We start from the raw sequence: 72,089 nt of genomic DNA, 5'->3' as shown, positions 1-72,089 counted from the left end.
AGAAGCCCTATTGGCACAACTTCCAGCAGATGGGAATCAGAAAAGAGCTCCTGCCCACTCCCCAGCAATGGCAGGTGGAGTCTGCAACCTCATGCTACCACAAATGTGATGGTAAAGGATCAATTCATCAAACACTATGAAGAACTACATTAACACTTCAGAGCAGAAAGAAAATGACAAGTCTCCAGAAACTAATCCTGAAACCAGAGAAATTTACAGTCTAAATGACAGAGAATTCAAAATAATTGTCACAAAGAAACTCAATGAGTTACAAGAAAACTCAGAAGGACAGTTCAGTGAGGTCAGGCATAAAATTAAAGAGCAGAAGGAATATTTCACCAAAGAGATTGAAACTCTAAAAAACCCCCAAACATAGTGGGCCAGCCTGGTGGCATAATGGTTAAGTTCTTGTGCTCCACTTCAGTGGCCAGGGGTTTGCAGGTTCGGATCCCAGGTGTGGACCTAGCACTGCTCATCAAGCCACTCAGTGGTGGCATCCCACATAAAATAGAGGAAGATTGGCACAGATGTTAGCTCAGTGACAATCTTCCTCAAGCAAAAAGAGGAGGATTGGCAACAGATGTTAGCTCAGGGCCAATCTTTCTCACACATACACAAAAAAACCCAAACATAAATGCTGGAGATGAACACAATGAGATAAAAAATAATCTAGAATCCATAAAAAAATAGAGTTGATGTTATGGAGGATAGATTTAGTGATTCAGAGGATAGAAATACAGAAATGCCTCAGGTGGAGGAGGAGAGAGAACTAAGATTTTAAAAAAGTGAAGAAATTCTTTGAGAAGCATCCAACTCAACTTTTCCTAAAAAGCAATATAAGGATTGTAGGTATTCCAGAGGGAGAAGAGGAGGGGAAAGGAGCAGAAAGGTTGTTCAAAGAAATAATAGCTGAGAAGTTCCCAAACCTGGGGAAAGAACTGGACTTATATGAACCCAATAGAATTCCTAATTACATCAATGCAAAATTACCTCCAAGGCATATAATAGTAAAACTGGCAGAAGTCAATGACAAAGAAAAATATTAAGGGCAGCAAGGCAGAAGAAAATAACCTACAAAGGAACCCCTATCAGGTTTTCAGCAGATTTCTCAGCAGAAATCTTAAAGGCTAGGAGAGAATGGAGTGATATATTCAAAATACTGAAGGACAAAAACTTTCAGCCAAGAATGCTCTGTCTAGCAAAACTATCCTTCATATATGATGGAGAAATAAAAGCTTCACCAGATAAATAAAAACTGAGGTAGTTCATTGGCACTAGGCTTACCTTACACGAAACGTTGAAGGGAGCTCTCCTATCTGAAACTAAAAAACAAAGGCTTACAAAACCTTGAGAGCAAGGAGATAGACAGATAGAATCAGAAAATTTCAGCTGTATATCAGAATAGGTTAGTAAACACTTAATTATAACATAAAAGATAATGGGAAGGAAAGCATCAAAAATCACGATAAACACTTCAATTTGAGTGACAAACTCACAACACAGAAAAGAACAATTTGTGACAACAATTACTCAGAAGGGAAAGAGGAAAGGCATGGAACCTGCTTAGGCTAATGGACCTAAGAGGCTATCAGGAAATGGACTATCTCTTCTATGAGATCTTTTATACAAACCTCATGGTAACCACTAAACAAAAAATCATAGCAGAGCCACAAATCATAAATAAAAATAAAACTGATAAAACCACCAAACTGAAATGGCAGTCAGGAATACAAGGGAAAAGAAACAATGGAAACATAGAACAAACAGAAAACTAGAATTAAAATGGCAGAATTAAGCCCTCTCATATCAGTTATCACTCTAAATGTAAATGGATTGAATTCTCCAAAAGGCACAGAGTGGCTGGATGGATTAAAAAACAAAACCCAATAATATGCTGCCTTCAGGAAACACATCTCAGCTCTAAAGACAAATATAGGCTCAGAGTGAAGGGTTGGAAGATGATGCTCCAAGCAAATGGCAAGCAATAGAAAGCAGGTGTTGCCATACTTATATCTGACAAAGCAGACTGCAAGATAAAAAAGACAATGAGAGACAAAGAGGGGCACTAGATAATGAGAAAGGGACATTCCACCAAGAGGACATAACACTTAAGAATATATATGGACCTAAAACAGGAGCACCAAAGTATATAAAGCAACTATTAACAGACCTAAAGGGAGAAATTGACAGCAACACAAAAATAGTAGGAGACCTCAACACCCCACTTACATCAATGGATAGATCATCCAGACAGAAAGTCAACAATGAAACAGTGGCCTTAAATGAAATACTAGAATAGACAGACTTAATAGATAGATAGATAGATAGATAGATAGATAGATAGATAGATAGATAAATAGATAGAGAAGAGTCCATCCCAAACAGCAGAATACACATTCTTCTCAAGTGCACATGGAACATTCTCAAAGATAGACCATATGTTGGGAAACAAGGCAAGTCTCAATAAATTTAAGAAGATTGAAATCATATCAAGCATCTTTTCTGACCACAATGCTATGAAACTAGAAATCAACTACAAGATAAAAGATGGCAAAGTCACAAATATGTTGAGACTAAACAACATGCTACTGAACAACCATTAGATCAATGAAGAAATAAAAGGAGAAATCAAAAAATACCTGGAGAGAAATAAAAATGAAAACACAACATACCAACTCTTATGGGATGCAGCAAAAGTGGTCCTAAAAAGGAAATTTATAGCAATACAGGCCTACCTCAACAAACAAGAAAAATCTCAAATAAGTAACTTTAAACTACACCTCACAGAACTAGAAAAAGAAGAACAAATGAAGCCCAAAGTCAACAGAAGGGAAATAATGAAAATTAGAGCAGAAAAACATAAAGTAGAGACTAAAAAAACAATAGGATCAATGAAACTAAGAGCTGATTTTTCAAGAAGATAAACAAAATTGACAAATGCTTAGCCAGACTCACTAAGAAAAAAAGAGAAGCCTCAAATAAATAAAATTAAAAATGAAAGAGGAGAAATTACACTGGATACCACAGAAATACAAAGGATTATAAGAGAATACTGTGAAAAACTATATGCCAATAAATTGGACAAACTAGAAGAAATGGATACATTTGTAGACTCATACAACCACCCAAAACTGAATCAAGAAGAAATATAGAATATGAATAGACTAATCACAAGTAAAGAGATTGAAACAGTAATCAAAAACCTCCCAAAAAATAAAAGTCCAGGATGAGAGGGCTTCTCAGGAGAATTTTACCAAACATTCAAAGAAGATTTAATAGCTATCCTTCTCAAACTATTCCAAAAAGTTGAAGAAGATGAAATGCTTTCTAACTCATTCTTTGAGGCCAACATCACCCTGATCCTAAAACCAGACAAAGACAACACAAAGAAGGAAAATTAGAGGCCAATATTGCTGACGAACATAGATGCAAAAATCCTCACCAAAATATTGGCAAATCAAATACAGTAACATATTAAAAGGATCATACACCATGATCAAGTGGGATTTATGTCAGGGACACAGGGATGGTTTGACATCTGCAAATCAATCAATGTGATACACCACATTAAAAGAATGAGGAAGAAAAACCAAATGATAATCTCAATAGATGCAGAGAAAGCATTTGACAAGATCCATCTATTTACGATAAAAACTCTCAATAAAAGGAGTACAGAAGGAAAGTACCTCAATATTATAAGGGCCATATATGACAAACCTACAGCCAACATCATACTTAATGGTGAAAAACTGAAAACCATCCCTCTAAAAACAGGAACAATACAAGGGTGCCCACTCTGGCCACTCGTATTCAACATAGTTCTGGAGGTTTTGGCTAGGTCAATAAGGTAAGAAAAAGAAACAAAAGGAATCCAAATTGGAAATGAAGAAGTAAAACTCTTGCTACTTGTGAACATGATTCAATATATAGAAAACCCTAAAGAATGCACCAGAAAACTGTTAGAAATAATCAACAACTGCAGCAAAGCTGCAGGGTACAAAATCAACTTACAAAAATCAGCTACATTTCTATACAGTAGTAATCAACTAGCAGAAAGAAAAGTCAAGAATATGATTCTATGTACAATCACAACGAAAAGAATAAAATTTCTAGGAATAAACTTAGCCAAGGAGGTGCAAGACCTATACATTGAAAACTATAAGAATTTATTGAAAAAAATCGAAGAAGACATAAAGAAATGGTAAGATATTCCATGCTCATGGATTGGAAAAATAAATATAGTTAAAATATTCATATTGCCTAAAGCAATCTATTTATTCAATGCAATCTTAATCAGAATCCCAATGACATTCTTCATGGAAATGAAACAAAGAATCTTAAAATTTATATGGAACAACAAAACACCCCCAAATAGCCAAGGGAATCTGAAGAAAAAAGAACAAAGCTTTAGGCATTACAATCCTTGACTTCGAAACATATTACAAAGCTATAGTAATCAAAACAACATGGTACTGGCATAAAAAAGACATATAGATCAATGGAACAGAAGGGAAAGCCCAGAAATAAAACTACAAATCTATGGACAGCTAGTTTTTGACAAATGTGTCAAGAACATACAATGGAGAAAGGAAAGTCTCTTCAATAAATGGTGTTGGAAAAACTGGACAGCAAAAGAATGAAAATACATCATCTTATACAAGACACAAAAATTAACTCAAAATGGATTAAATACTTGAATGTAAGATCTGAAATCATAAAACTCCTAGGAGAAAATATAAGTAGTACACTCTTTGACATAGGTCTTAACAGCATCTTTTTGAATACCATGTCTACTCAGGAAAATAAATTAACAAATGGGGCTACATCAGACTAAAAAGCTTCTGCAAGGCAAAGGAGACCATGAACAAAATAAAGACAACTCACCAACTGGGAGAAAATATTTGCAAATCGTATGTCTGACAAGGGGTTAATTTGCAAAATATGTAAAGAACTCATACAACTCAACAACAACAAAATCAAATAACACAATAAAAAAATAGGCAGAAGATATGAACAGAGACTTTTCCAAAGAAGATATACCGATTGCCAACAGGAACATGAAAAAATGTTCAACATCAATAATTAGTTCCCTAATTATTAGGGAAATGCAAATCAAAACCACAATGAGATATCACCTCACACCCATCAGAATGGCTATAATTAACAAGACAAGAATTAGTAAGGGTTGGAGAGGATGTGGATAAAAAGGAGACCTCATACACTGCTGGTGGGAGTGCAAACTGGTGCAGCCACTATGGAAAACAGTATGGAGATTTCTCAAAATATTAAAAACAGAAATACCAAATGATCCAGCTATCCCACTACTGGGTATTTATCCAAAGAACATGAAATCAACAATATAAAGAGATCTGTGTACCTCTATGTTCATTGCATCATTGTTCACAAAAGCCAAGACGGTAGTAACCCAAGTGCCTACCAACTGATGAATGGATAAGGAAAATGTGGTATATGTAGACAATGGAATACCAGTCAGCCATTTAAAAGGCAAAATTGTCCTATTTGCAACAACATGATTGGACCTTGAGGGTATTATGTTAAGTGAAGCAAGCCAGGCAGAGATAGACAAACACCATATGATTTCATTCATATGTGGAAGATAAACAAACACATGGATAAAGAGAACAGATTAGTGGTTACCAGAGGGGAAGGAGGTGGGGTAGAGGGTGAAAGGGGTAAAGGGGCACATATATATGGTGATGGGTAAAAACTAACTGTTGTTGGTGAACATGAAGCAGTCTGTACAGAAACTCATATATGATAACGCACACCTTTACTACACAATGTTATAAAGCAATATGACCTCAATAAAATAATTTTTTTGAAAAAGCCACTTCTCCTCCTAACAGTGAGAGTTTTGCCTGCTGTGTGTCAGCCAGGCACTCATTATCCACATGACGAGGAGATGGAATGACTTAATTTATTGCAGACAGGCTGGCACCACTGAAGTTTACTAGCACCTTTCTGAAAATTTATTTTCAAGACCCTGTTCAGCATGATTCCCCGTGTGACCTTGCGTATGTCATTCTCAGTCTGGGGACCTTATTTTTTTTTTTTTTTATCTCTAAGCTCTCATTTAATTCTAACCTTCTCTTTGGGCAGGTTATACAACTAGGACTCGTGCTTTTTGTTCTTAATATTGAATAGGTTATTTCTAGAAGTCATTTCATCAAGAGAATCCAAGATAATCTTAGAGGATACTAGTACTTGCAGTAGTTCAAGGAAACATGCTTTTAGAATGAGTTAAATTCAGAATCATTAATCAGATACTTTCTCTATTCCTTTTTCTCTCTCCAACCTCATACTTTTTCTTAGAATCTGAAAATATTATGTAGTGCCATAAATATATTTTGTAATGAAGTTTTTTATATTCTTTTATGTAAGGTCACTCAGTATACTAACTTTATTAGCAAATTAATTTTATTCAATATTAATATTATATGCATTATTAAAATTTTATTGTCAATAATTTCCAAAGACAGTTTTAATTAATAAGCGTTTAATAGTCAACATTATGATACCCATATTTGAATTGTAATTTCCTCTTGTTTAAATAACTTCAGTGCCCACCAATACTATCTTAAACCACTACAAGTTTCATGTTATGGTACATAAACGATGGCAGATCTAGGATAAGACAGGTTCAGATTTGTTTATGGAGGTCAGTGCACTTTGAATGTATTGCTCAGTCTCAGCTGATTACTCTAGTGGATTACTACTGTTACTTCCATTTTGCTGCCTGGCAGCACACTCTGAACCTGGGATTTATGCACTGTTGCTAACAGAACTCCAGGCTTCTGTGTTGCTAGTTTTCTCCGTTTAAGGCCCCTGACAACTCTTCAATCAGTTATTGCTATTTAGAGTTAAATGGATGTTGGAAAACTCTGATTATTTATTCTTAAAGGATTTCTTCAGAAAGCGAGAAGAGCTTCTGCCCAGGAAACTAATCTGGCCAAAGTGCCGAAATGTTCTGGGAGGTACTCAGCGCATTCAAAGGTCCTGAAGCTGCCAGCGCCTATCTATGGGCTGCCTTTGTTCTTTGATCCCTCCTTTTGGTGACCGTGTGAATAGGGGGAAATGTCATAGTCCACATGACTCCTGATTCCAGATGGTTATGCTGGCCACTGAGAGCTTGCCAAACAACTCAAGTAGCAGCAGCCTAACATTTCATTTTCACATCCTACTTGAGTGCGGCTGTCTAATGTACAACTTCACAGCTTTTCCCTGGATTCTATGTTCAAACTTGTTTATTTATTTACTCATTTATTTGTTTATCTATTTATTTATTAACTTAATGTGCAATGACCGTGGAATGCATCGGTCAAATGTAAGACTTTTAGGTATTTCCGTAGGGTTACAATATTTTTGTACATTAGTAGTTTAAAACATATGCCTTCTGTTTTCCACATTTCCTTTTCAATTAGCTTGTTTAAAGTGTCACATCCTCTTTGAAGAACTCAAAAGCAAAATGTTTATCAGTATCAGCAGCATCAGGTCGCTTGTGGCTTGGATCTGCTTGTCTCAAGTTGTAGGTTCAGGATGTGATGGAAGAGACAAGTGACCAAGTTCTGCCTCTTAGTAGGTCCAGAGCATGTCACTTGTGTGTTTCTGTGCAGACTTCATGTGGCGGATGCAACCTGAGGTGCCCCTGTCTGATGACTTCCTGGAGTGAGAGATATCCTGCAGATGACTGGAGCCAAAGGCATTAATGGCAAAATAAAACCAAAACCAACAACAGAAAAAGGAAAAGGGACCAATGCTGGAGAAACGGAAGTGACTGACGCCAGTCCTACCACCATGATAATTACTGAGGAGGAAGAGCTGTCCTGCATTGAACACACTCGGAAATCAATGAAGCATTTTGTGCCTGCAGCTGTCCCTGGATTCCTGCAGGTAGGCAACCGACCAGAAGTTGATTGTAATCTGTGGAAATTTTATAACTTCTGGCTTTTACTGAGTATATGTTTTTTCTAATTTGTAGAGGAATATTGACCCTAAGATAATTACTTGAAATTAAATAGAAAGTTGGAATAGGTGACCCCTTGGTTCTCCCCTAAGTGCAGGGGAAGGCTGTGGTTGAAGGGGTGTGGGACAGGAGGATTGGACACTTTCCTTGGAGGGCAGCATCCTGAGCCGTTGCTGCAGGACACTCAGGTGCTATGCACATTTATCAAGGCTCCATGATGCTTAGAGGGCACCCCACCTCAGTTAGGAGGCCTACCTGAGTACTTCCTTCTCTGCTCTCACAGCTCTGCTGCTCCTGAAACTGCACCCTACGCCCTTCCCCCTGCCGCATTCATTGGCTGTGGTTCTTCGGGGTCCTGGATAACAGGAGGAGACAGCAAACAGGACTGCTCAGACCTCCCCCACTGTGTCTCATTACCTCCTAGCCACATGGGCTTACTTATCCTGTTCCTTGAAAACCCCAGGTGCATTTCTGCCTCAGGTTTCTGCTTCTGGGGCTTCCTTGTGTCATTCAAATGTCACCTCATCAAAGGGCCTTCCCTGGTCATCCAATATTAGGTAACCTCTACATCACTCTCTATGTCACCCTTTAAAATTTTTTCTTAGCACTCATCATCAAATTTTTTATTTGATTACTTGTCAGTTGACTGACTCCTCCCACAAAGATATTAACCGCATTAGAGCAGGCACCTGATCTGTGTCATTCATTGGTGTAGACTCAGGAACTAGAACAGTGCATACGATAGCAGGTACTGAATAAATGGTTGGTAAATTAACAGATAGATCAAATGCTGACTTCAAGTAACACCAGTGTTGTGTAATTAGACTACATCTCAGTCCTACTTCAAAGCAGGTTTGGGTCAAGGCGCATATATATTAATAAATCTCTTTCTCCTAGCCTGTCAGTTATATAAAGCCCACTTACTAACCAGGGGAGGGTAAAGGCCAGACAAGATGAGAGGGAGTACAGGTTACGTGAGGTGGCTGTTTAATAAAAAAGGAAATTGACAGAGACAAAGACTGGCATAATGCCTCAACCTGGAGATAAATGTGGGAAATGAGACAAAAAGCAGGACTTGACTTCAGACCGCCTCCCTTAATTGTGATGCATACTGTGAGATCATACTTTTGACTAGCATGATTTTTTTAAACCCCTTCTCCTTGCTTTCCTTCTTCCCTCCCTTGATGTGATGCCAGAGTCTCACAATCAAGCATGTCCATGTTCATAGGATGATAAGATCACTCACAAGGATACCACAAAATGTGTTTGCCTAAATTACATTTTCTCTTCATTTTCTGGACCACTTCCCTGTTTTCAACCCAGAGAAGAGCCCTAGTGGAGCTAGTCTTTTCTATGAACCCCCAACAATACCCCTGGACAGCCTGTCCACATCTGGTGCCACCTTTTAGCCCCTGAGGGAAAAGGACTTTGTTCCCAGAGATGATGTTGCCCATGGAGTGGCCAGCAGATGCTCCTGTGCAGCCCAGTCCCCCTCTCTCTGCACTCTTGCTTCAGCTACTGTCCTGTTTGTGCTTTTCCCCTTTCCAGCACCAAACTCTTGTGGCACTGGAGCAGCCAGTTGAAGCGCTACTACAGTGACACTGCCACCCTCCATGAGCCCCACTGCTCACACATGGACTGCTTTTTGCTAATCCCAGACTAGAATTCAAGAAAAGGACCATGTGGCTGTCCCTAGGTTGGACTCGGCAGAACTCATCTGTGTAGTATATGATGCTGAATGTCTTCACACCCTGGGCCCTCAGTGTCTTCAGAGGCAGCTCTCCAATGGCAAGACAGGGCCTGCTCCTGAGAGAACGATGAGGTGGCCTGAACTGGAGAGAGAACACCAGCAGCCACACTCTGAGCAGAGGAACGCCCAGCCTCCCTGCTTTGATCTGCCATTGAGCCTAACTAACTCCTTATCAGCCCCTTTTGTGGTCTAAAAATGAGACTGGGATTGTTATTCTTATTGATAAATAAATTCTTGAGGAGGGAGACTGAGCCACAGGCAGTAAGTGAAGGAAAGGGGACATGGAGGCTGTGGCTGGAGCTTCCTGCATTTGGCACCACAGGCCAGGCAGGGTGAGCTGGAGTCCTTCTGAAAGTGTGTGCTGTAGTCTTAACCAGAAGACTGAAGATTTTAATTCTGCAAGGCCAGGCCTAGCCAGCTTTGACAGGATCAACTCTGGATTCACATCCTTGGGGCATTTTAGTACATAATCTAAAGGCTGTGAAGCTTGAGTAAGCTTGTGTTTATTGCTAGCAGGACTAGCTAACTCTGAACAGGAACCTGTTGGGGGTTTCTAGGCAGAAGTATGAACCTGTTGCCCATTTGCACACATCAGGGACTTTGTGAATCTGCATTCCTAAAGACCATCAGCAACAAGCAGGCGGAGCACAGGGAAGTGTCCAACGGAGAGCAAAGGCAGCACTGTAGAAGGTGCTGCACGACGGTGAGCACACTGCGTTCTTCAGGAAAGTGTAGAGGGATTCCTACAAAACGGAGGGGCCCCCCTGCCCAGGGAACACTGTCCAGGGCTTTTTTTTTTAAATTAGTTTTTTTGTTTTTGATGCTATAAATGAAGTCTGCCCATGAGGCAGGGACTACACGTGGCTTATTTGTTATTTCTTCACTGGCACCTGGCCCAGTGGGTGCTCAACAGAAATGTGTTTAATGAATAAACAAGTGTGTTCAGGATGCCAAATTAAAGGGGACATCAGCAAGGAGAGATGTCCAGAGGAAGATGCTCTGGTAAGTGAAGAATTAAGAAGGGATGACCTAAAGGAGAGGTCGACGTACCTGTATGTTGCTGCGGAGGGCCAATGCAGAAGGCAAAGCAAGGGCCAGTACCTGCAGGACAAAACGAATGGATTTTCACTCACCGAAAGGATGAGCTGTCTAAAAAGCAAATGGGATTACAATACAGTGGGATGCTTTATGAAAGCATTCAAGCAGAGGCTAAAACAGCATATGCCTACAATGTTGTAAACGCCCTAGTGAGTTAGAAATCTGAACAGATAACTTTCACTAAAACTAGTTATCCATGTTTTTATGTATTTCTTTTCATACCCCCTGCTGTATTATTTGAAAAGAATGTTTTCCTCTTTTCCCCCCAGGAAATACAACAAGGCTGGAATCACTCAGAGCAGCAAATTCTGCAGACAGACTGAGGAGAGAAGTGAGGAAATTCCCGTGTCTCCAAATGGCAAAGTCCACTCACATAATGGGGCATGATGCACCATTATCTGCTGGAAGGTTCCCAGTTGGCCTGATCTGACCAGGCAGAGGAGATTTATGGTTTATGTTTCATCTGGTTCCACTCCTTCTCACAATAGTGCATCCACTTCTGTTTATTTGGGCAACAATGGAATGTTGACTTCTTATTCAGAAGAACTCCTTAGAAGACACAAAATATATATTTAAACTTTTAGAAATAAAGATCAACCTGACCTATGCCCTTAAATTATACACACACTACATGTATATACATACATATTTTTTCAGCTTATAGAGATATAATTTAACAAATTGACAATACAATTGACAAATACAATTGTAAGATATTTAAAGTGTACATCATGATGACCTGATGTACGTATATAAGTGAAAGGATTCCTTCTATCTAGTTAATTATAACATCCATCATTTCACATATTTATCTTTTTTCTTTCTGGTGAGAACACTTAATTTCTACTCTCTTAGCAAACCTCAATTATACAATACAGTGTTATCACCCATAGTCACCACATTATACATTAGATTCTGAGGACTGACTCATGTTATAGCTGAAAGTTTGTACACTTTTACCAACCTCTCCCTACTTCCCCCACCCCCAGCCCCTGGCAATCACTTTTCTACTACATTTCTATGAGTTTGACTTCTTTTTTTAGATTCCACGTATAAGTGATACTGTGCAGTATTTATTTTTCTCTGTCTGACTTATTTCACTTAGCATAATGTCCCCACGTTCCATCCATGTTGTTGCAAATGACAGAATTTCCTTTTTTCTCATGACTGAATAATATTCCATCATATATTTATATCACATCTTCTTAATCTATTCATCTGTTGGGGGACACTTAGGTTGTTTCCATATCTTGGCTTTTGTGAATAATGCTGCAATGAACATGGGAATGCAGGCATCTCTTCAATTCTCCACATCCTTGCCAAAACTTCTCTCTTGTCTTTTTGATGCAGCCATTCTAATGGGTGTGAAGTGATATTTCATTGTGGTTTTGATTTGTATTTATCTGATATTTAGTGATGTTGAGCACCTTTCCATGTATCTGTTGGCTATTTGTATGTCTTATTTAGAAAAATGTTTAATCAGATCCTTTGTCCATTTTTTAATTGAGTTATTTGGGTTTTTTTGCTATTGAGATGTATGAGTGTCTTGTATATTTTGCATATTAACCCCTTATTGGATATGTGGTTTACAAATATTTTCTCCCATTTCATACATTGCCTTTTCATTTTGTGGATGGTTTCCTTCGCTGTGCATAAGCTTTTTAGTTTGATGTAGTCTCACTTGTTTAGTTTTGCTTTTGTTGCCTTTGCTTTTGGTATCGAAGCCAAAAAATCGTCACCAAAACCAATGTTGAAGAGCTTACCTACTGTGTTTTTTCCTAGGGGTTTTATGGTTTTAGGTCTTACATTTAAGTCTTTAATCCATTTGGAGTTGATTTTTGTGGATGAGTGGTCCAGTTTCATTCTTTTGCATATGGCTTTCTAGATTTCCCCAAACCATTTATTGAAGAGACTATCCTTTTCCCACTGTATACTCTTGGCTCCTTTGTCATAAATTAATTGACCATATATGCGTGGGTTTATTTCTGGGATCTCTATTCTTTTCCACTGTTCTATGTGCCTATTTTTATGCAAATACCACACTGTTTTGTTTACTATAGCTTTGTAATACAGTTTTGAAATCAGGAAATGTGATGCCTCCAATTTTGTTCTTTCTCAAGATTGCTTTGGTTATTTAGGGTCTTTTGTTGTTTCACACAAATTTTAGGATTATGAAAATCCATTGGAATTTTGTTAGGGACTGCACTGAATCTGTAGATTGCTTCTAGTAGTATGGACATTTTAACATTATTAATTCTTCCAATCCATGAGCATGGAATATCTTTTCATTTGTTTATGTCTTCTTCAATTTCTTTCATCATTGTCTTTTAGTGTGCAGTGTAGAGATCTTTCACCTCTTTGGTTAAATTTATTCCTAAGTATTTATAAATAAGATATAAATTTATTTGAATAAACTCAACTTCCAACAGGTATTGCCTGCTCAGAAAACTAATCCATGTGGGGCTGGCCTCATGGCTGTGTGTTTAAGTTCATGTGCTCTGCTTCAGCAGCCTTGGGTTTGCTGGTTCAGATCCTGGGCACAGACCTAGCACTGCTCATCAAGCCATGCTGTGGTGGCATCCCACATAGAAGAACTAGAATGACCTACAACTAGGATATACAACTATCAACTGGGGCTTTGGGAAGGAAAAAAAGTGGAAGATTTGCAATAGATGTTAGCTCAGGGCCAATTTTCAAAAAAAAAAAAAAAACAAAGAAAACTAATCTGTGGAGATCTTTATGTTAATGAGCCTGAAATGGATTCCATGTATAATAAGATGTAAGACATAATGCTGTTACTTGAGTAACTGGTTGCAATTATGTTTTTGCTTAATGAGCAGTTTAACCCTCAATATAGATATTAATGTTTTCCCCAAAGCAAGTAGGAAAAAGCATCCTTTCTAAGGTAGTAGCCTGAGTAAAACACACAGGAAAGGAACAAAGTAAGTAGGAAGAAGAGACAGAGCCACGTAGGCCCATAGTAGTTGTTTTTTGGTTGATATTTAGTGTTGGGCATTGAAGGGAACAACTCCCATAGAAGTACAAATGAGAATGACACCCTCTTCCCTCTAGGATTGTCTTTTTGCTGTTCCAAGAAGGCAGACTTTGACTTTCTGTTTCTCTTGATCTGACCCTAGGGCCCCTGTAGTCTCTAACACAGTCCCACACAGTGGTTTGGAGGCTGCACAGTGACCATTTGCATAGTGTATTGTTACTTTCCCATAACAGGCCTTGCCACACAGCTTTCCTCCCAACTGGATTTGGTGTCTGATCTCTCAGCTGGGCTCCCAACAGCAGTACTTCCATTATCTTCTCTTCATTTGTTATAGTCACTGTTATGGGATGAATTGTGTCCCCTCAAAATTCATATGTTGAAATCCTAACACCTTGTACCTCAGAATATGACAGTATTTGGAGATAGAGTATATCAAAAGTTAATTAAGGTTAAGTGAGGTCGTTAGGGTGGGCGTTAATCCGATATGCCTGGTATTTTCATAAGAGGAGATTACGACACAAACATACACAGAGGGAAGACCATGTAAAGATACAGGGAGAAGATGGCCATCCACAAACCAAGGAGAGAGGCCTCAGAAGAAATCAATCTGTTTTTTTTAAGATTTTTTTTTCCTTTGTATCCCAAAGCCCTCCTGGTACATAGTCGTGTGTTTTCTAGTTGTGGGTCCTTCTAGTTGTGGCATGCTGCCTCAGCATGGCTTGATGAACAGTGCCATGTCTGCACCCAGGATTCGAACCGGCAAAACCCTGGGCTGCTGAAGCAGAGCACGTGAACTTAACCACTCGGCCACGGGGCTGGCCCCCTAGAAATCAATCTTGATGACAACTTGATCTTGGACTTCTGGCTTCCAGAATGATGAGACAATAAATGTCTGTTGTTTAAGCAAGCCAGTCTGTGGTACTTGGTTATGGCAGCCTTAACAAATTAATACAGCCACCAACCCAGGTGTAAGAATGGAATTTTCCCAACTCTTCCAGCTGTTAGGCCAAGCTGATTTGTAATTGCTTCTTTTTTTTTTTTTTTTGAGAGGTGTTTATTGAAATGGGCATGATGTTTCTTGTGACAAGGACAGGACTCTGAAATGCTTTTTGTTGCAGATTTGTAGATAGATTTCAAGCCATGATTTCTGGAAAATGCTTCTAAAAAAAAGAAGTTCACTAGACAAATAGCATTATTAATGGTAGTCTAGTGACAAAATAATTGCCCTTTAAGGATTGGACATGTTTTTGCAACTTAAAACTGTTTCAAAACCAAAAGCATGTGAAAAGATGCTCAATATCACTAACCATTAGGAAAATACAAATCAAAACCACAATGAGATACCACTTCATATCCATTAGGATGGCTACTATCAAGAAAAATCAAATACAAATTAACAATTGTTGATGAGGATATAGAGAAATTGGAAACCTTGTGCACTGTTGGTGGGAATGTAAAATGGTGCAGGTGTTAGGGAAAACAGTATGAGAGGTCCTCAAAAAATTAAAAATAGAATGACTATATTATCCAGCAATTCCACTTCTGGGTATATATCCAAAAGAACTGAAAGCAGAGTCCTGAAGAGATATTTGTACACCCATGTTGATAGCAGCATTATCCACAATGGTCAGGAGGGAAAGTAACCCAAGTGTCCATTGATGGATGAATGGATAAACCAAATGTGGTGTATACATACAATGGAATATTAACAAAGATTTCAAAAGGAGTAGAGTACTGATACTTCTACAACATGGATGAACCTTGAAGACATTATGCTAAATGAAATAAGCTAATCATAAAAAGACAAATATTGTATAATTCCGCTATAGAGTTACCTAGAGCTGTCACTGCCACAGAGACAGAAAGCAGAACGCTGTTGCCAGGGGCTGGGGGGAAGGGGAGGCGGGGATTTGTTGACAGTGGGTATAGAGTTTCAGTTTTGCAAGATGAAAAATTCTGGAGATTGGTTGCACAACAAGTGAACATAGTTAACACTACTGAACCATACACTTAAAGATGGTTAAGATGGTAAATTTTATGTTAGGTGTATTACCACAATTAAAAACAAAAAAGTAGACAGCTTCAAGGATTTTTAGAGAGAGAGTCAGGCCTTATTTTTCCATTAAGAAAAATAAATATATCTCATAAAAAACAATCCTGAATGGATCTAATAACTTTATTGTGTATGTAAAGTCATTTTCATGAGCAACTCAGGGAGCAGTTTTTAATATTTCCAAGTATGAAGAAAAAAAGAGCACAGGGGCCGGCCCGGTGGTGCAGCGGTTAAGTTCACACGTTCCGCTTCTCAGCGGCCCAGGGTTCCCCGGTTTGGATCCCAGGTGCGGACATGGCACCGCTTGGCACTCCATGCTGTGGTAGGCATCCCACATATAAAGTAGAGAAAGATGGGCACGATATTAGCTCAGGGCCAGGCTTCCTCATTAAAAAGAGGAGGACTGGCAGTAGTTAGCTCAGGGCTAATCTTCCTCAAAAAAAAAGAAAAAAAAAGAGCACAAAGATCTTTTTAAAAGTCTCATTGTACCTATAAATGTCCTGTCTCAATTCATCAAAGACGCCTTATGGCTCAGGTACAGGCTGCCAATGGAAAGCTCTTGCTGGATCGGTTTTCCTTTGTCTACCCTTCAAGGATAGAGTTTCAAGACTTGTTAGATTCTTCAAGTGCAGAGTGGAGCTCACTTGGCCAGGTTGCTCTTCTGTTTCTACAGAGTTCTAGCAATTATAGACTCTCCCTCTTCTTGGTGTTCTGTTCTACAATTTTTCTTTTCAAGACTGGCCCTGAGCTATCATCTGTTGCCAATCTTCCTTTTCTTCCCTCCTCCCCAAAGCCCTCCAGAACATAGTTGTATATTCTAGTTGTAGGTCCTTCTAGTTGAGCTATGTGGGACACCACCTCAGCATGGCTTGATGAGAGGTGCGAGGTCTGTGCCCAGGATCCCAACTGGGGAAACCTTGGGCCACCAAAGTGGAGCATACAAACTTAACCACTTAGCCACAGGGTTGGCCCTGTTCTACAATGTTTTAATTATCAGCAACTGATTAGTTGTCAGTGTTTTACCTCTTGATTCTGATTATCATCTTCATACTCACTTTAGAAATTACATTGAGGGTTTCTGTCTGAATTTGAGGCCTTGGAACATGAGAGAAATAACAATTGAAACTAAACTGTTTTTCAGATGTTGTGTTGACTATCTAATTCAAATGGTCTATCTATCTATCTATCTATTTGTCTCACAGAACTATGGGATTTAAGTAATAGCTATCATTGCAGCCTACAGAACATGAAAATACTCCTGGCATTACTAACATGCCTAAATCTACCAGTAAGGCCCCTGAAGAAAACAGGTATGTTGGGCATGGCCGTTAAGCTTCAGGAGTATTGTTTAATAAGTTATCAGTTCGTTGAATCAGACCTCTACACAGCTTTATAAACATTTTCTTGATTTCAAAAACAAAAACAAAATCTGCTCATGGAAAATGTAAGGTACCGCTCTTCAAGGTATTTTAAATATAAAATAGTTATTTTAATGAAATATTTCCCATGAGATTTCACATATCTAGTATTGGTAGGGGTGTTAAGGGCATTAGAGATTAACCAAACAATTTACATATGGCCTCTCAGAAAAGCAAGGTACCGCACACTGTAATGGAGACTATATTAAGTAGTTGTGAGGGTGAATATCCATTTCTTATCAAAATTAAGGGAATCCTTAAAAAGTGTTGTTTTTCCATATTTAATACTCTCACAGAACTTGGTGTTGAAAGAGCTCCTGGGGTCATGAGAGCACAGGGCTTTTCAGTGCGAGGAAGCCAAAATGGGCCTCAAATGGAGCTGCTGTAGAGGAGTTCAAACACCCAGCTTACTGTAGTTTACTGGTAGCAGAATTTTCATCTGTATACATCCTCTGGTGTAATTATTATGATATTTTAAATGGCAGGGGACAATAGTCACCCAAAGAACTATAATATTGCTAAAAGCATATTTTCAAATAAAATTTCTATGTTTAAGTATTATGTTAAGCACAACAATTTTGAAGCCACAATTATGTGGCTTTGTCAATTTTAAACAACTTTATTGAGTTTCAATTTACATGCCTTAGAACTCGCCCATTAGAAGTACAATTCAGTGATTTTTAGCAAATATATAGAGTTGTGTGATCATCACCACAATCCAATTTTAGAACTTTTCCATCTCCTTGAAAAGCTCTCTTGTGCCCATTTGCAGTTAATCCCCCCTCCCACCCCAGCCTTAGGCAACCACTGAGATGCTTTCCAACTCTATGAATTTGCCTTTTCTGATCATTTCCTATCAATAGAATTGATAATATGTAGGCTTTTTCATCCGGTTTCTTTCATTTGGCATAATATTTTTGAGATTCACCTACGTTTTAGCACATATCAGTAGTTCATTGCTTTTTAGCTGAATAATGTTCCATTATATGAATATGCAACACTTTTTAATGTGTTCATCACTTGATAGACATTTTGGGTTGTTTCCAGTTTTGGTCTATTATGAATAAGGGTGCTAGGAACTTTCACATACATGTCTTTGTGTGGACATACACTTTTATTTTTCTTGGGTGGGTTCCCAGGTGGAATTATTGGGTTATATGGTAAGTTCATGTTTAATATTTTAAGAAATCCCCAAAGCAACTGCACCAATTTACATTCCCACCAGCAGTGTATGAGGGGGTCCATATTCTCTACATCTTTGACAATACTTGGCATGGTCTGTCTTTTTTATTACATAGTCTTGACATGTACTAACTGAACAGACTGCTTTCCCAGTGCCTGAGCCAATAGAAGGGTATACTTTTTGCCTTATGGATGCATAATGTGGTATTTTATTTCACACCAATGCTCTGCATGGAAATGACTTCTTTGAGAAATGCAACTGTGCTATTGCCACATAATTACATCATGACTCAGAGTGCCTTAGTATCAGGGAAGCACACTACAGATAATTATTCCCATACAACTTGCCCTTAGTCCTCCTTTGTGGCTATCCCTGCAGTCATTTCATTTTCACATGTTCTAATAAAATGCTCCCAAACTGTGTCCTGTGTAACACTAGAATTCAGAGAGACAGTACTAAGTGTTCTATGCAGAAAATATTTCATGGCCAAAAAGTTTCAAAAAACGTTGGGTTAAAACAGTTTTAAATAGGTTCTTTAATATAAGGAATCTTTATTATGCTAATATGCATGTGAAGTTTCAAGAAAGACTATCATATTGTTTCCTGAATTTATTAATTTCAGAACTTTTCTCATAGAACAGCTAATAAGATAGGTGGGGCATTGGTATCCCCAGGGGGTGTCTTTGAATATGCAGTTATATAGAAATATTTCACATTAATTTGCTTTAAAAAAAACTGGATGAAGCCTCTAAACATGGTGGAGGGCGTTTGAGGGTTGCATCTGATAGGGCAAATGTTTTCATGTTAAAGATATTAATCAGTAATATTGAGGGCAGTAAAGTTTGCTAAGTTACATGTTATGAAGGTGTGGTAAGCATAGCATGATCAGAAATACTGCGTTCATTTGTTGACTATCAAAGTTAAACCAGAAACTATTGTTATCTCATGTTAATCTTCCCTCAAATCCTATGAGATAGAAACCATTATCCTCAGTTTACCAGAAACAAGGTTAGATAATTGGAATAATTTTCCCAAGATCATTCATCTAGCAGAAGTTGCAGAGCTTGGATTAAAAGCAAAGTTTGCACGCTCTATACTCCAACTATTTCCTGTATTTCTCCATTCTAAAATGTAAATTCTATCTTAAATGACTTAATAATCTGTATCTGCCAGAGATGAGATTTAATTAATGAAGATTATGACTGTATAGAACTTAGAACTTGTCAAATAAAAACTACAGAACAGAAAATATTATTCTAACATCAAATGTCTCTTTCCAGGGTTTGTCAATTAGGTTTTACGCAATCCTGGAGAAATTAGAATTTTCTAGAAACAAAATAGAAACGTTGTAAATGAATTTAATATGGTAACACTTGATAATTCTGCTAGAAAATAAGAACACTTCTAAATGCTGTGACAGACAAGCTGTGAAGCACAGCTGCAAAGCCCCCCAAAAGTGATTCTAGTATCAGATGCCGTGGGGAAAGATATAAGGGGTGGCGTGTGTGTGTGTGTGGGGGGGTTAACTTGGAGAAAAACAAATTAAGATAGAAAGTAGAGGAGGCCTTTGTCTTTTCTCCTCATTTCTACTTAAAGCTGGGAAATGGCTGTATAAAGAGATGATCTCCGAGAACCTGTATAGGACTAACCTGGCTTTACCAGGGCAATTGTGTAAAATAAGGAGTGGGCTGTGGCGTCATGGCTTAAGCCGTGAGAGCTCCTCTGATATGGAAGGGCTGTATTTTGATGAGAAGGTCAGCCTCTGTGTCAGCTAGAGGAGGAATCCTGACCAATCTGCGGAGCGGGACGGTCTAGCACAAGTGGTTCAGTCTGAGCTTAGTCAGACAGCTGAGATTCATGTGCCAGCTCACCCCTCAATAATTTGGCTGAGTGATGTATTTAAGCTTCATTTTTCCCATCTCTTTCTAAGGACAATCATCCTAACCTTGCAGGGTTATTGCAAGACATTCACGAGACAATGTCGACAATGTGCTCCATCCACTGCCTAGCACTTAGTAAAAACAGCATAGATGGTAGCAATAAGAGCATGATCTTTAGGAGTCAGATTTTAGCTCAAGGTAAGTTAAAACTTCTTAACAAAAGAAGGTAACTAACTGGAGGTGCTAAACCTTAGTTTGGATGATCTCTCCTTGAGGAACTTACAGAGAAAATCCAAGACTGCAGATGGACTTGTTCTATTTCAGGTTCCTGACTCCTTCCTTCTTTCTCTCTCGGTTGGTGTCTGACCCATGCTGAGTTGCCCCTCCACTTTCAGACTCAGATGAAACACTAAGTCGAGTGGGAATTAGCTCCTGTGTAGCCAGATGACAAGATCTAGAGTGTGGGAGTGAGCCCCCTAGGGAGTAAGCCTTGAACAATGAGAAATAAGACACAGGAGGGAGCTGGGTGAATACACTCACTCCTCCTTTCCCTCTGCTGTGGACTGCTCCAGAATCCTGCATGTGGACAGGTTGGGGGTTTCCAGCTCATTGTGAAATATTGGCACGTGTCACACAGCACTGTCTTTGCCTTTTTCCTCACCTCACCTGTGGACTTGCACCTCTCAAATAAGCATTAGGAACTTTTCCTTGCTTCTGGCTCTATTTTCTAGAAGATCTGGGTTTAAAACAGGTGTTTCTTTTAAATCCGAGATTTGCTTTTATTACAAATAGAAAGTAGAGGTTATGCAGGTGGCCATTAGCCAGATCAGCAGGGCTTTGGGCACCATGAGCTCAGATTTTAATTTATGTGCAATGGGAAGCTGCATCAGGATTCTAAGGAGGCAAATGACATGATCCAGTTTAGGTACTAAGAATTTTACTCTGGTTTCTGTGTGGAAAACTGGCTGGAGTGGAAGAGAGATCAGTTGGTAAGTTGTTGCTGTGATTATAAACCCTACGGTGAGAGGCACATGTGACCTAACCCTGTGAATGCTGGTGGGGAGAGAGAGGTAGACGATTCTAGATCCATTTTAAGGGGAGAATCAACAGAATTTACTGAGGGATTGGACATAATGGGTAAAGAAGCACAGCAACCAAGAGCCATCAGTAGGTTTCTGACTTGAGCAATTAGGAAGACGGTGGGAAAGATTGGGGAATAGGGATCATACACAGAGGAAAAAATAAATCGTTCCATTCTGGAAAAATTACTTTAAGATATTTGTGAAGAGATTTAAATGGAAAAGTCAAGTAGGCAGTCAAACATATGAGTCTGGATTTCAGAGGAGTATTCTGGGCTAGAATGATAAAATTTAAGAGACATTCTATATGGTTGATACTTGAGATACAAGATGACATGAGATCATCTAGGGGGAATGTGTAGAGAAAGGGATCAAGGATTTAATCTTGAAAAAAGCTAACAAAGGAGATTAAGGAGGACACAACAAGGTAGGAAGAGAAAAACAGGAGATGGTGGAGCCTTGGGAGCTAAGGGAAGAGAGTGTTCCTGGGAGGAGAAGAGCAACTGTGTTGAAAACTGCTGAGAGGTTGTGTAAAATAAAGACAGAGAAGTTTCCATTGCCTAGAGTAACAGGGAAGCCAGTGACCTTGATAGGACTGAGTGGCGTGATCAAGGGTAGAGATAGACTAGATTTGCTCAGAGTAAAGGTGAATTGAAGAGCCAAGAAGATGTATGTGTAGATATAAAACATTGAGTAGTGGCTGGACAAAGGATCAAGTGATGGTTCATACCCTGATAAAGAATAATCCAGGAGAAAGGAAGAGATTGGTGATTCAAGAGACAGTAGATAACAGAAAGTAATGATTGGAGAAGACAGAAAGAGATGGGCACCAAACCACAGTGGAAGAGACTGTCCTCTGGTGTAAGGATTGTATTCGTGTCCTAGCGCTGCTGTAGCAAGATACCACAGACTAGGTGTTTTGAACAACAGAAATTCATTTTCTCACAGTTCTGGAGGCTGGTAGTGGAGATCAGGGTCTCAGCAGGGTTTGTTCCTTCTGAGGGCTGTAAGGGAAGAACCTGTCTCCTTGCCCTATGGAAGGCATTTTCTCCTGTGTCGTCACACAGTCTTCTCTCTGTGCATGCGTGTCTGTGTTCAAAGTTTCTCGTCTTATAGGGATACCAGTCATATTATATTAGGGCTCACCCTAATGAACTCATTTTAACTTAATTATCCCTGGAAATTCCTTGTCTCCAAATATAGTCACTGTCTTAGTCCATTTGGGCTGCTATAAAAGTACAGTAGGTCAAATTTATATGTGGAACCTAAAACAAGCAAACAAACAAAACACTGAGCTCATAGATACAGAGAACAGATTGATGGCTGCCATTGGTGGGGGGGGTAAGGGGGTGGGCAAAATGGATGAAGGTAGTCAAAAGGCACAAACTTCCAGTTATAAGATAAATAAGTCCAGGGGATGTAATATACAGCATGGTGACTATAGTTGACAATACTGTATTGTATATTTGAAAGTTGCTAGGAGAGTGGATCTTAAAAGTTCTCATCTCGAGAAAAAAAATTTATCACTATGTGTGGTGTTAACCAGAATTATTGTGGTGATCATTTCACAATATATATCAAATCATTATGTTGTACACAAAGTGAGTTCAATGTTCTACGTCAGTAATACTCAATAAATAAAGAGAAGCACAATAAGAGGGAAAATCAGAAGATAATTATGGGAGGTCCAACATCAAAATAATACAAGTTTCAGATGTACCACAACCAAAAACATAAAGACTAGAAAAATGGGGGAGGAAATTTTTAGTAGGATATTTCAAGAAATTTTTATGTCAGGAAAAATATTTGCGTCTTGGTTTGAAGGGTTTACTAAGTGTCCAGCAAAATAAATGGAAATAGATCCACACTATACGAAGAACATCACATCCTTGGTTCCCTATCTTGGTCCAAGTTACATCATACAATGACTAAGATACTGCAATAGTCTAGCAAGCCTTTCTATTCTTGGTTTCTTTAGTCATATCTGCATACAAACAACCAAAGCAACAATTAACTTAACACTCTCCAAGTTTTCCTGTAATATTTTAGAATACATTCAAAGTTTTATCTCTGATTTGCAAGTCTCCTCATGATGAGGCCCTAATTAACTCTCCAATCTTCTTGCCTCTCACACTCTCTCTTCAATCATAGTGGCTTCCTTGCTGATCCTTAGGCATGCCAAGCTCATGACCTTGACACTTGCTTTTTCCATTGGCCTGGAATGATTTTTTCTTTTGTATATTTACATGTCTTCCCCCACAATTTTATTCAGGTCTCCATGCAATGCAACCTCTTCAGACTTTCACTGATATTACAATCTACATTTTACTTCCCTTGCTCTTTCTTCCTTTATTTTCCATTACTTTTCTTCAAAGCACCTATCATTAATTGAATAAATGAATAAATAAATGAATTTCTTATATATTGTCTTTTCTGTAAAATAGAAGCTCCATGCTGAACAAATGTTGTTTAGTTTGTTGCTGCAACTGATATCTACAATTGTACTTGGCAAAGAGTAGGCACTTGATTTCTCCTGGATTAAATAAATAAAATTGTAGACAGTTTTCAACTGTTTTCAACTATACCTAGAACTTTGTCTTCTCTCAAATCTTTTTTTAAAAAACATGGCCAAACCAGAGGTTATCTTTATTTTCAAAATAGGCTCCTAGAAGGGAGTTCAGTAGATTCATCCCAGATCTACCAAAAGTAGGAGGAGAACTAAAGCAGATGTGACTAACAGGGGATCCCGGAGGAGCATGGTCTGAGGAGGTTTCCATGCAAAACTCTAGGAAACTGAGGGACTCTCAGAGGGAAACGACTGTGTGGTGTCCCTGGGAGACTTAAAGTCTGGGACCCTTTCTTCAAATTCAGCTCAGAACTATTTGAGCTCCCAATCTTCTGGACTTGGACAGTGAAAATATTAACAGTGACCAGCGTTCTAGAGGGAATAGGAAGCCAAGGACCTCCATTCAGCCCAAAGGGGATGGGAAAGAATTCCTTTAAGGCTTGTGGTTGAACTTGCTTCCAGCCCAGTGGGATGGGGATTCAGAAAAACATTAAATTTGACTTGGAGAAGTTCAAAACCTGTGACTTTCCTTACCTAGAAAGTAAAGGTCATACTTCCTACAAATGGAATGTTTTACCCATTTAATATAAGAGAAATAAAAATAATTGGAGTTCCACCAGAATTTTTCACCCCACATTCAAAATTCAAAACAGCAAGCATACACTGAGTATGAATGGTCCAGATACTGTAGGGTCTATAATCAAATACAAGGCATAATCTCCATGGAAATAAAACCTGGACATGTGAAAAAAGAAAATACCCTAGACTGGGCAGCTTAAACATTTATTTCTCGGAGTTCTGGAGGCTGGCCAGTCCAAGCTCAAGGCTCTGGCAGATTTGGTGTCTGCTGAGAGCCTGCTCTGTGGTTCGTGGGGCAAGGGAGCTCTCTGGGGCCTCTTTTATAATCCGATTCACAAGGGTTCTGACTCAAGACTTCGCCACCTCCAAGAGGCCCCACCTCCAAACACCATCACAGTGGGGATTAGGTTTCAACAAGAATTTGGGCTGGGGGCACAAACATTTAGTCAATAGCAGTCACGTTCTGAGACACTGGGGGTTGGGACTTCAACATATGAATTTTGGAGGCAGACATAGTTCAGCCCATAACAAGGAAAAATATTTTTTTCTCCTGTAACAGAAGGGAAAAGGTGGGGCAGATACAGGTGGGTGTAGGAAGCTGGTGGCAGAAAGATGAGGGGTGCCCAATTCATGGCTTCTGCTGTCTCAGTGAAACAAGTGTGGATAGGAGACTAGAAAGGAGAAAAAATTTGAAGCAGTTGCCTGAGGAAGTGGAAATATTATCTTACTAAAGAAATGTAGTAGGAGTCCCGGGCTGAGATAAGGGCCCATTTCAGTTTTGTGGTCCTGAATTTAGAGTGAAACCGTTCAGCTGGGTTTGTTATTTCCTCTAGCAATGTGCAGCTGCTCCGGAAGGCAGGCGACAGCAGATGGGATTTCACCAGGCAAGTGTCACTCACCAGGAGGAATTAAAATAACATGTAATTATGAGAACCATTTAAAAAAACACAAACACTTAGATATAATCTATCACTCTCTTCACCAAGTGTTAACTGCTACCAATTACACGTTTATGTTTTTCTGGTTCTTTCTGAACTTGGATAAATCAACTCACATTAAATCTTTTCTTAGAACCTGACTTTCTACAGTCTGTGTCACTTCTCCAGGCTTCAGAATAGCTGAGCCTGACAAGTCTGACTCTGTAGGCTAGAGTCAAGGGCTTTCCTGAGGGAGGGCAGAAGTGGGCCAGAGAGCCAGAAGACCAAGTCAAAGCTCCTAACTGGTGAAGGACTCAAGATTCATTGACTTTTATATTTAGATATAACTAGGGAGCAGGGAAAGATTACAACATTCTGCATTCAGATCCTAAAAATAACTTTTATTCATTCAGCAAATATGTACATATTTGCATATGTACATATGCTCACTAGGTGCAGGTGCGGTTCTCATGCTGGAGGGTGTGAACAAGAAAATTTCTGGGTATGGAGCCTAATAGGGGAGAAGGAAAGGAACATGTCAGCAAGCAAAATTTTAATATAATTTTAGGTAGAGATAACACTATGAAGAAAGATAAAGCATAGTAAAGAGTTAGAGAGGTGGAGGGTTTAGATAGGGTGATTGCGTGAACTCATGAGGGTGTGCGTTTGGGCAGAAGGTGATGAAAGTGATCAGGGAAGAGCGTTCCGCAGCCCTACAGAGCCCAGAGCTCTGCTCTTTATAATCATTGTTTGCTGAATTGAAGACTCAGTGATGATAAATCTGCCTCATGGGGATTCTGCTTTCTAACACCCAGTGCTTAGTATACAAAGTTTGATTAACCATTGGTTTATTGTAAACATTGCAACAATGTAGAAAAAGTCCTGTTATCACATTATTAGTGAACACACAGCTATGGTTTCCACTGTATCAGCTGGATCCTCTATTATTTGATATTTTAGTGACTGTTTAGTTACTAAACAAAATTAACTCATTGGGAAAGTTAATAGAAACCTTGAAGGCACGCAGACTCAATTTTTATGGACAACTGGTCAACCCTAAAATAGCTCTTCCTACAGTGTTACAACTGCTAAATGGCTTTTAGTATGTAGTTAACTCAGTATAACTTAGACGATATTTCCATATCACACTATTATCACATGAGCTTTTCCCAAATATAAATTCACCTCTCTACCAAGGCACCATGACATGATAGCTAAACAACTTTTGTATTAAAAGCAATGGAGGGATTTAGGGAGGGAAACAAGATCACAGTTTAGAAGGAAGCCTCCCCTACATATGGCGTATATATAGATATGTGTATCCACGTCCAAGAGTTCTACACTGCCACCTATTTCAACAAATTTAGAAATACATAAGAGGGTAGTTTTCCTTAAGATAAGTAAGTCCCAAGTATGCTACCTCATTTAGGTGATGCCTGTTACAGGGTAGTATTTTACTTCTGATTCTTTGCCACATAGTTGAAAATATTCTGTTGATTCAATTTCTGCTGTGAACAATGCCCGCCAGAAATGTTCAGTTCTAGCAGCATCTAAGAATCACAGTGGAGCCTCAGTCTCCCACTGTTAGTGCCTACAAACATCGGTTCTTTACCCTCCACACAAGAGGGGCCAAATAATAACTGGAATGCCAGGCTTATGGCAAGGAAAGGGTTTTTATTTTGGGTGATATCAGCTGGGAGATGAGAGTGAGCCCTCAGATTTGTCTCGTTTCGTCTCATCTCCCCAAAAAAGGGGAGGCCAGGGGTTAAAAAGGTTCGTGAGGAATTTGGCTGCTTGTAGATGGGGAGCAGGGGTGGGCAGTCAGTGTCCTTGCTGGTCGGAGCTTTCCCACCAGCCTCTGTTTGGCCTTGGGAGGCTGTTTGCAGAGAGGAGGAGGAGATGATAAGGAATCTAGGTGGTTATACTTGGCTGTCTGTCTCCATGGCAGATAGTGGTCTCTGGAGCCAGGGAGCCAGGGAATAAACAGGAAAAGAGTGATTTAGTTTTAACCCCATATATGCTGGGTTTAATGTAGGGGAACTGATATCAGGGCCGGCATCACTTTCTTCCCAGTAAATGACTGGGAAATAGATCAACTGCTCAGTCAGATTGATCAGCACATCAACTGCTAAGTCAGAGGTGACAGAGAGACTGTAAGGTAATATTGTGCAAACAGTTGGTCTTTCAGTCACTGGTTCAGAATGTTTTTCTCTACAGAAGGTACAAGTATTCCATGTCTTGCTCTCCCATTCCTGGTCAACAGTTGAAACATGTGGTAACTGTTTAGGCTATTAGCTATCATTTAGCAAACATGAGTGAAGTCAACATTATCTTCAAACATGTTTAAAAACAGAATAATTATGGACAAAGCTGGCATTATGCTTATGCGATGCCAGGCTCCCTGATTTACCTAACATATAATAGTGGGACTATGGCAACATCTTAGAAGACTTGACTTTGTTTTTAGAACAACTTTATTGCAATATAATTCATATACCACAAAAGTCACCCTTTTATAGCATACAATTCAGTAGTTTTTAGTATATTCACAACTATAGTATATTCTAATTTTACGTATTTTATAACCCCCAAGAGATATCACATCCATTACCTCCTCCCAGCTCTGGTAACTTTTCTGTCTGTATGAATTTGTCTATTCATTATTATTTTATTTTCTTGTCTGTAATTAAGTGTCTTCCTGACTGATTAATTCTTTTATTATTATGCAAAGTCCTTTATCTCTGGTAACAATTCTTATCTAAAGTCTATTTTGTCTAATAGTATAGACACTCCATTTTTCTTTTGATTACTGTTCTCATACTGTAGCTTTTGCCACGATTTTAATTTTCAAACAGTTTGTGTTTTTGAACCTAAATTTTGTCTCCTGTGGACAGTATGTAGTTGGATCATAATTTTTAATCCATTTTATCAATCTCTGACTTTTTTTTCCCCTTTTTTTTTTTTAGGACGATTAGACCTGAGCTAACATCTGCTGCCAATCCTCCTCTTTTTTTGCTGAGGAAGACTGGCCCTGAGCTGGCATCCGTGGGCATCTTCTTCTACTTTATATGTGGGACGCCTGCCACAGCATGGCTTGACAGGTGGTACGTAGTTCTGCACCCAGGATCTGAACTGAAGAACCCTGGGCTGCCAAAGCAGAACTTGTGAACTTAACTACTGCACCACCGGGCAGGCCCCTACCAATCTCTAACTTTTGATTGGAATGTTTAATCCATTTTTAGTCAACATAATTGCTGAAATGTAAGATTTATTTCTGCCATTTTCTAGTGTTTTCTTTACATCTTACATCCCTTCTTCCCTTTATTTCTCCATTAGTACCTTCTTTTATGTTAAATAGGTATTTCCTATTGCACTATTTTGAATCACTTCTTGTTTCTTTTACTGTATTTTTTGGAGTTATTTTGTTACTGGTTGCCCTAGAGATTACAATTAGCATCTTAAATTTTAAATGTTAATTTTAATAGTATACAAAAAATTTGCCCCGATATGAAGCAAATATGCTCTTTCCTCCCCCTCCTTTGTACTATCGTTGTGATTAAAATCAAAACTTTATGCATTATAAGCCCATTAATACATTTAAAAAATTTTTGCTTTATGCAATTTTCTTTTAAATCAGCAGAAGTAGAAAAGATGTACGCCAAAAGCACATTTATGCTGATTTTTCTGTTTACCTACGTGGCTACCTGTGCCAGTGCTCTTTGTGTGGGTTTGAGTTACTGTCTGATGTCTTTTAGTTCAATCCGAAAGATTCTTTCATATTGCTCGTAAGGCAAGCTGCTAGTGATAAGTTCTGTTTTTGTTTACCTGGGAATATCTTAATTTTTCCTACATTTTGAAGAATTGTCTTGTAGGATATAAATTTCTTTTTGTTTATTTATTTGTGTTTTATTGCAGTAACATTGGATTATAGCATTATATAGCTTTCAGATGTACATTGTAATATATTTCAAATTCTGTGTAGATTACATCATGTTCACTACCCAAAAACTCATTATAGTCCACCACCTCACATGTGAGCCTAATCACCCCTTTTGCCCTCTCCCCTCCCCACTTCTCCTATGGTAATCACCAATCCAATCTCCATTGCTGTGTTTGTTTGTCGTTTTTATCTTCCACTTATGAGTGAGATCATATGGTGTTTGACTTTCTCCCTCTGACTTATTTCACTGAGCATAATACCCTCAAGGTCCATCCATGTTGTCACAAATGGCCAGATTTCATCATTTCTTATGGCTGAGTAGTATTCCATTGTGTATATGTAACACATCTTCTTTATCCATTCGTCCCTTGATGGCACCTAGGTTGCTTCCAAGTCTTGGCTATTATGAATAATGCTGCAATGAACAGAGGGATGCATGTATCTTTATGCATTTGTGTTTTCAAGTACTTTGGATAAACACCCAGCAGTGGGATAGTTGGATCATATGGTAGATCTGTTCTTAATTTTCTGAGGATACTCCATACTGCTTTCCACAGTGGCTGCACCAGTTTGCACTCCCACCAGCAGTGTATGAGGGTTCCCTTCTCTCCAGATCCTCTCCAACACTTGTTGTTCCCTGCCTTGTTGATTACAGCCATTCTGACCGGGGTGAGGTAATATCTCACTGTAGTTTTGATTTGGATTTCTCTGATAGCTAATGATGTTGAGCATCTTTTCACGTGCCTGTTGGCCATCCATATATCTTCTTTGGAGAAATCTCTGTTCAGATCTTTTGCCCATTTTTCAGTTGGGTTGTTGGGTTTTTTTTGTTGTTGAGGTGTATGAGTTCTTTGTAATTTTGGATATTAACCTCTTACTTGATATATGGTTTGCAAATATCTTCTCCCAATTTTTAGGTTGTCTTTTCGTTTTGTTGATGGTTTCCTTTGCTGTGTAGAAGATTTTTAGTTTGCTGTAGTCCCATTTGTTCACTTTTTCTTTTGTTTCCCTTGCCCTGTCAGACATGGTACTTGAAAATATGCTGCTAAGATCGATGTCAAAGAGCATACTGCCTATGTTTTCTTCCAGAAGTTTCATGGTTTCGGGTCTTACATTCAAATCTTTAATCCATTTTGAGTTGACTTTTGTGCATGGTGTAAGATAATGGTCTGCTTTCATTCTTTTGCATGTGGCTGTCCAGTTTTCCCAACACCGTTTATTGAAGAGACTCTCCTTTCTTCATTATATGCTCTTGGCTCCCTTGTCGAATATTAGCTGTCCATAAATATGTGGGTTTATTTCTGGACTCTTGATTCTCTTCCACTGATCTGTGTGTCTGTTTTTGTGCCAGTACCCCACTGTTTTGGTTACTGTGGCTTTGTAGCATATTTTGAAATCAGGGAGTGTGATACCTCCAGCTTAGTTCTTTTTTCTCAGGAATCCTTTGGCTATTGGGGTCTTTTGTTGTTTCATATAAATTTTAGGATTATTTGTTTTATTTCCTTGAAAAATGTTGTTGGTACTTTGATACGGATTACATTGAATGTATAGATTGCTTTCGGAAGTATGGACATTTTAACAATGTTAATTCTTCCAGTCCAAGAGCATGGAATATCTGTCCATTTCTTTGTGTCTTCTTCAATTTCTTTCAACAATGTTTTATAGTTTTTGGTGTACCGGTCTTTCACCTCTTTGGTTAAGTTTATTCCTAGGTATTTTTATTCCTTTTGTTGCAATTGTAAATGGGATTGTATTCTTAATTTCTCTTTCTGCTACTTCATTGTTAGCGTATAGAAATGCAACTGATTTTTGTAGGTTGATTTTGTATCCTGCGACTTGACCATATTCATTTATTTCTAAAAGTGTTTTAGCAGATTCTTTAGGGTTTTCTATATATAGAATCATGTCATCTGCAAAGAGTGACAGTTTCGCTTCTTCTTTTCCAATTTGGATCCCTTTTATTTCTTTTTCTTGCCTGATTGCTCTGGCTAGGACTTCCAATACTATGTTAAATAAGAGTGGTGAAAGAGGGCATCCTTGTCTGGTTCCTGTTCTTAGAGGGATAGCTTTCAGTTTTTCTCCATTGAGAATGATATTAGCTGTGGGTTTGCCATATATGGCCTTTATTATGTTGAGGTGCTTTCTTTCTATACCCATTTTATTTGGCGTTTTTATCATAAATGGATGCTGTATCTTGTCAAATGCTTTCTCTGCATCTATTGAGATGATCATGTGATTTTTATTCTTCATTTTGTTAATGTGGTGTATCATGTTGATAGATTTGCAGATGTTGGCTCATCCTTGCATCCCTGGAATAAAACCCACTTGCTCATGATGTATGATCTTTTTCATGTGTTGTTGTATTTGATTTGCTAGTATTTTGTTGAGGATTTTTGCATTGGTGTTCATCAGTGATATTGGCCTATAATTTCCTTTGTTTGTGTTGTCCTTGTCTGGTTTTGGTATCAGGGTAATGTTGACTTCATAGAATGAGTTAGGAAGCCTCCCCTCCTCTTCAATTTTTTGGAACAGTTTGAGAAGGATAGGTATTAAGTCTTTGAATGTTTGGTAGAATTCACCAGGGAAGCCATCTAGTCTGACTTTTATTTTGGGGGAAGTTTTTGGTTACTGTTTACATCTCCTTACAGGTGATTGGTCTATTCAAATTCTCTACTTCTTCTTGGTCCAGTTTTGGAAGGTTGTGTTTCTAAGAATTTATCCATTTCTTATAGATTTTCCAATTTGTTGGCGCATAGCTTTTCATAGGATTCTCTTATTAACTACTTTATTTCTGTGGCATCCATTGTAATTTCTCATCTTTAATTTCTGATTTTATATATTTGAGCCTTCTCTCTTTTTCTCTTGGTGAGTCTAGCTAAGGGTTTGTCAATTTTGTTTATCTTTTCAAAGAACCAGCTCTTGGTTTCATTAATTTTTTCTATTGTTTCTTAAGTCTCTATTTCATATATTTCTGCTCTGATTTTTATTCTGTCCTTCCTTCTGCTGATTTTGGGCTTTGTTTGTTATTTTTCCAGTACCTTTAGATGTGCTGCTGGATTGTTTATTTGAGATTTTTCTTCTTTGTTGAGGTAGGCCTGAATTGCTATAAACTGCCCTCTTAGAACGACTTTTGCTGTATCCCATAGATTTTGGCATGTAGTATTTTCATTTTCATTTATCTCCAGGAATTTTTTTGATTTCTCCTTTGATTTCAGCATTGACCCAATCATTGTTCTGTGGCATTTTGTTTAATCTCCACATTTTTGTGGATTTTTGGTTTCATTCCTGTAGTTGATGTCTAGTTTCATACCTTTTGGTCAGAAAAGATGCATGGTATTATTTTGATCTTCTTAAATTTATTGAGACTTCTTGTTTTGTGGCCTATATGTGATCAATACTGGAGAATGTTCCATATGCATTTGAAAAGAATGTGTATTCTGTGGTTTTGGATGGGATGTTCTATATATATGCACTAAGTCCATCTGGTCAAATGTGTCATTTAAGGCGAGTGTTTTCTTATTGATCTTCTGTTTGGATGATCTATCCATTGGTGTAAGTGGAGTGTTAAAGTCCCCTACTAGTATTGTGTTACTGTCTATTTTTCCTTTTATGTTTGTTAATAATTGCTTTATATATTTAGGTGCTCCCATGTTGGGTGCATAGATATTTACAAGTGTTATGTTTTCTTGTTTGATTGTTCCCCTTATCATTATGTAGTGCTCTTGTCTCTTGTTACAGTTTTTGTTTTAAAGTCTATTTCGTCTGATATAAGTATTGCTACCCCCACTTTCTTTTCTTTACCAATTGCGTGGCATATCTTTTTCCATCCTTTTACTTTCAGTTTGTGAATGTCTTTAGGTCTGACATGTGTCTCTTGTATGCAGCATATATATGGGTCTTCTTTTTTTTTTTTTATCTCATTGGCTACCCTATGCCTTTTCATTGGAGCATTTAGTCCATTGACATTTAAAGTAGCTATTGATAAATATGTATTTATTGCCATTTTGTTACTTTTTTTCTGGGTGTTTTAGTAGTTCTTCTCTGTTCCTTTCTTTTTCTCTTGCTCTCTTCCCTTGTGGTTTGATGGCTTTCTTTAGTAATATGTTTGATTTCTTTTGTCTTACTTATTTGCTTACTTGTTATATGTTTCTGATTTGTGATTACCATGAGGATCCTATATAATATTCTATGTATATAAAAGCCTATATTGTGTTGATAGACTCTTTAGCTTGACTTCTAGCTAAAAGCTCTACTTTTTCACTCCCCACCTCCCACATTTTACGTTTTTGAAATCATATCTAATGTCTTGTTTTGTGTGTGTCTATCCATTACCCTCTTATTGAACTAGGTAATTTTACTGCTTTTGTCTTTTAACCTTCGTGTTATCTTCACAGGTGGTTGATCTGCTACCTTTACTATATTTTTACCTTTACCAGTGATTTTATTGCCTGGTTTTTTTGGGGGGATGTTTGATAATTTTTTTATCCCTATTTGTGGTCATCACTTTCCCACTTAAATAAGTCCCTTCAGCATTTCTTGCAGAACTCATTTCTTGATGATAAACTTCTTTAATTTTTCGTTGTCTGGGAAGCTGTTTGTCTCTCCTTCCATCCTGAATGATAACCTCGATGGATAGAGTATTCTTTGCTGTAGGTTTTTCCTTTTAGCACTTTAAGTATGTCATGTGATTCTCTTTTAGCCTGTAGGTTTTTGGCTGAGAAGTCTGCTGATAGCCTTATGGCCTTTCCTTTGTATGTCACTTGTTGCCTTTCACTTGCTGCTTTTAGCATTCTCTCTTTATCTTTAATTTTGGACATTTTAATTATAATGTGTCTTGGTGTGGGCCTCTTTGGGCTTAGCTTGTTTGGCGCTCTCTGTGCTTCCTGTACTTGGAAGTCTGTTTCCTTCCTTAGGTTAGGAAAATTTTCAGCTATTATTTCTTCAAATAAATTTTCTGCCCCTTTGTCTCTCTCTTCTCCTTCTGGGACACCTATAATATGAATGTTAGTGTGCTTGATATTGTCCCAGAGTTCCCTTAGACTGTTCTCATTCTGTCTAAATCTTTTTTCTTTTACCTGTTCAGCTTGGGTGATTTCCTCTAGTCTTTCATCTATCTCACTGATCCATTCTTCTTTATCATCTACTCTGTCATTGAGTCCCTCTAGTGAATTTTTCATTTCCAGTTTTGCATTCTTCATTTCTGATTGATTTCTTTTTATATTTTCCACTTCTTTGTTGATGAGTTCAGTGTGTTCATCCAGTCTTCTCCCAATATCTGTGAGCATCCTTATGAGTTTTTGTTTGAACTCTTTGTCAAGTAGGTAGCATATTTTTGTTTTATTTAGTCCTTTTTCTGGGGTTTTGTCCTGTTCCCATGCTTGGAAAGTATTCCTTTGTCTCTTCATTATGCCTCTTTCTCTGTGCTTATATCTGTGTACTAGGTGAGTGGGCTATGTCTCCTGATCTTGGAGAAGTGGCCTTATGTAAGAGATGCCTTTTGAGGCCTAGCAGTGTGCCTCCCTCTCATCACCAGTCCAAATAATCCAAGAGTGACCCCTGTGTGGGCTACTTGTGACCTTCTGCTGTGGCAGGGTTGCTGTTAATGCAGATACCCAGGGAGTCTAGTCTTTCCTTCCCTGGCCAGCTGTTTGTAAATCTGATTTGGGGAGCCTTGGCACCATTGGCTACAAGGTCTAACAACACACTCCTGTTGCAGTTTTCCCTTTAATTGGGTGAGTACCCAGTGTACCTGGTTGATAGAGTCAGGGGCTTACAGTTTGTATAGGCCTCAGGCCTGCAATGCTAGTCTCAGTTTTCTTAGGAGTGCACCTGAATGAGGCTGGCCTTAGGCAGGGAAGCACTCAATTGTTTCAGATTTTGGAAGGTGGGGCTGGTCCTTTTAATGGCTATTTTTGAAGCACAGGTCTTCTGATAAGCCTCAACCCCCACAGGACCACACACTGTTGACACAGTCCTGGTCCATGCACACTTCCCAACCCCCTGGAGCATACCCTGATGCCCCACTGAGAGGCTGCCACCTCTCCACCAATGCCCCCTACAGTTCACTGGGTCTTCACACAGGCCCTGCCCCACAGAGGTGGACACACTCACCTGCCTGTAGAGGATCAAGGCACTGAGTCAATGCAGGCCAACAAGTACCCTGAGGGCTTGCTGTTGGATGGGGCCAGTCCCTAGGGTTATGCCACAATCTCTACAAGAGTCCTAGAATTCTTATAGACTGTTTTCTCTCAGCACTGTGAATATGTCATCCACTGCCTACTGGCTTCCATAGTTTCTGATCAGAAGTCAGTCATAAATCTTATTGAGGCTCCCTTGCACAGGATGAAGTTTTTTCCTCTTGCTAGTCTCGAGATTCTCTTTTTGTCTTTATCTTTCAACAGTGTGGCTATGAAGTATTGAGATGTAAACACGTTTGAGTTTACCCTATTTGCAGTTGGTTGAGCTTCTTAGATGATTAATGTTTTTATGAATTTGGGAAGTTTTCAGACCATTATTTCTTCACATATTCTTTTTGCTTCTTTCACTTTCTCCTCTCCTTCAGGAACTCCATTGTGTATATGTAGGCCTGCTTCCTGATGTCCACAGTTCTCAGAAACTCTCTTCATTCTTTTTCTTTTTCTTCCTTAGATTGGATAATCTCTTTTGATTAACTTCAAGTTTTCTCAGTCTTTCTTCTGCCATTCAGATCTACTGTTAAGCCCCTCTAATGATTTTTTCATTTCAGTTATAATTCTCAACTCCAGAATTTCTATTTTGTCCTTTTTTACAATTTCTCTCTGTTGATATTCTCCATTTCCTAAGGCAAGATTGTCATACATTATTTCTTCAGAAAATTTATCTTCTAGTTCTTTGACATATCTGTAGTACCTGTTTCAAAGTCTTTTAGTAGTAAGTCCAACACCAGAGCTTCCTTAGAGATGATTTACACTCACTGCATTTTTTTCTAGGCAAAGGGCAAATTTTAAAGATTTTATTTTTCCTTTTTCTCTCTGAAGGCCCCCAGTACATAGTTGTGTATTTTTAGTTGTGAGTCCTTCTAGTTGTGGCATATGGGATGCTACCTCACCATGGCTTGATGAGTGCAGTGTCATGTCCACACCCAGGATCCAAATCAGCAAAACCCTGGGCTGCCGAGTGAAGCACGCAAACTTACCCACTCGGCCATGGGGCTGGCCCCCAGGAAAAGGGCAAATTTTAATTATAAATCCTCAAATTTAAATTATAGAGTTCATAATATGTTAGAGTATTGGCTCTCACTCCTGACTATACATTAGAATCACCTAAGGATCTTTTTAAAAATACTGATGTCGAGGCTGTGCCTCAGGCAAATTGAGTTGGAATCTCTGTGAGTGGAACCCTAAGTATCTGTATTAATATTTTTAAGTTCCTTAGCTTATACTTATGCTCAGTAAGAATTGAGAACTCCACAGTTTTAAATCTGACACTGATTGATTTGACCAAATTTGTGAGTACTCAAAGAAAGAGGAAAAAGCTCCAGAAGGAGTAAGGACATAAAATGGGTTTTGTGGAAATTGTGATTTTCACAAATGATTTCAGGTGGGGATGAAAGGTTTCAGAGAGATCCTGAGGTTTGGAAAATGTTTCTCACTGATGTAAACATATATGATTAACATTTACTGAGCACTTGCTAGCTACTTGGTACTGTGTCAAATTCTTTATGCAGATTATTTAATTTTAGTCCTCCCAACATCCTCTTAAGATAAATGCTACTTTTACAAGCCCTATTATGTAGATAAGAAAAATGGGTCTTAGAGTTGTTAGATAACTATCTAAGGAACCAGATGGTAAGTGGATGAGCCAAGAGGTAAACTTGGGTCCAGCTGTTCTGCAAACCCATAATTTTACTTATGGAACTCTACTGTTTGTAGAGCTACATATGATATAGAACTGATGGTCTTTATCATAATCCCTAGGAACCCTTTTAGCTCTCTTCTCACTATCGTTTAGTAGTGAAGATAATTATCCATGAGAATGGGTTTTTATTTTTATAATGAGTGTCAAGAGTGAACTAGTCTTTTATTGAGGGCCATTTTGCTTTAAAAATCTATTCTACAGTTTTATGAATGGCAGCTGGTGTTGTGGAAGAAGATTTAAGCATCAGGAGACCTTGAGAACGTAGCTGACTATGTGATGTGGGACAATTCTTTTTATCTTTCAGATCTTAAAGTGAACTACATTAATGTCAAGATCTCTAGGGTCCTTTCCAGCAGGAAGACTCCATAATTTTGTGATTACTCTGTTTGTTCATTTGTCTTTCTGTCTATCTATCTATTTAGAATTTTCTGAGTCACTTATCACAATGATTTGCCATCAGAAGCAGATAACCCTCAGGAATGCCATGAAGGAAAAGTAGAACAATGAATGTAAAAGCATTTTGAAAACTGAAAACACATACAAATGCATAGTTTCATTGTGTTTAAACCTGTTCTGAGAACCATATATGTGCATATGTCCATATGCAAAGGACTGGATAATTATGATATATTATCATTTATCAGATATTTCTGGAAAGGTTCCAAATGCAAAGCTTCCATTGACCTCAGGATGCATGACCCTCTTGGCATCAACATGTGACACATGGGGTATTTCCAATCAGGGAAGCTTGCCAGAGATTCAGTGTCCAGAGTTTTTATTGGGACTTCATTACATAGGCATGGTTGACTGATTGCTCCATGGTCAAACTCAATCTCCAACCCCACACTCCTTCACAGATGTTGGATTGATATAAAGTGGCCCAATGTACCCACTATTAGTCATTTTGTAGCATAAACTGTCAGTATTGTTTGAAGGGTCCACCACGAATAGCAAAGACACTCCTATTGCTTTAGAAATCCCAGTGGTTTAGAGGTTACCCAGGAGCTGAGGACAGACCTTTCTTTGGGCAAGGTCAAATTCTTTACTATGTAACCATTGTAACTGAAATTCTGTGTTGAACTGGTGTTATTTAACTAAATCGTGATAACTGAAATTCATGGATATTGGAACTATGCAGAGCAATCAGTGCATATATATATCTCATGTGCGTGAATTGCTTATAAAAAATAAAAAAACCTGTTTTCTTATTTAGAAAAGTGACTTGTCAGAAGGTATCAAAAAGCCTTTAAAAAAGCATAAATTAGATATAATGATCTTGCACTGCAACTCATTCAAAGAGTAACATCAAATATATTAAAAAATTTGGGGCTGGCCTTGTGGTGCAGCAGTTAAGGGCACACGTTCTGCTTTGGCGGCCCCAGATTCGCCGTTTCAGATCCTGGGTGCGAACCTCCCCACTGCTTGCCAAGCCATGATGTGGCAGGTGTCCCACATATAAAGTAGAGGAAGATGGGCACAGATGTTAGCTGAGGGCCAGTATTCCTCAGCAAAAAAAGAGGAGGCTTGGCAGCAGATGTTAGCTCAAGGCTAATCTTCCTCAAAAAAAAAAAAAAACCATCACCAAATATACTAAAAAAACTCATGTAAAAAAATTGAAAATAACCTAAATTGAGAAATGTTTAGGTCTGAAGAAATTTAATGCAACTATTTTAACCCATCAAATTGAGAAATGTTTTTATATACTGTTAATTGAAAAAGCATATAAAATTATATGTGTGACATGATCAAAACTATATTTTAGAAGGCATACTAAAATTTTTGTGGTAGTTGCCTTTAATCTGTAAAAAAGAAGTAAATTGCTAATATAGTTTTATTTTTCTGTATATTTCAATTTCTATAAGCATGCATTTATTAAAAATTTAAATTTAAAACATAAAACATAAAGATTAATTTCTATAAAGAGTTAGTTTGTGAATAGTTGTGGGTTTGATGCATTTCTTATTGGGGCACTGTCTTAGTGAGCTCGGGCTGCCATAACCAAAATCCACAGACTGGGGGGCTTAAATAACAGAAATTTATTTTCTCACAGTTTGAGTCTAGAAGTTTAATATCAAAGTTCTAGCCAATTTGGCTTCTGGTGAGGCTTCTACGTCCTCACGTGGCCTTTCCTCAGTGCGTGCATGCAGGGAGAAGGAGAGAGTGCTCTCTGACGTCTCTTCTTATAAGGACATTAATCGTGTCACATCAGGGCCCCACCCTTATGACCTCATTTAACCTTAATTCCTTCCTTAGAGTCTCCATCCACAAATGCAGCCACACTGGGAGTTTGGGCTCCATTATATGAATTTGAGTGAGGACACAAATGTTCAGTATAACAGGCACCAATTCAACATTGGAAGATGATTACAAAAAGAAAATGTTTAGTAAAACAGGATTTGGAATGGACTCTCTTAATTTAGGTTCCATGCAAGAACTTCGGGGACATGTATCCTTCTTAAAATCATGTGCAAGATTGTCCTGGCATTTGTTTTGGAAGTGGAAATAGTGCAGAATTTAGATCAGATGTTCCAATGCTATGTGATCTCAAAAAAGTTAAGAATGACTCAATTAGAGAAAATTCACAAAAAAACCTCAACAGATGAAACCATAAACATAAGAACAAAGTAGCATTTTGATGGAGAAAACAAGTCACAAAGCATTCTCTCAATACAGAACGGAGGCAATATTGCAAGGAAATCAAAGGCATGGGCTTTGAAACAAGTGGGCTTGGGTTCAAAGTCCAGTTCCATCATTTACTACAATTATGACAAATGAAGTTAGTCAGCCTCCTGGAGTCTGTCACTAGTTCGCAAGTCTAGAATATTGGTTAAAGTTGGTTGAGTGTTGCTATGCCAAGTACTGTGCTAAGCAATTCACATATACCAGCCCACTGATGTAATGAGGTGCCTACCCTAGGAGGCAGGTAACAGCGTCCTCATTTTAGTGGTAAGGAAGCTGAAACTTACCCCACAGGGTAACACCGACACACACAGTAGGACACTTAGCACACAAGAAGATAGTCAGAAATTGCTTGCTTCTGCTTCCTATTGAAAAATAACAATTATATTATTGTGACCACATAGCCATTCCTATCCTATCCTTTCTGCTCCCCTCCTTGATGTATTGAAGATTGCTAGAAATACGAATAAACATTTTTACTTTAATTTACTTTGAGATCCTTGAAGGAGGAAATATGCCAAACATGACTGATTAAATTTCCCCAGAGGGCCACTGGAATGCAGGTCAGCTGAAGGCTCGCAGGATGAACAGAATATAGTAATTTATTCTAAGAATGATAAAGTTATGATTATTGAGAATATCAAATTATGCTCACTTTAGAAAATCTTCTTGCCTTTGTCCACTCCACAAATGTGTGTTGAGCAGTTACTTAGTGTCAGACCATCCTTGGGTCTGGGTACAGCTGAGAAGGGATAGACACAAATCTGCTGGCGGCACATGCCCGTAAGATGACTTATGTCCCCTTTATGTCTGTTACATTCTGTAGCTTTAGTGGATGTATACACTGGATTTACATACAGAATTTGTACAAAATTCTTGGTTGAAATTTGGATCTCAAGAAATGACGATTACTTGAAGCAGGAGACCTCCTGCCACCTTGTGGCAAGGTTGCAAATATCGGGGATAGTGCTCTAAAGAAATAAGGTGATCTGAGTGTTAATTTTATAAACCATGATAGATGTTATATTATTAAATCACACTGGCAAAAGAAGTTGTCTATTTTTTAGGGGGGAAACTGATGCTAAAAAAAATTAAGTTAAGAATAACTCGTACCTATCATAAAATTACCAGTGCACAATATTTTTGGAGTGGATTTCAAAGTACTGACCAAGACAAACTTAACTCTTATAATGCAAATTTTAGTTATGTGAAATTGTTGGTAAATCTCTTCCTTGCCTAAGTTGTTAAATAGTTTTACTGTTTTAATTAGTTTTATTAGGCATTCAAGAATAGCTGGAGATTGTGTTGCTTAGGGTTCTTATCTACCAGAGTTTGTAACATGATCTGTGTTTTTTTACTTAGCTTTATAAAGTGAGGGTAACTCATGCATTTAGTTAACAGCAAATGAAGCCAATGCCACAATATGAAACTTAATTAGTTTCTACATATATGGGTAACTTAACTTTGCATTATTTCATGGCCACTGTATGTGACTTTAATCTACTGTGGCCAGCCATAATAGAAATATGCACCAAAGGTTACCAAGGGGCTAGGTGAGGGAGGCAATAACATGGTGGAAATCCACCAACACCACAGAAAAAATAGCTTCAGGCAACTATCCTCCTTGGTAACTCGCTAGCATTGTAATAAACACTACACAACAATATGCTGACGAGTTATTTATTATCCATGACAGTACAAGATGTACAGATACCTTTGCATCTCAAATCACTAACGTCTAGGTAAAGTGACAGATGTAATGCCGTGGATGAAAACATTTAGAAAAAAAGATATCCATTTTATTTGCATTTGACATTTTACAAGGACTTTAAACCACCCATTATTCTCCTGTCATTATAGAATAGCCTTGCATGCCTGTGCAAAAACCCACACAAGCACATAAACACACTTTTGACAAAACTCTGAAGCAGACTGTCAAAGCACCTCCTGTCTTTCTGTTAAGCCTGTCCGGCTTTGTAGACTGTCACTGGGCAATCAAGGGTTCTGTTGATCAGGGATCTTAGGTAAAGAGTTAGCAACATTCATCTATGGGTAACAAAATTATGCAATTAGAAAATTAATTTTACAAACCGGTTATTGGCTGATGATTGTTTAGCAGACAACACTTTAATGTTTAGTCCTTTCCAGTGTAAAACCAAAAAACAAGAATATACTTCTAGTGGCCTCTCTCCCTCAAGGTTTCAGCACTCAATCTTGCAAATTTGAATTAGATTAAAAGTTCAATACGGCCTCAGAGGGATTGCTGAATTCTAGGCAGAGAATAGTGAGCTATCCATTTCGTTCTCCTAAAGCAGCCTTTTGGTCTTCAAAGTGTCTGTATTTATGGGAAATTATTTGAACAGATAATGGAGCAAACTTTTAACACACTAAACAGCTATGAACCTTTATTGACCATAACAAATCTAAGGGAAGCAAGAAGACTTTTCAGAGCTCTCAAGTCAGAATATTCAATGGCTCTCTTAGGGGGAGCTATAGATGATGACAGTACACATCTTACAGAGTACTGTACAAATAGTATTTCTTGATATACTTCATTCATTTAGGTATTGAACTGCAAGGCTGTAATAAAATTATCCTTACTTGTATCAAAGAAATACACGTTCATACTCATAGTTTTAAGAGTCAAATTATCCTTCATCAATTTACAGTCCTCCCCATTCCAAGTCCTACTCTGAGATACAATCATTTTTAGCTTATTTAGCAATGTCTAACAGTCTCACTTGTACATAACATATTTTGTTGCCATTTTTATTCTTCCTTACTATTCATTATTTCTATCATGACTTAGTACTTACTTTTTCCAATATGAAAAAATGAAGATTTGGCTATGATACCCACGCTCAACTCTCCGTCTCTCTGTCTTACTTTCTATTCTGTCTTTATACTGGACTTTGGGTTAGTAAATCTTTCGTGTTATTAGCAGCCGTCCTTCTGAATCCTTGAATGTGCAACCTGGCCCTATCTACTGAAGGTCTCTTTTCTCAAATCTGTGCACTCTACACACCAGGCACCAAGTACATTTTCTCCTTTCCAGGGCACCCTGGAGCCTTGCGCTGGTCATTTCCTCTCCTGGGGATGGCCTTGCTCCCCTCCCCACATTGCAAAATCCTCATCCCCTTTAAGCCTTACCTCTTAAGATTTCTTTTCCAACTGTTACCAAACCTGAAGTGAGTCTGCTCACCCCTTGCGCAGCAAGCCAATTTTTGACACCGGGGGTGGTGGAAGAAAGTAGGAATTTTATTTTTGCGCAGCGCTGAGCAAGGAGAGAGGGTAGCTAACGCTGAAATCCCAAACTCCTCGAAAAGCTAAAAGGAAGGGTTTTTATTTGGGGTTTTAGGAAGGGGAGGGGGAGCATATGGCCTTGCTGGTCAGAGCGTTTTCACCAGCCTATCTTTGGCCTTGAGACTACTTGCAGAGAGGAGGAAGCCTGTGACCTTGCTGGTCAGCAGCTTTCCCACCAGTCTGTATCTCTTTGTTGGGGGAGATAGTCCAGGTGCTTGCCCTTGACGGTGTCTTTCTCCATGGTGGATAGTGGATTCTGGAGCCAGGAAGCCAGAGAATAAGCAGGGAATGAATGTTTTGGTTTTAACCCCATATATGCTGGGTTTAATGTAGGGAAACTGATATCAGGGTCGATATCACAACTATCTCAAGCAGAGATCCCCATTCCCCTCTCTGTGCTCCCATGACACCATCTCAGGACTCTGGCATAGCAGTCATTGGGTTAAGTAAAATTTGAGGCAAAAACAGGTATTTTAAGATCGTTTCCAGCCTCTCATCTTCTTCCAACCAGGGATGGAAGGGATAGGACTGAAAACTGAAGAGGCTGGGAGTGGAAAGAAGTTTTTTTCTCGGGAGACTGAGAGACATAAGAAGTATTAGGAGGGTCTCATGTTCACTTACAGAGTTTGAGAAACTCATGTCAAGTCCATGGATAGCACTACTGGGACCTTAGCCAACTGATGTCACCATGGTCAAGTCAGCCTGACTCCCCACTCCAGCACCACACCCAGCATCCCCACAGGACTCACCTCCTGGGGCCCCAGGGGAGACACAACAATGTAACACACTCATTATTGGCTTCCCTCCCTTTCTATCTACTTCCTATCTAACACCCTACTGGCGGTGTTTCTGGACTCAACACCCAAATCACATACACTCCCGCATTTCAGAGTTGGGTTCTGGGAAAACTTAAGTTAAGAAAGCACTTGACTTATTTTGAAATTACTCTGGATTACATGGACCATGTTCTGGCTGTTACCACCCACTCCAGGACTGACCTGTGGGGCCCTTAATGTTACTGGTCCTTCTCACCAAACTTGCAGGCAGAAGCCTTCTCTTACTGATCCAACTCTCAACAGGTTTTCGTGAAGTGAATAAATGTATGAATGAATGAAAGGTATCTCATAGGAGCCACATGGTAATGTAGATGTCTAAAATGCTACAGTTAGATTCCCTACTACTGATCTAATTCAGCAAACATACTGCTCTGCACGAACTGGTCCATATTAGGTAGTGAATGAAGCTCACTAAATATTTTAGTCACATTCACACTCCCCAAATGAGTCATTTTTTCCAAACCTACATAGCATGTTATTGACTTTAAAGATGTTTTCATTATTAAAAAAATAATGTTTTTTTCCTTCAGCAGAGGAGCTTTTTATTTAGAGTTTAATGATCCCAGAGACTCATTACTTTTCTTTCTTGAAACATGGAATCAAAACATTTCCATCAAGTCCTCAATCATCTTTATGAAGCTAATTTTCTTCACCACTGGATTTAGAAAAAAACCCTCTTAATTCAGACTCAGACATTATGTACTATGTGTTGTCTTAAATATATAAGTATATATTTAAAGGAGCTTATTTTCTGCTCCGTGGAATGACACAATAGTCAAGTTGATATTTTAAAGAATCAAAATACAGAAGCTAAAAGGAATGAGTGCTAATTATTTTTAATTTGCCAGGAATCAGTTTTAAGACAGTAAAAAAAGTTCAGCCAAAAATGGTTGATACTTTTCACGTCATAAGTATAGTTTAAAAGCATTATAATTTGACAGCATCAATGCAAACCCATATTTGTCCTTCCCCTATCACTGTGTGCTAATGAGGAGTTGGGGATATAATATTTCCTCTTTTAAACTAATGTGCACGTGGCGCTAGGATTTTGCTATGAACTGAGTGTTTGTGTCTCTTAAATTCATATGTTGAAGCCCTTGCTCTCAACGCGATGGTGAGGCCTTTGCAGGTAATTAGCTCAGGAGGGTGGAGCTCTCATGAATGGAATTAGTGACTTTAAAGAAGTGACACTAGAGAAATGATCTCTCTCCTTCTGCCATGTGAGCATGCAGCGAGAAGGCAGCAGTCTGAAAGCCAGGAAGAGAAATCTTGCCAGGAACCAAACTGGACAGCACCTTGACCTTAGACTTCCTAGTCTTCAAAATTAGAAATAAATGACTCATTTAAGCCACCCAGTCTATGGTATTTTTGGTGTAGCAGCTCAAGCTGAGGGAGGCAGATTTCCAAGAGGATACCATCAGAGGAGGCGCAGGGGCGACTGAGAGGAGGCTCGAGAACAGCCCTGTCCCTGGCTGTCCAGCCTACGTGAGTGTTGCTGGTCTTCTCACCGTTCTCAGCCTGAAAGTCTCCGGCTGTTACAGAGAAGTTGTACCGTCTGCTGCGCCATCGTGAGGACCAAGTGCAACACTGTTGTGAAAGGGCTTTGTCATTAGTAAAGCCTCATACAGGGATAAACGGTTCTCTTTACTCTTACGTTTGTTTTTGCCCTTTCCACCTTATGGAATGAGATTAAATGAACAACGAAATAGCCATTTTAGGTAGCAAGGAGAAGGAAGAAGAGAAACAAAGTAAACACACATTTTATTATATTTTTTTGATTAAGAGTTGACAGATACACATTTTTCCCACTAATTCCCATTAACCAACCTCTCAGGGTCCTAAAATAAAAGTTGGGGATGATTTCTAAAGTCCGTTCAAGCACTATGAGGAGAGGAGTCTATAAAATTTATGGATAACTTTTAATGAGAATTTACTAAATATATGCTCCTGTTTCTCAGGAAAAAATATGTCTTACAAAATAATGTTTATCTAGAATTAGAAATCCATTTTGGAATGTGAATCTATCACAGTATGACCTAAGCTTTTCTTTCCTATCACCACCCCAGTCATTTCTCTCACAAATAGTAGGCGCCCACCAGGACCCACATAATTTTCATGGCTGACAAAGATTCTCTCTGTGACCAAACTCTAGTCAGGCTCCTCTGTGCCCTCTTCTTGACAAGGCCTCAACCTTGGCCTATGAAGACTGAAGACTGTCAGCACAAATGATTTCGTTCCGGTCTCCCTGCCCCCAACTAGGAGACCTTAACAAACACCAGCACAGTTTCTAACAGCTCAAGCTCACAGCTTCAGGATGACCACTCCAGCCCCCTTAAGTTCCTATGTGGGAAAGCTCAAAGCTGACAAAAGAATTTGCTGTTTGTTCCAGGCAACACCTGCAGATAGGGCGCTAGTCTCTCAGTCTTTGTGGGAGAGTGGGAACCTAATTTTGGTAAGTTTGTGTTTCACAGCATGCCTTCTTCCCCTGTTCTCAGCAAGTTCTGGTTCAAATGGAAGGTGTAGCCTCTCTGGGAAGTCAGCGGCCCTGCTTACTGAGTGGTACACTTACTGTGCTTACCTTGTCCTCACTTTGAGTTTCGCTGAACTCTCACTTGTGATGGTTCCACTGGAAATTCTGTGTTCATGGGGCATTGTGAACGCTATCTGCCGATGGGTCACGGAATAGCCCAGATCCCCTCTGCTCACACGTATGTTCCATCATCCCATTGCATTTCACTTTATAAAACATAAGTTCGAAGATAAAATCTGAAGAATTTCAAACCACTGACAGCAGAAAATTAAACCAAGCATGGAACCCTTCTGAGAACAGAGCAATGTACAACTGCACATGTCACTTGCCTGCAAAGCCAACTCTGGCTCCCATCATACTGAGTATTCACCGACTTCTTTCAAGACTCCATGCTTGCTTTGGACTGTTTATAGTTTTCCTCTTCCATTTAGAATACCCATTGCTCTCTTCTCTAAGTGGCTAATTCATTCTTTAGGAACAAACTAAAATGGTGACTCCACCCACGAGATCATTCTTGACTTAGGTGGCCAGACACCAGTTGTTTTCCTTTGTTCCAATAGCATTCAGAAGTTTGTCCATTATGACCTTTACCACGAGTAACACTGTGAAGACCTGTGTATTTATAAAGAAGAATAAGCAAGAGTAAAAGTTATGCTTTATTTATCCTGATTTTTTTCCTTCTCCCTCCTTGTAACTCCTGCATATAGTAGGTATTCAAATTAAATGTTGGCTAAATAATAGGCTAAAGTTTTAAAAAGATAAGAAACACTAGTTAACATAACTATAAATTACAATCTTATAATCCTTCAGTTCCAAATAGTACTAATTGTCATTTTTTTCATTGAGCAAACATTTTTCAGGTTCTATGTAGGTGCTCTATAGAGCAGTGAAAGACACATACAAAATCCCTTTCATATGGAGCTTAAGTTCCGGTGGGGGAGCAAATAATCTACAATGGGTGATAATGTAATGCTAGGTCAGTAATACTAATAAGAAAAGTGAAGGTGCTAAGAGGATTGGGGCTGGTGTGCTGGTTTAGACAGGGCTGTGAAGAAGGCCTCTGAGCAGAGGTGTGAAGAAGAGAGGAGATGGTGTGCCGCTGTCCTTGGGGAAGAGCATATGGAGCCAGTACCAGGAAGCAGGAACATTCTGGATGTACTTGAGGAAGAGCTGACGGCCTAGCCTGAAGCTTTCAGGAGAAACAGAGGAATTGCATAGCCTCAAGATATTTCCTCCAAAATATTTATTGTTTACTGTGATATTTTTAACATACTTCCATATACTCTTTGACACTTCTCCCTCTAGGAGGTCTGGCTGTAATGACTGGCTTCTAACAAATGGAGTATGGAAAGGGAAACATTGTACCTTTCCAGGAGAGAAAGCTGGCATTTTCCCTCAGGACTATGAAGATAATGTTCATTATTTAATAGCAACCTATTGCCAATAAGAATTCTGATGGCAGTCTGATCCTTGTTCCCCCATCTTCTGTCTGAAAGCTATTAGGAGTTTTATTTGTCTTTTGAGTTCTTTTCTCTCATTGCGTATAGGTGTCTATTTCACGTGGATAGGTGATGGTCTTTGACCACTTATCCCATTTGGTATTTGACTAGCCATTTGAATGTCAGGACTTGTGCCTCTCTTTAGCTGGGGAAATACTATTCTTATCTGATTTTTTTCCCTTCTCTCCATTTTTTTAATTGTTCTGGAATGCCCCTACGAAAAGCATATTGGACTGTGGATTATTCTCCTTGCCTTGTAAAATGTTTTCTCATATTGTCCTTTTTGCCTTTTATTTTATGTTCTTGGAGAAGTTCTGACTTTGTCCTTCATTACTTGGTCTTTCAGATTACTAACTTACTTTACTTGTGCCATTTTTTTCACTTGGCTGTTCTAATTTTAAAAACTTTCTGTGGAGCCGGCCAGGTGGTTCAGTGGTTACATGTGCACTTTCCACTTCGGCTGCCTGGGGTTCTCAGGTTTGGATCCTGAGTGCAGACATGGCACTGCTTGGCAAGCCATGCTGTGGGAGGTGCCCCACATATAAAGTAGACAAAGATGGGCATGGGTGTTAGCTCAGGACCAGTCTTCCTAAGCAAAATGAGGAGGAATGGCAGCAGATGTTAGCTCAGGGCTAATCTTCCTCAAAAAAAAAAACTTTTTGCAATCACTTTTAAGACCATTTTAAGGTCATGTTTACTGAGTATAATTTGCATAGAGTAATATTCGCCCCTCTTAATGTACAGTTCTATGAATTTTGACTAAAGCACAGTCATGTCACCTTCACCTCAGTTACGATATGAAAACTTCCATTACCCCAAGTGATGGTCACATTTTAAATTATTGTTCCTGTTCTTTTTTTCCATAGAAAACTGTTCTTTTTAATGCATCATTCTCTTAAATCTATTTGATAACTTTTTTTTTATTAATGTTATGATAGATTACAACCTTGTGAGATTTCAGTTGTACATTATTGTTAGTCATGTTGTGGGTACACCACTTCCTCCTTTTATTTGATAACTTTTAAATGAACTTTTTCTAGATTGTTTTCTGCTTCTTGAATCACTTTAGACTTTTCAGGATCAATTGTTCCATCTGCTGAGTCTCCCTCCTCCCGCTGCAGGTCGCTGGCGTGGATTTCTCTGCAACACGTAGGTCCATTTTCCCAACAGCTTCTCTCTTGAATGACAAAACTGACTTGAGGCAGGTCGGTAAGGCGGGCAAGGCGTGTGGATGGCAGGCTTCACTTTCGGGTCTCAGGCATGACACAGCCAGGGAGGCCAAGGAGCCCAAAGGACCAAGTGAAACCATCTTAACTTGGCTGTGTGGTATTCCCATTCTGGGTAAAGCTCCTTTTTAAAATTTCATTCTCTTTTATGCTTGTCATGATGGTGCAGAGGTTCTTGAGATACACTTTCCTCTTCCTGAGACTGTTAGTTCACTCTCTTCACAGGGCGTGTTTCAGGTTCAAAGCTCTGGTGTAGGCCAACTGGGGCTGCAACTGTGGTCTGTGTGCATGTATGTGCATGTGCATGCGTGTGTGTGTGTGTGTGTATGTGATGGGGGAGCTCTCAATAGTCCACCTGCTCCACAGGATGACATTCACTATGGCGGCCTCAGCGTCCAGCGATTCCTCAATGTTCTCTTCCATTGATGCCTATTTTCTGTTTCCCAGTGCTGTTACAGATTTCTTGTTTCTGTTCTTCCTTCCTTTTTCCCCCTCCCTCCTTTCCTCCTTCCTTGCCTTTCTCTCTTCCTCTCTCCTTCCTTTTCCCCATGTTTTGTGTCATTTTCTTTTCAGTCCAATATCTTAATCCAATCTTTCTTACTTATTGGACCCTCTATCTTTACAGTCATTAAAGAGGCAGGGCAAGATAATGGCTGAGAGTGTGTCTCTGATGCCAGATAGCCTGAGTTGGAATATGAGCTCTTTCATACATTACCTGTGTGACCTTGGGCAAGCGCTTTACTCTTCCGTGCTGGGGTTCCTTATCTGTAAAATGGGATAAAAATAGTGCCCACTTCTATGAGATTGTTCTAAGGATTAACAGTTAATACATGTAAGTCACCTAGGACATTGCCCTGAACACACTATTATTATTTTATATAATATGTTCTTAAAATTCAATGAGTTCTCTCTCTAACATTATTATTATTTTTTTAACTTTTGGTTTTATGGATTGAACCAACAATTCATTTTATTTACTTATTCCAAAGGTAGGAAAAATATTATTTGCATAAAGATAGTTGCATAATATATTATTATCAACTAGAAACAATTCAAATGTTTAATAATTATACAATGAATAAGTAAACCACAGAATATTTTATTGCAAATTGAAAGAGAAACATGTAGCAAAAGTCGATTCATGAAAATTTTTGTATGGAAAAAAATGCCAAGAAAAAATAGAATACTTACAATGTTTGTAGACTGATTTTATATATAGCTTATGAGTGTTTAAAGATGAGAATCAGAAAAGATTACATATTATCTTTTTTGTTTTCACCTGGTAGGTTGTTAATTTCAAGGAGAAGTCTGGGAAGGAAACATCACAATTCCTTTAACAACCAGGGCAGTTTTAAGATGCCTCTAAGCTCTTCCCGGCCAGGAGACAGACAATGCTTGCTCTCAGAAAGGCTGTCTGAAAGCAAAGCTTCAAACACCATAATTGCGACTAGGATCCACCCTACTCTAAGGAAACAATTCTGAGACACTCTTTGCTTAAATGAAATAGCTCTTTGTGTCTCAGCCTTTGAAGGCAGCCCACCCCACCTATATTACGACACCAGAGCTGCAGTCAGAGTTTCTAGCAAGTTTTCCAACAAGCAACAAAAGTTTACTGAGGTTTAGATTATAGGAATCCAAAGAAGTCTGCAGAAGATGGCTCAGATTAAAGAATAGGCTTTATTAAAGTAGAAATTAGGATATTGTTGGTGAAAATATCTTAAGTTTTCATTTAGAAGCAAGCATTGGGATAAGATAGGTGAAATATTTAGAGAGTCTTTCTTTCTTGTATGATTTAGGATCAGAAAAGTAGTAAGATATCTTTGAAAACATGGGCAGAGCAAAGAAAGCTAGGGATGTGGTTAACATGTATGATTTAAATAAAATGCACAGTTTTGATAGTTACATGTTGAAGATTTTATAATTTTGACATCTAATAATCACTTGCCTTAAAATATTTTAAACGTGTAATCGTATCCAATGCTAGCGTTGAGCATATTCATATGCTATTATCTTTTAAAAATTAATTTCTAAATTTACCAATCATGAAAATAGTGTTAAGCTTATCATCCATTAACATGTTGCTTAATCTTTGTGTTAGAAACAAGTGAACAGAATGTTTAAATTCAATTTTTTTTCTTTTAGCAGATCAACTTTTGCAGAATAATACTGATAAACCCTGATTTGTATACTTTTAAAAATTGTATTTGGAAAGATACACTATATTCCCTAAAAATGTCCCTCTGATATTTTCTTTCAGTTAACAAATTAAAAGGGAAAAAAATGAAATGTGACAGCTGAGAAATATGAAAGGGTCTATTTACTAAAAACTAGTTTACAAATTGAGTGAAAATATTGCGATGAGGAGACTTCTGGCAGACACATAGGACTTGTTTACATTTTGATTGCAGTTTAATAATTTGCTGATTGCATTATAATGACAGCAATATTGCATTTTAATCACATGCATACATTTGGTTAACTAAATTACTGTCTTTAAATCACAATTTGATTTTTGCTAATACGTAACCAGTTTTTTTTCTGTCCTTGCTTCAATAAGGATCCTAATCAGTAAGCATGGTTTTGAATCAATTCTTTTTGGTAAACTCCCTAGCTACATTCTGCTTCTTGCCTACTAAAGACGTTATCTTTCACACAAATGTAAATAATGAATAATGCTTCATAGAATAATGTATAATAAATTGGAAGCAAGCCTCATCTAGCAGAAACCTGCATTATTCCTTGGGTGACTAAAAGCTACAATTACTGAAGCAAAGAATTGCCAAGTTCTTCCAAACTGTGTACCCCTCCTTCCTGGTGCTGAGGCTGCCCGGCTTCATGTGGGCCAGCACTGGGACGAGTCCTTACAGAACAGGACACACGACATTTCACCAGACCCATTAGGTTTTGCAGACACTGCTAAAGTTTTTAATATGTCTTTTTCCCCATTAGTCAAGGATTTACTCATTTTTAGTAGAAAATATTACAAGAAAGCAGAATTGACTGACAATCTACTGCCCAGATAATCTCTGTGCCATTTTTAAAATAAAATAAAAATACTACACCTGTGATAGAAAATTCAAACAATACAGAGTGGTTTGTAGTGAAAATAAATCCTTTCTATTAGTTCCCAATGCATTCTCTTTCTACAAAGCCACAGCGTCTTGAGGTCCTTCCAGGAGGAGGGCAGAGGGAAGGAGGAACAGACGCCCCTGGGATGTTGGGTGTTGAGGAAGCAATGGGCTCATGCCCTCTGGCCTCTCACCCCCAGACCAAGGTTGCGGAGGGCCTAGCCAGTGCAGATGGCCCTGGGGAGCAGAACTGAGACTGAGAGAGGGTCCTGAATTGGGGTGCTGGGTGGTGCGTATGCACAGGGGGTGGCAGGGTGAAGAAGGTGGCACAATTGGCTGAAAGTCATCCAGATGGATTGAATCAGCCAGAACGCCACAGGAGGGACCAAGGACAGAATCATACACCTGGAGACAAGGCAGCTGAAAGGCCTCTGGAAGCCCTTGAGGACAGGATGTGATGCGTTGGCCTGGTGCCATGCTTTTACCTAAGCTTCTTGTGAGTCCAGGAGCCAAGCAGAGGAAGCAAGAAGACAGAGGGAAGGAAATTCTGAAAAGGGAAGATAACTAGAGTTAACCTGAGAGTGATGGGATAAAATCAGAAGCAACCAGGATAGCCGGCAAGGTTAAAGTATTTCCACCATCAATTGAAACGTTTGTTTCAGAGCTAAGTTAACCGCTATAATAGAAAAATACAGTTTTATTTCTTTACATATGAGCTATGGTTTCCATGAATAAACCTGTTCCAATTGAATTTTGTCACTTAATCTTCACAGTATTGGCAATATTTTATCTCATGTTTCCAGTCTTAGATTGATGAATTTGCCCAAAGTTATACAGCTAGTAAGTTGTACACTGAGGTTTTGTGCTCAGATCCCCCAAATTCAAAGTTTTTTGCCCACTGGATCAGTCAGGGGACAGTGAGAAAATAGGAATCATACCTTATTTTATTCTAACAGAAAGAATCTGTGTAACAACTGTTAACTAGTGTTGAAGAACTGAAAACTCAGAAATGTGGACACTTCTTTTTCACAGACGCAGCAACATTAGAAGGCAGCTACTACCTCTCAGGCCAGGGGAACAAACACAAGTAGGTGGAATTATTAGAACCTACACACTTGGAGAAGGGACCCCACAGAGCTGAAGTAGCCCTCTGAGGAAGGGAGGCTATGTGGCCATGCTGGCGTCTCTGAGCTCATGCAAGGCTCCTGGGGGCTAGACATAGACCTTCAAAGGAGAGGCGCCAACTGACACTGATGTCTCTGAAGGGACGTGATGAGCCTGGGTCTGTGAATCAGCTGCAGCTGTTGGAACAAACTGTCACAGCCAGAGGGAGGGAACATTGCTTGAGTGACACTGACAGGAAGTAGAAGTCAGAATAAGCAGGAACCAGGAAGTAGTGTGTCCCTTCTTCTTCCTCCCATCTCTGGTCACTTTCTTGCACCCTGATTGGCAGAGCAGAATGCGGAGCCAGTGGGCAAAATACAAATGTGGTCTGCAGAGTCTCAACAGAGTTTAGAAGGATAGATTTGAAACTGAGAGAATACATTAATAATTGGCACAGTCAATTCATATACATGATCCACACATTTTCGAACTTCCACATAACATCCAAAACAGCTCCATACAACCTCCTAATGAACTGCAGTTATCCTTTGTACAAAGAGTTTCTCGCTCTTTCCTCAAAACAAAGACACATAAAGTCCCAACAGTTACACTATGTATTTTCAGTTGCTGTTAATTACTCTTCAAATTCAGTCACAGATCTATCTGAATGTTCTTTTATCTACACATAAAATTGTAACACTAACCATCACCAACAGATCCTGTACAAAAACTAGGGGAAGGAGAAGAGAGAAGAAGAAATTAGTTAATATGTACACACAAGCAAGAAAGGTGGTATCCATGGCTGCTACAATCCTATAACTTCCTTCTTCTACCAGTCAGTGTATGTTTCCATTGCCCTCTTATAGGAACTGAGCTGGTTGGGATATTTTACCTGGTAGGATGACCCAAAACTTCATTGCCAAAATTATTGTTGGTTCTGCACTTTTGTTGTTGTTGCTGGAGATTTTGTGTAAATTTTTCTTACTGGACATGAAAGTACAAAGAGGTACTCAGTGAATCCCCTGTTTTCCAGACATAAGCCACCTTGCTCACGCTGTGTAGGAGAAATCCAACTTCCCCTTGGTAATTAAGACCAAATAACCAGGAGAGAAACTCCTTTCTTCTCCTGCTGGTTCAGTGGCACAAGGATTCTGAAAGGCCAAATGGTAGCCACTGCTTCCCATTCAATGGAGTCATGCTCATGCTCTGGTGAAAGAATTCTGCTGTGAACCAAGACCTCCAAACTAGCAAAGCGCAAAATTTCAGGAATGGGAAATGAAAATTCTGTGAGTGGGTTACTACGTTTAAAAGTGAGATATGCCATTCCCACTTTCACCTCCTTGATTCTTGAACCAGTATATATTTTATGGGAGAAACAATATCATTTATTGGTCAAGGATTCAAAGCAGTTACTATATCCTGGAAGCTAGAAGCCCATCCTTTCAGGGTTGTTTTCTCCCAACTGAGAAACTATACTATAGTGTATACTGTATATGGAAACTCAACTATAACTGAGTTTCAGTAGGCTTTTTTCGTCTTATGTTAATCTAACTGATTCTAGATGATGGCATATGTGGGAAGATTAGTCAGTTCCAGGGACATAAGCCCATTTTTCACTGGAAAGACTTCCCTTTACTGCTCTCCTGCAGGTCCACTCCTGAGTGGGCCCATAATTGTATAAAGGTTCATTTCCAGTTCATGCCAGCATATTTGGTAAAAATATCTGCAAACCAGGCCCAAGTTTTTTCCCTCTGATTCGTCACATCTAAGGAACTCTCCATGAGGCTAGAGGTAAGGTTTGAAAGGAAGGAGGCAATGCGGGAGTAGATGAAAGTTGTCTTATCTATCTGGCCCTATAACTTCTTGCTCTGCGACTTGCTCAAGCAAGACCTTAAACCCTTTTCCCCTTGATAATAACTTGTGGCTACATATCTCTAACCTCATGGTTTGGTGGGTCAGATATCTCTTATTTATGTCAGGCAGCTTAGTTCTCATGGTCACTTGATGAAGCATTGTTAACATTCAGCTTTTATCAGGGCCTAGGATCAAACTAGAAGCTGTTTCTCCAAAAGAAAATAGTTATCTGTAGGAGACTTGAATTTACTATTAAATATTAGCCATCTGAGCTGTGATTTCCCTGTTGGTGTTTTCCAGAGGCTCCGTACAACTGTGGACACTATAAGTATCATTGTATCTGCTTGGTCATAGGCCCAAGTAGAAGAGCATCTTGCACTGTAGTCTGAACTTGCTGCAGAGCCTTCTCTTACTCTGATCACCACTTAAAACTTACAGGTACTGGGTCACTTGATAAGTGAGTCAGAATAGCCCACTCAAATGTGGTCCCAAACGACCCACCAAAATCCAAAATCAAAGGCCCACCAGGCATTGTGCTTCTATTTCAGCAGTAGCCATCTCAAAGTTGCAGTCACTTGTCATTCTCCTTTTATAAAATTGACATGCTCTAGATCACTGGGTGCCAGAAACATCACTGCAATGGTAGGGTCCTAAATTTTCATGAAGTTTATTTCCCACATTCTGCTTTGCATGTATCTTACTGAGGTATCCAAAGTACTTCTTATGTCTGTTCATTGGGTAAACTATCAAAAGATCATCAATGCAGTGGACCATGATATTTTGTGGAATATCGAGATGATCAGTATTCCTGTGAGCCATATTGTGGGAGACAGCAAAAGAGTTGATGAGCCCCTGAGGTAAGACTGTGAAGATGTATTGTTGGTCCTTCCAGGTAAAAGCAAATTGCTGCTGGCCCTTATTAATTAATATAGAGACAGGAGCATTTAGAAAATCAATACCTGGATATCAGGGGCTGTGCTATTTGGCCCAGTAAAGACAGCACATGAGGAATAGCAGCTACATTTAGAGTCATCATATGATTATGTTTATGATAATCCAAAGTCATTCTCCAACATCCATTCATCTTCTGCATAGGCCAAATAGGAAAATTAAATAGAGATGTTATAGGTATTACCAACCTTACATCTTTCAAGTCTTTGATGACGGCACAAATCTCTGTAATTTTTCTCACAAGTATTGCCATTCGTTTGTATCCTGTTAGGGAGACAAAATTTTAGAGGCTTTCACTTGATTTTTCCTATCATAATGGGTCTTGCTTCAAGGATCAGAACGTCAATGTGGGGATTCTTTCCATTGCTGAGTATGTCTATTCTAATCATACATTCAGCAAAAGTAGGAAAATAACCATAAGTTTAGTTCATGAACCATTGATCCACTATGATTCAAACTTGGGCCCAGACTTCATTTATCATCTTACCACTATGAGCCCCTACTTTTACTGGAATACCACAATGGTATTTTCCGTCTTTGGGAAATAGGGTCAATTTAGAGCCAATGCCTACTAAACCCCTACAGGTCTAGGTATTTCCATTTTTCCCAAGGTGTAGTAACTTCTTTAAATGGCCACAGATCCCTTTGGGGAAGTACAGAAAAGGAGTCATTTATACACATGCATTAGTGTTGCAGAGTCCTTCTTCAACAGGACCTGCCTACACTTCAGTCAAGGCACTCTGGGTGAATGGCTTAGGTATGGAACCTAGAAAAAGCCATGACTTTCCATTGTGGTGTCTTAAGTCAAGATTCTGGCCACAGACCTGGAGGGTTGCCCATTATAGAGATTAAGTAACATTTTAGTAGGCTATACATCTCTTTCATTGTAGGAACCCTATGATCAATTAGCCACTGCCAAAGATCCCTGTGGGTCAAAACATTTCAATGACCACTTTATCTCTTTCTCATTATAGTTGGTGTACCCGCTTTGTCTTTGGAAGTTATGCACTGCCGGTTGAACTCTGATGCTCTGGAATCTTGTTACACCCTTTGAAATCAGGTAGTCCACCTCAATGGTGGCATTTCCTTCCAAGATATTTGGTGTACAGACAGTCCCACAGAACTTTGCAAGGATGCTCATGCTCCCTTCACTAATGTATTTCTACTGAGAAGCGTTAACAGAGGGAGGGAGGGTTCTCTGGCTCCTCTCAGGAATTGTAGTGGGTAGGTGGGTACACAAGCAACAGAGTGATACATTCACTTTAATATATTTATTTCTCTAAGCCACCACTGAGTCCAGGGTTCAATCAACCAATGAAATAAACTGTCAGAACTATTACAACAGCACAAGCTAACACGTTAAGACCAGAATCTCTGGTAGATGCACGTATTTCAATAAATTTGGCTCCATACAGTGTTTTAATATATTCTCCTTGATCTAATATCATAAGAATCCATTCTCATTTAGAGTCTTCAGCTTTCTGCTAAAATAAATTAGCAAAATGTTGCAACTATTCTGTGTACAAACTATATCTTCTTGAGTCAGACTTTGTTCTTGTCCCTCTGGAGATGCTGATGTGTGATATCAGCTTTGGGTCTGATGAAAACACGACGTGGCTGTGCTGGATCTAAAGGAAAGAGGCCTCCTCTCAGATGGAAACTACCCTATGTGAGCTTATTACATGTCTTCAAATAAAGGAAGACTTGTCTCCTTTAGGACAGGCTTCCTCCACTGGTATGATGGTTAATTTTATGTATCAATCTGACTGGGCAATGGGATGTCCAGATATCTGTTCAAACTTATTTCGGGGTGTTTCTGTGAGAGTGTTACTGGAAGAGATTAGCATTTGAATTGGTGAACTCGGTAAGGCAGGTTGCCCTCGTCTTTGTGAGTAGGCCTCATCCAATCCATTGAGGGCCTGTGACAGAAGGTAGAGGAAGGTTGAATTAACTCTGCCTGACTACTTGGGCCATGACGTCAATCTTCTCCTGTCCAGGTGCTCCTGGTTCCCAGGCCTTAGACTGGAATTTACACCATTGGTTCTCCGGTTCCCAGGCCTTCAAACTACACTGCCGGCTTTCCTGGGTCTCCAGCTTGCACATGGGTGATTGTGGGACTTCTCAGCCTCCATAATCATGTGTGACAATTCCTCACGATAAATCTCTACCTATCAATCTATTTATCTACCATCTTTCTATATCCTGTTGATAGGTTTCTCTGGAGAACACTGACTAGTAGAATTGGTAAAGATCAGGGGAAAAGGAAAGATTAGAGAAACTTGAGATTTAAAGATTTTCATTTTTTTCTGAGGCCATTTCAATGTCCCTTTAAAAAGCCTAGGATCCCATTCCTGCTCAACCAATGCTATAAGCTTCATTCAAGAGTCTTGACGAGGCTGTGATTTCAACTCAGGCTATAATTCTGCAATCTTCATGCTTAAGATTTGTGTACAATTTTCAGCATATATCCATGTAGCTACAAGAAATATGAAAGTCCTTATGGCTCCTACAGAAGCTTTCTGGTTCTGTGACTGTGACTGGAGCTGAGTTTAAACACCTAAGCTGGTCATTTTCTTTCTGCAAGCACCACAGGGAACTTAGCAGAAGCTATTCCATACCACATCTCTGCAGAATCCCATTGCTGCATAATGGCCAATGGCAGCAGCCTCTTGATTCTGTAGTCATTTAATTACTCTCAAGCACAGGTGATTACTGATGATTAATTTTGATGCTCCTACATGCCTGGAATGACTAGCTCCTCTTGGCAAGAAGCTCAGAACTGCACCCAGGCCTAAGGGCACAGGCAAAATGATCCATTTCTGAGGTAAACTTACTGGGAGCACTCATAGCACAAACTTCTGTATTTTTTTCACAGTCTATTCAGAAGACAGAATGACACAAGTTATTTTAGCAGGGCATGTCATATAAGAAATTAACTAGGTATTGAAAGACTGAAAACTCAAAAAGGGACACCCAGATATCACAGAGGTAGTGACTTCAGGAAGCAGTGACTTTCCCTAGGGCCAGTGGAACAAGAAGTTGGGATTTTGAAAATAGAAGCTTTAAACTCAGCAGTGACCTTCATCTGTAACAAGCTTTTGAAGATCGTGGTTCATGGAGGAATACAGCTCTACAAAGTTCAGAGATTACAGATGTTGCTGCTGGTCCAGTGTGGAGCTGACGGGGAGCTCTGTGATGGCTTGGCCAGGATGATGCTGACGGGGACCTCGGTGCCGGGCTCCCCCATGGGAAGCTGCTGTGCAGGAGTGCTGGGGCTTCACAGTGCAGGCTTGGAAGGGAATGTAGAACAAGATGGAGAGAGCTTGGTCAGGCTTTCTCTGAATTCACCTGATCCCCGTGACCTTTAGAGTTTTAGGCAGGATAGATTTTTAATGACTTATTAGCCTTTATTTTATATTTAAATAATAGAGTCTAAATAAATAATCTGGAAAGACCACATTAGGAAATGTAAATCTAACCCAAAATGATAAAAGAAATTTGATTTCAACCTTCCTGGATACATTGTCATCTTTTTCATTTACATGCTCACTTTTAAGCCATTTTAGGTATTTAATGATGTCTTAAAATTAATATGTAAATTAATATAACTAACATAATTATAACATAATAAATTAGACTTTGTATTTTGTTTAACACATAAACATATATTGGTGAGTTAGGTAATGATTAAACATCATACTGCAAGGGCCTTGATTTAATTAGTGTTCTCTTAACTTGAAAGGTACGAAATAAAAATTCTAAAGTGAGATCATTTAGTCAAAGAAAAGGACACTTTTTCTGGTCCCATATGATATTATAAACTCCCTAAAAGGAGAGCTGTTCAGAAAAGGCAAATTGGGTGAGAAATTTTATATGCTAGTGGTTTAGTTCTTAGTTATAGGCTACTTTAACACAGTAATAAGGTGTCATTACACTGAGACTGATTGTTAAGGCATTTGACAATGGTGCAAATGGACATGAGGGAAAGAGGAACATCACGGGAGCTGGGGCAGGCTGGGCAGCCACAGGAAGGACTGCTGCAGCCTGAAGGATGGATGTGCCAAATGCCCCACACGCAGCCAGCAGACGTGGGACATGCCTCTAGCATCAAATCTCCACACCCCACAGGCAGGTGGTAATGACTGCCTCTTGGCCTAGGAGACCAAATGGTAGACCATCTAGCCTGGGACACTTTTGAGTATGGAAAGGAGACTCTAAATTTAAAACACTGAAATATCAATTTACTGACCAACACATTGGTTTTGCTATAGTGGTAGGCCCACAAAAAATAATTCCATTCAAAAATGATTTTCAAAATAAATTCTTTCTAAAAAATAAAAATAGCATATATCTGTGTATATTAAAGAAAAACATTTAAGCTACTTTATATTGATCATCTGATCATTCAAATAACATAAGCAGGATCATTATTCTTGGTATATATTCAAATACTTTAACCAATTGTTAGACTGCTTTTTAAAAATACCATGGTACTGGAATTTTTCTGAAAATATATTTTTCAATTTTGTTATTATTTTTAGTTTCTCAAAATAAAATTGCCTGTATTCTTTTTCAAAGTTGCATTTAGAGTGAATAAAGTTGAAATTATTGGTACTTTCCACTGACTTCTCTCTATGGACCATAATTCTTTTAACTGAGAAAATTCTCTACAGGTGTTGAAGCACTTAATCACAGAGTAAATTCTCCCAAGTGGAAGATATTTGAAATGATGATACAAAATGTTTTGGGTTGAGTGCAGAAGCATGGTAAAAATGGTGATCTTACTAAGTTAAGAAAACCGTGGGGCCAGCCCTGGTAGCCTAGTGGTCAAGTTTGGCGTCCTCTGCTAATGTGGCTCAGGTTTGGTTCCTGGGCAAGGACCTACACCACTCATCTGTCAGTGGCCATGCTGTGGCAAAGATTCACATACAAAAAGAGGAAGATTAGCAACAGATGTTAGTTCAGGGTGAATCTTCCTCAGCAAAAAAAAAAAAAAAAAAAACAAAAAGAAAGAAAAAAGAAAACTGTGGAGCAGAGAAGCACTTGGATTTGGTGGTGGTGCAGACGTAATTCACCATGTGTCCACACCAGCTGCAATGTTGTTCCAATCTAAAAAGAAGCTGCAGCTGTCAAAATGCACATTTGTAAACATGCATGTTTCTGAGTTCATTTCATTTAACCCATGCATGCCTGCGTGTGTCCTTGAAAGGGAGGTGTAAGTAAAACAGCCTCTGGAAAGGGCCAGAAAAAGACAGGCTATGGCAGAATTGCCCAGGTCAGCCTCTATCCACTGCACGTGTGTCTCCCATTCCCCTAAGTGAAAGCATGGCGGAAGCTGGCAGTTTAGAGAGAGGATCTACAAACCCACCCCCCCATATTTTAATGCGACTATTAATACCACTTTGTTTAAAATTTAAAAAAAGATCTGGGAAAAGTGCCAAACTGGATGATTCCATAAGGACGCTAGGTGTAATTTAAGACTGTTCTGGGGGCACCGGGACAGATGGCCATCAAACTTGGGTTATAGATCCGCAAAGTCCAACAGAAATGTGACACAAGTCAGAGAGGTAATTTTAAGTTTGCTAGTAGTGACATTAAGAAAAATAATAGAAACAGGTGATATTAATTTTAATAATATACTTTTAACTGATATCTCCAAAATCTTATAGTTTCAAAAGTAATCATCACAGAATTGTTAGCGAGATATTTAACATTCTGTTTTGTACTGTGTTTGAAATCTGCTGTGTATCTAGAGTTGTAGTTTCTTTCTCTTTGGACCAGCCACATTTCAAGTGCTCAATAACCACCCGTGGCTAGTGGCCTCTGTATTGGACAGCGCAGCTGTAGACGGTAAACTTGCGTTAGAGATGTGCACTGACAAGTCGGAGGCTGGACAGGTAGTAAGTGGCAGAGTGGGTTTTACACCCAGGTCTGAAGACTCCAATGTCGGTGTCCCTTCACTCTTCTCTCCAGAGGCAGCTTTGTCCTTCAGCCTCAGGGATGCAGGTGGCCCCTGAACTTGATCCGTGGGCCCAAGTGCTCCCTAAGCCCTCTGTGGCAGAGATGTCTCTTCCTCCCTTTGTCTTCTTTCTCCGTCTCTCCTCTCCACTGCAACTTCTTCCGCGACGGAGGGCAGTTGAAGCCCCATGATCACTGACGGGGTTACAGAGAGCGTAGGGAAGGGAACAGATCAGGGGACCCTCTGCAGACAACCAACAGGGCAGACATGCGGCAGCCCTGAACCCCTGCAGGTGCGGGGCGGAGGTTTGCGGAAGGATTCGAGTGATGGCGCCCGCTTCAGCGGCTTGGGGCACAACGTGCGTGGCGTGGGATTAGGGTACCCTCTTCAGCTTCAGTTTCAGGAAATGAATTTTCTCAGTTTATTCAAGGACTTTCAGGTCTAGGAATGCTATTAAAATTCAGAGGCCATTTGAAAGGTACCCAAATAGCAGTCTTTTATTTTATGATGAGAGGTTTCCTAGCAGGATAACTGTCATTTGCACGTGGTGCTCTTTCCTCCCCAGGAACTTACACGAGAAGACAAAAGTCCAGCTCACAGAGTCCCATGGTGAATGCGGGATCAAAACGGAAGGTTTCACACAGCCCAGGGTAAAATTTCCCTAAGCTAAGTGTATGGGCTGAATTGTGTTCCATCAAATTCGTATGTTGAAGTCCTAACCCCGGTACCTCAGAATGTGACCTATTTAAAGGCAGGGTCTTTAAAAGAGGTAATTTAGATAAAATGAGGTCATATGGGTGGGCTGGAAACCAATATGACTGATGTCCCTATAAAAAAATGAGGTTAGGACACAGAACACACCAAGGGAGGACCCTGTGAGGACACAGAGGGAAGGCAATCTTCTACAAGGCCAAGGTGAGATGCCTCAGGAGAAACCAAGCCTGCCGTGGTCTCAGACTTGTAGCCTCCAGAACCATGTGGCAATAAATTTCTGTTGTGTGAGCCACTCAGTATGTGGTGCTTTGTTACCACAGCCCTAGCAAACTAATACACTGGGGTAGATGCTGAATTGCTCAGATCTATTCCTGGATTTCTCTCTAGATTTAGGGCCAGTAGGCTCAAACGTCCTCCGTCCTGGATCGGTCTGACCTACTGACACATTTTCACTGTTTGCATTTCACTTATCTGTGTTCCTTTCAAGCTTTCATTATTACACCCAGTATACTAAACAAATTCTATCATGATTCCCATTACTTTTGTGGGGCTAGGGGCATTAGTACAAATATATAAAGGATTAGAAGTTATAAATCAAGCTAAAAACTAAGTGATGTGTCTCCTATCCCCAAATCTTTTCCTATAGTGATGGGTAGGGCCAGGTGTGAAGTTGCAGATCTGCCACTCCTCCTAGTGCCTCACTAGAATGTGATGGGGGTGGGGGAGGGCATTTCCCCTTCTCCCCTGGAGTCCATGACCCTGGCAAAATCCACTGCTTGACCACCCCTCAGGTCTGAGGACACAGATGGCATCTGGGTCCACCGTCTGGAAAATAGACCCATGGAAGAGAAGTGCAAGGCCCTGTAAACAGGTACAGGCACCTTGGGAAAGGAGTTCTGAGTCCTTCATTCCTGGAGCCTGGGGAGGGGACACACAAGGAGAGCAGGCCCTGGGTCCCTCCTGCCTGGGTCTAAGAATGGACTGTGTTTCATTTGAGTCTCCTTCATAAATAAATTTAGAAGTACTTGGCTCTCATTTAGCCTGCCTTGGTGGTCTAGTGGTTAAGATTCAGTGCTGTCACCACTGCAGCCTGTGTTTATTTCCCATTCCGGGAACCACACCACCCATCTGTCAGTCGTCACCCTGTGGTGGTGGTTACGTGACGCTGAAAGCTATATCAGTGGTATTTCAGATACCAGCAGAGTCACCCATGGTGGACAGGTTTCAGCGAAGCTTCTAGACGAAGACAGACTAGGAAGAAGGAACTAGCCACCGCTTCTGAAAAAATTAACCATGGAAACCCTGTGCATAGCAGAGGAGTATTGTCTGATACAGCACTGGAAGGTGAGAGGATGGAGAAAAAGACCAGGGAGGGTTCCTCTCTGCTGTACACAGGGTCACTAGGAGTCAAAATCCACTTGAGGGCACTAACAACAGAAGGTTCTCATTTAGCAACTTCACTTCTAATTCCTGCAAACTGTTCCCTGGAATGATTCAAGATGTATTAGCTGTAATTGACTCAGTTCTACTGTTGTAGTGACATTCTGTCCTCTGCTCTTCTAACAAGCATCAACCCTGGAAGGGGGCAGCTCCAGGCCTGACCCAATCTCCTCGTAGTAACTAGATTTCCTCCCCCCAGGGCGGCATCACCTGCTGGTCCCTTCTGTGGGCTCAGCCACCTCCTGTTCAAACTCTGTCCCCAGCAGCACTGAGATGCAACAACACTGGGTGACAGGGCCTGGTCAGGACTCAGCTCTCCCGTGTTCATTTCCTAAACAACTGATGAAGCCAGAGCCTCCTGCAGTGCATTTTAACACACTTTTTGGGAAGGAAAAGTAGGTTGAATGAATTTAAATTTAGATTACTGAGATTATATACTTCTTTACCTTTTGTTCTCTATTAGTTTGTGAAAGACTTAGATTTTTTTCATTGTGTATTAATTTCTTAAAGTACTTACATATCTTATTGAATGGTAACTTTTTCAAGGAGAAATGAAAACTTTTAGATGTTTCTGACTCATAAGAAAACACTCTCTTCCATATATAATTAATGGCCTACTTAAAATCTTTGGAGCCTTTGTAGTTCATTAGGAGAAGCTAGCTGACTAACATCAATGTCCTGTGAAAAAGGTCATTTACGACTTTAAACAAAAACAATTTTCTACAACCAATGTGCTTAAAATGTAGTTTCTTACAGCAAGCAGAATTTTAAGGGTACAAATCCTTGAAATTACTAAGGTAAACCTTCCATTTCTATAGAAAAGTTTTTTTGTCCTGTTAATAAGCTGACAGAAGGAAAGAGCTACGTAGACATGGAATAGCTAGAGACAACTACCCAAACAAGCCCTCCATCAGCTACGTTACAGAACAAAAGAAAAAACAATGAAACAGGAAAACAACAAAAACCTAATTAGATCTGACAACAAATCAAACAAAAATTGAGATTATCAATAAGAAAAACTTGAAAAATATGAAAATAATATTACGTTTATAAACATGGCCTAATATCCTCATAGCCTCAGCCTAATGTCTTGAAAGAGACGCTAATAATAGTGTAGAGCCATCACAGAGAGCCAAATATTTTCAAAATAGCTGTCCAGAACATGAAGACCAATCTCTACATCTTTGTAGATATGTTAATAAAGATGTAAGCTCCTTCATGATCACTCAGTGCTACACGTTGATTGTTAGAAAAAGAAAGTTAAAATCCCAGCAAAATAAATGATAATCTTCAATGTTATGTTTTCTAGACAAATATAATATTTGTCTAGATATTATTTGTCTAGATATTGTGCTTCTTTCTAAATAGGCTTTTTGAAGTTTGCCAGGCTGTGATCACAAGGGCGCCCTCTCCTCCCTCCTGAGGCTCCAGGCCCTGTGCCCTGCATTTCTGGGAGCTGGTCTTAGTTGTAAGATCACCCATCGTTTGGTGCATTAAAGAACCAGGGTTGTGACCACCCAACTTCCTGAAGTGGGGGAATCTCTTTCATCTTGCAAAGCAGGTCTCAGTGGATGACACTGTAGGTTTTCAATGTGATGTCTGTGGTCTTATTTCCAACAATATTCAATTTAATACTTTACAAAATTTCATTAAATTAGATTACAAAATTATTAGAAGCTATTTTTTGAATTTTTGTATTTAATAGCAAAAGGCAAAAAGCCACATCCTGTTGGCAAAATACCAAAGCCCACCAGGAGCACACATGTGGTTGAAGAAGTTGGATTCATTGCTCCCTGCAGCCTGGAAGAAGGCACACCCACATGCATGCCCCAGTAAGAGGGTGTTGGAAAGAAACCACTGTAGGATTTAGGCTTGTGTTAGGTGATTTTGGGGAAGAGTTCAGATAAGTGGGGGTTTTGCTAAGGATTGATACTGTCAGGAAGCTGGGGCATCTCTATGATTGGATATCTTCATAAATCTTGTCTTATTTATAGGATGAGAGGAGAGGCTAAAGCTGTGATTTATAAAGAAGCCGCAGTTAGCTATCCTAGCCAGGAGAGGGGGATGTTTGGTCATTTTGTGGTTTGAACATGTTGCTATTTGATTGTGCTTGGACATGATGACAGAGTGGCCTTGCTGTCGTCTTGATGGATCCTGGTCGCACAATGGCCCTGTCTGATGTTGGTGTTCTGTGAAATGGTTTGTGTTCAACAGGAGAACACTCAGGCTTATCTGTGAGTGTGGGACCAGCTTCCGGATGTCAGGGGTGTGTTTCTAAGGACTTTGGCAATTACTCTGAGGGGCTAGGAAGCCATTCCAGGGTTTGAACAGAGGAGTACCATGATCTGTCTTTTATTTAAAAAAGACCACGTGGGATGCTTGATGGATAATTTATTTTACAGTACAGTACTTTTATATCTTTAAGAAGAACTTAAAGTTATGCACTGATCTTTCATTAAATGGCTTCAAATACTGCTTCTTTCTGCTGATCAGATTGTCAAGGCATCTTGCATTACATCTTAATGAATATTACAGAATACAGACTGAAAAATAACAACCCAGATTTTTGTATATGGTTTATTTAATGTTTATTTCTAGAAAAAATTCAACCAAAGTTTTGAAAATAAAACGTATTCCCCTTTAATAGTTTTTCTTGAGTCCCTCTGACATCTTCAATGCACTTGATCATATTCGCTTGAACAGTAAAAAAAAAGAAAAAGAGGAAAGGACTCTAATAAGGCATTCGACTTTACACTGTAGAAGTAAGACAAAAGATTGTGTTTTGCCTCGTCATCACTTTAGTTTAGTAAAAGGTTAAGCCCCTCGCCCAGGATACCCTGTGCTATCCGTTCAAGCAAACAAATAAAAGAGTATCTCACAAGTCAGACGCATCAAGTCTTAATAAGGCTTGTCCTCCTTTCTGGAATTGCAGGAGCGTTTAGAGAAACTGGGTTTGTGCCAGGCTGCACTGTCACAGAACGTCTCTGCCTGTTGTGCCAGTCTAGGGGCAGGACACTAAAAAGACCAAAGTGAAGATCTTCTGACAACTTCTTTCTCCAAAATTTTTATATCATTCTGCACCAAATGTTCCTTTTTAATATTTGTCATTTAAAAAGTAATTATTGCATATTTAAAATATTCAAAAAACAGTAAAAAACATATTAGGAACTTACCACCCATATTTAACAGATGTCAACATACTTCCGTAAGGAAAAATACCCTCAGATATTTTCCTAGAGAGTAATGGATTTAGAGTTGTGATTTTGTTGACAGGAAGTGGGAAGAGAAAGATTCTGTCTGATGGCAAATGAATGGAATGTGTCAATCTAATTTAAGCACTGTTAATGATAGTTAAATATTTCTATCATGTTTTCACCACATCAATGTGATTTTGAGTTTCTGCTACTGACCATACATTGTAATATTCTACTCAGGACTCAGGATTTGGGATATCTAGCATATGACCAATCTTAGGAAATATAGTTTACATGTGAAAAACATATTTGGTGAAAAATATATTTGGTGAAAATATTTCTGAAAGGGCAGATACCTAAATATGTATTCCTAAAATGCATCTTTTTCATATTGTCATCCTCTCCTTTGTTTCTTGGCTTCTGCTTTCTCTGTTCTCCAGTGGCCCTGGAAGGGCTCAGCTCTGAGCAACGCCATCTTCCTTTAGCATTCCTTTTCTCTGTTAAGTCTATTCTAAGATTTTGGGTAAGATAGTAGGTTGCCTTATATTTTCACTGAATTAAATATGATTCTGAAAAAAAATATATATACATACCACTCTGTAATATATATATATATTTTTTTTTCCCTAAAAACTATAAGGTTACATCTAAAAATTAGAATTAAAAGAAAGAAAATTATAAAATTCGGTGCACTATTTTTGCATCTGTTGTGATAATTGTATCATTAATACATAGAAGTTTGTACTTGATTGATATTTTTCACTGTCAATATTAAGAATGTACTCACTTTGTATTCTGAATTAAGATAATTAATTATAACTAATATCTAACTATATATATAGACCTCCCAGGCCTATATTTCTATATCTTCCACATTGGGAAAATGGAAACATCAGTTTATGGTTCCTGTCAAACTGGCCACATTCAGCCAGTCATCAGTATTTTGAGGATACTGAGTATATTGAGCAAGCATAACTTGAATGAGAACTTGCTTTTCCCTTATGCAGTATTCCTGGTAGTCCAGGAATGCGTGGCTTTACCACCCACCCACCTTCCTCAGGCCCCGGGCGGAGCCCTGAGGTGCTCTGCCTCTGCCGTGGCTCTGATGGGTTTCCTGCTTTCCCCCTCAGTGCCTCCGACATTCAGTCTCTCCTCACTCTGCTCCTCTTCACTCCAGCTTCTTTTCTTTCTGTCTGTTCTCCACAGGGCCGGGGATAGCATTTTTATAAAGCACAGCTCTGATCACATTTCTGCTTAAAAAACAAGCTAGCAAGCAAGGAACACAAAACTAATTTTGTTGGTTTTTGTGACCTTCGTGACTGGCTCTGGCTGGGCTTTTCAGCATCATCTTCAGGCTCAGCTTTCAGCATAAAGCCTACCATGTGGGTATTTATCATTTCATGAAAAATCTGTGCATTTTAAGTCTCTGTTCTTTTTGATGTATTTTTTTTCTTTATGAAATATCTTTTCTTCCCTTCTTTACTTGGCACAATGTTACATATCCTGCAAGGAACAAGTCAAAATATCACTATGTCTCCAGGTAGAATGAATCGTGCACTCTTCTGTGGTCCCATAGCTGAGTGTACAACCTCTTAGAGTGTTTATCAGATCCGGTGCACCATGTACATTTCTAGCTCCTCTGAGGAAGCATTGTCTTATTAAAATAGCACATGATTTGGAGCACAAGGTTTGAATTCTAGCATAGCCACGTTCAGCTCTGTCATCTCTGGGTACAACTCTTCTCTGCAATGGGAATAATCACGTTTACCTTGGGGCACCGTTGTTATCTAAGAGGCAATCCAAGACGCATTGTTCTTCTCCACTCATACTGGCCAGATTATGACCTCTTCAAGGTTCTACTTGTCTCTATGCCTTTGTATCCCAGCACCGAGCGTAGAGCCTTGCATCTAGTAAACTCTCAAGTATTTATTGAATGCATGACGGAACATGTAAGTAGAGATTAAATATAGGAATTGACAGAGAATACAACTAAAATATTTATGATATACTCTATTCATATCAAGTATATAAACCCTAGCAGGATATGAGGTACAAGTAAACGGTGAGAAAAATCTCATCTTGTCATTTTGTAATAACATATTTTCAATTTTACTTCTGATTAGGGAGACAAACCAGAAACCCAAATTCTACTTCCTTGATTTACTTGTACAAAATAATTTCCACTATGAAACGACTGGCTTCTATCCTTTAAACTCAGAATTTATAACTCAGAGGTCCTCAATCGTTCGAAATTTGGTTAAATGCAAAATCAAACCTAATTCAGACCATTAATTACAGAGCTCCTAATGTTCTATTCAGCTCTGATAGCTGTATTCTCTTGGAGAAAACTGCGACAATTATAAAAGAATTATTCCTGTTGGCTTGGAAATTCCAACTTCTTTGGGATTTTACCCAACTCTACATTTATTAAACCATATTTTCCCACTTGTTAGGAATGAGATGCATTGGGAAATTGCACAGATTATCTTGGACGACTTTGCATTCAGCATCAGCAAGAACAAGCCAGAGTTGTGAACCAGGAAGCGTAGACAGATGTCACTTTGCCTGCCTAGTGTCTGTTCCCCCTTAGGTTACAGCACCCACATTTTGCATTGGGGATTTAACTCCTCCACGCTGTCTCAGTCTTACTAGGACTGTAAATCTAGGGATTTCCCCTTGAAGTTCTGTGCAATCATTGGTGACCTAGTAGGTCAAGGAGTCCCTCTCTATCCATCCCAGACTCTGTCCCCAGATATCCAGGTGTCCACTCATCCCTGCTCCCCAGGTCTCCAGAGCGGCCCTTGGTTCCACTCAGCCCAAAGCCTAGTTCTGCAGTTTCTCTTCCACTCTAGGAATGGCCTGAGGGCCTTGCAATAAATCCCTTTTTACTTGTTATGCAGAGTGGATTCTTGTTACTTATAGTGAGAGAATCCCAGCTAACACATTTAAGAAAGGTTGCATTAAAGGGAAAATATTTTAATCTCAGCATGATTTTAGTCAAGGTCAAGTAGTTACACTCAACCCACCATACAACAATGAATGTCTAACAGTAGATGGATCCCGCATGACTGGGAATGGTCTGCCAGCCCTCCTGAGCCTTGACTTTCTCATCTGTGAAACCACAATGATAAAACTACTAAATATAGTTTTTTATAGTCTTGCTGTGACAGCAATTCTTTAAAATTTTTAATTAATTTTTTTTTCCTGAGGAAGATTTGCCCTGAGCTAACATCTGTGCCAATCTTCCTCTATTTTGTATGTGGGTTGCCACCACAACATGGCTGCTGACACGTGGTGTAGCTCTGCACCCGGGAACTGACCCCAGGCTGTAGAAGTGGAGCACACCAAACTTAACCACTAGGCCACAGGGTCGGCCCCTGATGGCAACTTTTTTAAAAAAAGGAACTGAAACTGTTTTTCAGATAACAAAGCATTCTATATAAGGTGTTTATTTACCTCCCATTTATTCTTTTAACAAATATTTCCTACAAACCAACCTTTCCTACAAAAAAAATCTCACCATGAGAATATTTTAGTGTTCATAGTGTATATTTCAAAGAGAGAGTCAACTGTTTCCTAAAGTGTGCAATCTATGTATCTGAATGTTGACAATGTCCTATACAGACACAATGGCTCCTCACTTTATTTGGTTGGCAATAATCTCCAATGTTCCCATTACTTTGTCTTAATGGGTATACATAGTAAGGGATATATATTTAAGAGATATTTTAAGGGAGATTTTTGAGGGAGAATATAATAGAATTGTAGGGAAAAAATGGAACTGTAACTGATAGTATTGATCTGCAATTTCAGTTGGCCTTTCATTTTCTATGTTAAAATGTAATCTTGGTCCTCATTCCTGTCGTTCTAGAGGAGCAGCGATGTACAGGGGAAAATAATACTTGATTGTCGACCAGGGCACCTGGGTCCCAGTTCAGGCTCCTCCAGCTTTTCTTTGTGTCTTTAGGAAATTGGTTACTTCTCTACACCTTTTCCTCATCTGACAAATAAACTTAATCTCTCCTACACTGTAGGAATCAAATGAGATTGTAGATTTTTTCTGAAGTGCTAAGCACTATAAAATATAAGGTAATCTTTATCCATCAGCCATCATTGTTTGCTTACAATCAAGTATTTACTTAATAGTACTCATATTTCAACCAAACTTGGAGTAAAATCCTAAGCTCTTACCATGACCTGCGCATTCCCCCTGAGTTGGCCCTTGGCTGTGGATGGCTCTCCACCAGTCTCATGTCCCATGCCTCTTGGCCTCCTCCTTGTTCCTTGAACCGCCCAAGCATGTTCCCACATCAAGGCCTTGGTACTTGCGAGTTCCTCTGCTTTTCTTCTCATCTTCCGCTGACTAGTTCTCTTATTCCTTTTAGACTCTGATG

The sequence above is a fragment of the Equus asinus genome, chromosome 12 (assembly GCF_041296235.1).
Source record: "Equus asinus isolate D_3611 breed Donkey chromosome 12, EquAss-T2T_v2, whole genome shotgun sequence".
Taxonomy (NCBI): Eukaryota; Metazoa; Chordata; class Mammalia; order Perissodactyla; family Equidae; genus Equus; species Equus asinus.
This window is presented reverse-complemented; position numbering follows the sequence as displayed.